General features: G+C 41.9%; 1 protein-coding gene across 1 annotated transcript; it reads right to left on the bottom strand.

The window, feature by feature from the left end:
* Nucleotides 1-471: 471 nt before the first annotated feature.
* Nucleotides 472-50,427, bottom strand: Ace2 (angiotensin converting enzyme 2). The gene is made up of 18 exons (XM_075956791.1): nucleotides 50,204-50,427; nucleotides 38,069-38,227; nucleotides 35,160-35,253; nucleotides 33,825-33,968; nucleotides 30,897-31,009; nucleotides 29,450-29,555; nucleotides 27,134-27,231; nucleotides 23,037-23,206; nucleotides 20,264-20,490; nucleotides 17,589-17,733; nucleotides 15,811-15,909; nucleotides 14,262-14,384; nucleotides 13,664-13,836; nucleotides 12,076-12,134; nucleotides 8,698-8,795; nucleotides 6,300-6,416; nucleotides 3,033-3,227; nucleotides 472-1,408 (listed from the first exon to the last, which is right to left on the bottom strand). The coding sequence occupies exons 1-18, from the start codon at nucleotides 50,387-50,389 to the stop codon at nucleotides 1,300-1,302; spliced, it is 2,415 nt and encodes an 804-aa protein (XP_075812906.1). The 5' UTR covers nucleotides 50,390-50,427; the 3' UTR covers nucleotides 472-1,299.
* Between the last annotated feature and the right edge of the window lie 10,521 nt (nucleotides 50,428-60,948).

The following is a 60,948-nucleotide window of genomic DNA, read 5'->3' as shown; positions in this document are numbered from 1 at the left end:
CTAATTCTTTGGTGCCCCAGAAGCAAGATCGTAAGGCAGATGATGATATGGAAGCTTGACTGGAGAGGGCACGGCTCTCACGCAAAGACAGTCTGTCTTTGCTACCTGTATATCATATTAATGGAAAGACACTAAATAGCTTCCAATGGTTCCACCTGATTTGGTGAATCGGTGGCCCATTACCATGATCACATCAAATTTACCAAGTACAGAGTCGCTCTAACATAACTTTGGTCTCTATATAGTATGCCAGACATGATAACTTATTTACTATAGTTTTAATCAATCTCCAGGTAGATAGATATTAAATAAAAGTGTTAAGTTTTTTAGTTCCTAACCTGATAGTGTTTACAATCTGAGCACAAATCTTTTGAACTGATTTTATAATTTCTTGGTCCAAGATGGCAACTTTGTCCATAGCATGAAAGCCCAAACTAACAGACACATAAGCACACATAAGAGCAGAGGAGTGTAAAAATCTAGTAAGTATTTATTGAGGTCTGCTTTGTGGCCATCATTGCTCAGACACTATGAGAACATACAAAAGATTTTAGAGACTGGGTACCCACTTTGCAGGGCGAATATTCAGCTGGAGTTTCCCTTGACTCCACAGTTCCCGAATAATGGAAGCAAGTTTCTATCAGGCATGCTCTGGGCTCGTGGAATTAATTCCCTGTGCTAGTTGTGCATTGTTAAGGAGATGCTGATCAAGCAGTTTGAAAGAGGAAAGGTCGTGTTCTCTACCTGCTGTCTGGCTTCTATCTCCTTGGAAGCTGTGCCACCAAAGAAAGGACAATCCATTTCAAGCATCACTGTGAACAAATGGCTACAGTACTTGAAGTAAGTTAATGCAAGGCCACAGAGCACGACACCCACCATCTGTCACACGTGGATCAAGGTGGACAGCGTGCACCATCCTCAACCTCAGCAGTTCCACCAGTTCACATCACAGATTCCATACCAAATCCAATACTTGCTCCCAAGACACATCGTCTCATCTTCCAACTCCAGTTACCCAACAGTGTCTTCTTTTCCATTAGCCCTGGATAGACTGTGAGGCCCAAGACACCTTTCCCTCTTTTACTCTAGTATAAACATCTCTATTGATAAACAGAAGAGATGCCGAGTCTTAAGGCAGAAATAAATACTGAAAGCAGTGCCAGTGAAGATGCCCACTCAAGACAGATGCTCTTCGGACAGCTTTTACTGAACAGACCATAGTTTTGATAGCTAATGCCATGTATATAATCTCATATTTTGTGTACTATGATGCTAGCAATTACATATCATAAGATGACTCTAAAATGAAGTCTGAACATCATCATTGTTTTGGAATCCTGCATTACTTTCTCCTTTACCGATGTCCACAGAGTCATAAGGATTTTCTTCTCTTTTTGTTTCATTTTTCCTGTTAAGTAAAAAACAAAGTCACCTTAATAAAGTGATGTTAGAAAGACACTCACACTGACCAAATGGATGAATATCAAAAAGTTTGCTGGCACTCTGTGCTAAGGATGCCAAGATAGAGAAAAAGGGAACTTTCATAAACTGCTGGTATGTGTATACATGAATTCTGCCTCTGTGAGGACAGTCCAGAAGTATTGATTAAAATTAGAAGTCCATGTTGATTTTTAAGTCAGCCTTTCACGTGCAAGGATTTGTCTTGCAGAGGCATTAGCATGCACAAGAAATTGTCCATATTTTTTTATAGACACAAACATTTGGCAATAATGGAGTCCATTACTGCAAAATGGAAAACTACATTATCAGGGGAAAAGGAAGTGCTTGGTACAGCCAATCTGGAAACAATAGAAAAATATCTCTAAAACATCCTAGGAGGGAAATAAAAATATGTGGTGCCTACTTCACATATACGAAAAACTGATAACTTTGTTAGAAAGGATTCTCAGAAGCAAATAGCAAAGGAACTTGATGATCCCTCTGCATTTTGAAATTTTTAACCATGTGAATGAACTACCTAGGAAGTGTTTTATGTGCATGTGTATACATGTCTGTGAGTTCATATATGTAAGTGTGGATTCCTGTATGCTACAGTGGATGTGTGGAGAACAGACAATAACCAGAGCTGATTCTCAACCTCCATCGTGATTGAGATGATGGGGTCTCTTTGTTGTTTCTCTGCGGTGCATACCAGGCTAACTGGTCCTCGAACTTCTAGGGCTTCTCCTACCTCTGCCTCCCCTCTCCTGTAAAAGTGTTAGGAATACAGATTACTGCATTACTGCACCTGACTTTCATATGGGTGATGTGCATTCAAGGTCGGTTGTCTAGACTTGTGAGGCAAGTGATTTTACCCATTTCTACAGCCCCGATTTTTCATATGAAGCTATTTGGTAGAATTGAAAAATCTCTATATTAAAGAAAATTAAGTAAAATACACTCACTCATCCATGTAAAAATCCAACTGAGGGTGTTTAAACAACTCAAAACATGCATAAAATTTTGTCAGGTGACTCAAAATACTAGCTTATTTAACAAGTCCAACAAAGATCAATTTCCTCTCAAGCTGGACAAAAATCTAATCATAAAACAAAAGTAGAAATCAGGTCTCTGGTGATTAAAACCCTCAATCAACTAACAGCTCTAGAAAAATATTAGAAGGTGCCTGGCCGTGAACTAAAATGATGAGAAGTTTAATTTACCTAAAAAGGAACGAAAGTAAAGAGTAGTAGTTTGAAGCATATCTTCGGGGTCATTCTTAGGCGGCATCACAGTCCAAACCCCGCCTTAGTCCATCCTCTGGGGATGAAGCAAGGCTCAAGAGTAAGGACAATCCCTTACTACATTTGGAGTCCGGAGGTGACACGGTGGTTAGGTGGTTACAACAGCATGCCAATAACTCCCAGGCTAGACATCTGGCCTATGACCTTACTAAGAAGGCAACGTGCTCACTACATTTTCCAAGTTTCTAAGGGACAGACACATCAGCATAGTCAGGGAGATAAGGGTCCAGAATGGTAACTGGCCTATGTATAGAGTGTGCTATGGTATGGCAAGAAAAAGACACTTACTTCTTTCGACTTCTGATCCCAGTGAAGATCAAGATGACGATGCCGAGCACCACAAGCCCCATCACGACGCCGAAAATAATCAGCCATATGGTGACAGGAGGCTGGTAAGGTGGCGCAAGTGTTGGGTAAATCCCCAGAAACTCCAGGCTGTTATCATCCAGGCTGAAAACATCATTGATGCGGTCCCTAGAATAACTATTTGTGAAAGCAGAATATAAGAAAGAGAAGGCTTAGACCAAATGAACTTGGGCCTAGTCGTTTCCTCTTTATCTCACGGTACCCCAAAGCGGTTAGTAAAGCTTATCATGAGCGTGTCCATCTAGAATGTGTGTAGTGGTACCTGCCTGTAAAGCCAGCGTTCTAGAGACAAGGGGGAAGGGGTGACACAAATAGCTCCATGTAGCAAGATCCAGGATAGTCAAGGGAACATAGCAAGGCATTGTCTTAAAGAAAAAAAGCCATGCAAATTACACACCCCCCAAAAAACACTAAAATCGACATAGATCAGGCCAACGGAAAAACACAGACTTTTGATAGTCACTTATCTTCCATACCAAGTAACCTGAATTAGGTCTATAAACAACCTCATTTGAAACTTAAGTCAGAAATTCAGAAATGAGGGTGCTGGAGAGCTTCTATAAGAGCTTGTATTGTTCTTCCAGAGGACTTGGGTTGGCTCTTAGCATTAACATTGGGCAACTCACAAGTGCCCATAACTCTAGTCCCAAGGGCTCTGATGCCTTCTTGCCTTCATGAGCACTGCACACGTGTGGCACACATATAAACACGCAGGCATACACACTGAACTGTTAAGAGAATAATAAAGTTGTCATACAAATTAATAGGTTTCACCAGGTGGTGGTGGTGCACACTTTTAATCCCAGCACTCGGGAGGTAGAGGCAGGTGGATCTCCGTGAGTTCTAGGGTAGCCTGGTCTACAGAGTGAGTTCCGGGACAGCCAGGGCTACACAGAGAAACCTTGCAATGAAAAGCCAAAAATAACAATAGGTTTCACTATGCAGAGGAATTTTAGAAATGAATAAACGGCTGCTGTTTGCCCATTTGTAAGTACTGCGTTCTAAAGGCCAAGTTAGCGGATTTGGCAAGAATTGCTCAGCTTTCAGAGTGCATCTAAAATGAATTTCCAGCAAAGGAAAGAAAAGCATAACTGAATGCCCCTCTTTTATAAATGAAACATGTCCAGTACCCAAATCCCCGTAGGAGTTTTCCAAACAAAAAACACTGACATTGGGAAGTAGCACCAAGGACTAACACGGGAAAGAGACCTCTGCATCTCTCCAGCACTGAGACAAGTGGCTGAAGTTGGTGGAGTAAAAAAGATGAAGACTATTTAGCATAAAATTAAAAAAAAAAGACAGTGCAATGGTGGAACATTCTGGTTTGTAGACTAAAATGTCCGGCATCACAGCCTCCTATCTATGGGTGTGGCCTAGGTGAGAAGGTCAATTCCTTCAGAGAGGACAAGCAGCCAGCATAGAATTAGCCAAAACCCCTGGCAACCTCAAGAGTTTCTCCAGACATTCTAGAAGAGTCATTGCTAGAAAAGAAAGTTTGAGGATCCCTGCAGCTCAGAGCTGGAAATCCAGGAAGAGCAGGCGCTTCACGAAGCTCTCAGCCAGCATTTTGTCTAAAGTAGATACTTGCCTTTTTGGAGGAGGAGACTGAATCTCTGGGCATGTTTCAGTCACACACCCCAACCAGGCCAGATTTTCTAGGCACACCCTATCCAGCAGGTCTAAAAGGTCAATAGAATTCCTGGTGTAGCTCAAGTGCACCACCTAGTGAGATGCCAGGTACAGGACATTTATTAAGCATTTTTGTAATGGGCACGGTAGACACGGTTTCTCTGTGTAACAGAGGGAAAAAAAATCTTCCTTCTTGGGCCTCAGTTTACACACTTCTAATATGGGTCGATTGATAGTCTTCAAAAAAAATTTTTTTTTTTTTGCTTTTTCAAGACAGGGTTTCTCTGTACATTTGGAGCTGTCCTGGAACTAGCTCTTGTAGGCCAGGCTGGCCTCGAACTCACAGAGATCTGCCTGCCTCTGCCTTCAGAGTGCTGGGATTGAAGGTGTCCACCACCACCTGCAGCATTTGTATTTTTATTGTCATTTTTTTAATGACAAAGAAAACCATCCGTCTTCCACACCATCTATCCCATCTAAAACGTCTGAGGCAAACTGGACAAGTCATTTCGTCTGGATAATCACTGCTCCGCAGTAAATTCCTCTCTCAGCCTAGGAGACAATGGCAAAGGAACCTGATGTTTGTCTGCCTTATTTCCTGCTTTGGGCAGTTCAATAAATCTTTCATAATGTCCCTGTAACAAACGGTGGCAGTGTGTGCCCATTTCCCTTTTGCTCCTTCCAAACATGCCGACCAAGCTTCCTTTAGCCAGAAATGATTTCCCTTTGCCTGAGATCATTGCCAAGCTAGAGAGACTAAGGAATGAATATCACTCGGAATCGTTTCTCAGACAACGACCAGTGAGAAGCAGTAAATAGCCCAGCTCCCTCAGCCTTCCAGCAAGGCAATTCCAGAGCACTTTCTACTGTTTCCCAGAGCTGCCTGGCAGGTCTGAGCTCTCATCTTCCTCTCTTCTCTGTATCCTGTCCACAGTTTCCATTGGTGCTTCTTGGCACTGCCTCCCAAATAAATCGTGTTTGCCTAAATCTTTGTCCAAGGACCTGCACCAGGAGCGGTCTCCAATGAAAACAAGTCTCTTGCTACTGGATTACAACAGAACTAAAACCCAAGTTTGTGCTGCCAAAGAGATGGTTCCGCCAGCAAAACTCCTGCTGCACAAGTTTGAGGACCTGAGTTTTGACCCCTAGCACCCACATAAAACAGCTGGGCGTGGTAGCACCCAGTCCCAATCCATTCCAGTACCGGGGCTGGGAGAGAAAGGCATATCCCTGAAGCTCCCTTGACAGCCCAGCTGAGTTGATCAACATCAGGTTTAGTGAGACAACCTGTCTCAAACCACCAAGAGGTAACAGATCAGAAAAGACACCTAATGTTAAGCTCCAGCTTCTGTATATGTGCCCATGCCACGTGTGCACCCTGACACCACATGGACACCACACACACAAACAACAGCCACCACCCGAGTTCGGGAGGAGGTAAAACATGTACATGGCTTAGAATGATGTCCAGCACCCAAAAAGAGTGCACTAAATGGAAGCTATTGCTGCAATTGCTAACCCCTCCACCTTTAAATGGTTCGTGTGAAAGTAAGACCTCACCTGATGGCGCCTTCCACTTCACTTCTAGGAATGATGTCAGACACATTTTGGGGAGAAGTGACAAAGAAGTTGAAGGAGACTCTTGGTGTCAAATCACTCACCCGTATATCTTCCACCCTATGACAAAAAAAAAAGAAAGAAAGAAAAGAAACATGTTTTTTCTCGCCTAATGAGAGAACACAATAAAGAAAGGAAGTTGTCCCATCTCGTTCCCCCACCCCACCCCACCCCGCCATGGCAGAAAGGAGATGAGAGCGAGGCTCCTGGATGCGAAAGTACAGGGCAGGGCAGGGCAAGGGCAAACGGGGATGATATGGCCAAAAGAACTGTATACTCCCCAAAGCACATGAAATTAACTGCATAAAAGTTGTGAAACACCCACTCCACTCCCGGTGCACTGGGCATGGTGGTGTACATCTTTAATCCCAGCACTCTGGAGACAGAGGCAGGTGCGTCTCTGTGAGTTCAAGGCCAGCCTGGTCTACAGAGTGAGTTCCAGTACAGCCAGGGATACACAGAGAGATCCTGTCCCCAAAACCAAAACAGACAAACAAAAAGTTGTAATACCAACTTTTGGTACTGCTTTTTCCTACTACCCTCAAACCCCAAATCTGTTCCATTCTTTTTCATGTCAATGAGAGCATCAAGAGAATCAAGAGTGAATCACTGGTGACCTTTGAGTGTGCGAAGCAGCACGGTGGACAGTGACATCTCAGTGTCACAGACAGCTACAGAGTGTTAATGCTCTCTAGCCTGGCCCCGCTCAGCAAAGTGGGGGGTGGCATCACTGGACGAAGGCAAAAAGTCGGAATCACTACACCATGTGACAAGGCCAGGCTCTCAAAGCTACCAGAGTGGTGCTAGTAAAACACCTAAGGCAGATCATGTGGCCATCTATGGTCCTTGAGTGACTACTTGACCTTCTCAAAATAAAAGGCAAAAGCCATGGGATGGCCTTGAGGCCCAAATGAACTTTCTTTGCTCCCTTTTACCCAGCTACCCAGTGCAAACACTGCCCTGATCACATCACCAATAGGCCCTCTAGCAGATGCCCCTCCTCCCACAATGACCTTCTTGCTGTTCCATTGGCAAGCAATGGATAGTGCTTCGTCGGACTTTGTGCCTTTGTCCCCTAGCTGAATTCTTTCTCCCATTGTCTGCACTGTTGGCTTTTCTGCTTCTTAACGTTAGTGATGTCCTCTCTAACCAACTTGGTAAAAGCTGAACTTTCCTAGTCCTGACCCTGGGCTTTCTGTCACAGCACACAGTTACAAGTCCCTCTCCCCTGCGGTCTCTCTCCTGAAGAAGCTTACAGAAGGCAGAAATCAGAAATGTCTTCCCCCCTCTTTTACTTCTAAGGATGGGGTGAGAGCGTATGGAGAGAAAGAGAGAGAAAGAGACAGACAGAGACAGAGGCACACAGAGAGAGATTTAAGAGCACCCCTTGTCATGCTACCTACAAATTAAAGCACAAGCATTCTAAAAGGAAGTGACCCAAATTCCAAATGCGAAATAAATTTTTGAACTGTGCTTATGCAAGCAACCCTAGTTAAGTTCAATAAATAAACAAATAAATAAATAAAACAATAAAAAAAGAGGTACAAGAGTAGGAGAAGGAAGGATTCAGTGGGAGTCAGATGAGAGAACACAAAACACAGTACATATATTTATAAAATTGTCAAAGAATTGAGCAAATACAGGTGTTGGCCAGTGGCAGTGCACACCTTTGATCCCAGCACTAGGGAGTCTGAGGCAGGAGGATCTCTTTGAGTTTGAGTGCAGCCCTGGTCTACTGGTGTATATGTGTTTATGTATATATGTATATATATACACAGAATATATATATATTCTGTATATGTGTTTCTTTTATTGGTTAATAAAAAAGCCACTTTCAGACAATGGCTTAACAGAATATAGCCAGGCTGGAAGATATATACATATATATAGAGAGAAATATAGTCAGGCTGGAAGATATATACATATAGAGAGAGAGTAGGCAGAGTCAGAGAGACACCATAGAGCCTCCAAAGAGGAAAGACATGAGCTGTCAGTTGGAATCTTGCCAGTAGGCCATGAGACTCATGGTAAAATATAAAATAATGGAGATGGGTTAACTCTAGATGTAAGAGCTAGCTAGCAATACACTTCAGTGATTGGCCAAGCAGTGATTTAAATAATATAGTTTCTGTGTGATTATTTCGGGAGTCTGGGCAGCCAGGAAACAAACAAGTAGCTTCCTCCCAACAGTCTACAAAGCAGATGTCAGGACAGCTAGAACTGTTACACAGAGAAAACCCATCTCGGGAAACACACACACACACATACACAAATTAAGCATATCTCCTCAGACTCTAGAATAGGGGAATTTTTATTTATAGGACCTAGCAGATCAACTCACCCAAAAAGAACAGTCTGGTTTTTCTTTGCAAAATACACTCTCATGGCATATGCAACAGATGCTCGGAACAGGTACATTTCGTTGTCGTTCCATTCATACTGCAAATTCAGAAGAAAGACACCACTCAGTGGGGGAGAGCCAAGAGAAAGGGGAAACTGGGGACTCCTCGTCACTATTTTAAGGACCCTGGCCATCAAGTCTGTGCCCTCCAATGTGAGCACACATCAGCATTGGGTAGTGGGATGCTTCAAAGTGACTACTGACTCTACAAGAAGAGTTTCTGATTAGGCCATCTAAGATGAGACCCCCCCCCAAGAGTCTGTTTATCTACTAAACCCCCAGCCCCACCCTGGGAGCTAAGGCTGCTGGTCAGGAAACCCTCCCTGCTTCAGGAATCATGGCACCCACAGGCCATCTACTTTGGTTTGATATGAATTGAAATAAGAACCCCAAGTATAGGTTTATAGATGGGAGACATCCCAACGCTGTGGGGTTTGCGTGGGCTATCCGTATGTTGTAGGCAGCTAAATCTAACATTTACTGTTTTGGTAAGTTCTCAGCTATTTGAACCATGCATGTAATGCCAGCATTAGGTAGGCAATTAAATCTAACATTTACTGTTTTGGTAAGTTCTCAGCTATTTGAACCATGCACTGTAATGCTAGCATTAGGGAGGTAGAGGCAAGAGAATCAGGACTTCAAGGCAAACTTTGGCTAAAGAGCAACTTCAAGGCTAGCCTGGGCTACACGGGATCTCAAAAAAAAAAAAATAGCTTGGGGTTGTGTGCACAGCCTAGTAGAGGTGTCGGCACTCAATATTTCCTCCAGTAGGTGGCAGTAGAGATCAATGGATGACACGGGGATTTCATTTTCTTTTAGAGAAAAGCAAGACAAAAGCTCTCAAAAGGATTGTTTTCACCTAAGGATGGTTTTGCTCAGATATGTGAAGGATGGGGTTTATTTTTAATAGTAATAATGGTACGGTAATGTTCCTAGTAATTTTCTGGCCGGTACTTCCATAGTTTAAAACAGTTAAAAGGCAAATTCTGAAAACGATGCCTTAGCTCCAGTGGATGTGCACCACGAAATGGCTTGAACAGGGCAGACATTCTGGCCCTACTGCCCATAAGTTCCGAGTGGGCATCTCACTCAGAGATTGGCTTCTGAACGTCACACCAGCAAGGTCTCGTGGAAAGGGAACATGGCCTCAAATGCCCAGACGAAAGATCTGCTGCCTCTCCTGACCTGCCAGGAGCACTTTCAATGTCTTAGGCCAGGGAGGAGCTAATCAAAGTGAAGAGAGATACTCTTGTGGGCCTGCAATGCCCATTCAGACATAAGAGTGCGAAATCAGAGTGGAGAAGAGATGGGCTTGTGTTTGTACACTTGCTTTCTCAGCGCCTACCCTTTTCAATTCCAGGACAGAAAGGGGAGGACAGGAGGAGAGGAACTGGGAGGAGTAGAGGGAGGGGAAAGTGTAACCAGAATATGTCATATGAGAAAAGAACCGGTTTTCAATAAAAAGTAAAAATAATTGCTTTCTTTTGTTTTCATTTTTAATGCATGTATTATTTATAATGTGGTGTCTTATTTAGCAAAGTTATTTTTCAAGTCTTGGGAAATATTTAACTTCTCCGGATGTGGGGAGGTAGAACCTGAATCGCTGGATCTCTACAGTGACCCAACACCTTTCTGGAGCACATTGGACTGTTTTATCTGATTGTCCCAGGTTGACTTCTAAACCTGCAAAGCTTTCAGGTTTCCGGGACACGCCCCGGCTGTTGATCCCCATCTATCTGAGACAACACGCCCTCTCCTCTTTGCTAATCAAAGCTATTACTGAGAAGAGGGTCATTTGGAAAGAGGAAAGGGAAGAGTACAGGTGGGTGGGGAAGCCAGTAACTGAAGGGGTGAGTTCTCAGCAAAGGAAATTATGTAAATGCGGGAAACTCTCACAGCGAAACTCATTTTGTACAATAGCTAGATACTAATAAAATTGTCTTTGTAAAAAAGTTTGTACTTCCCAGAGCTGGATCAAGTGAGATGGGTGTTCAGGGGAGAGCAATAGCTAAAGGTTTCTATAAAATATTTTGTCACCCTAAACTGCATCTCCAAGTCAATGGTTCTCAACGTGGTTATACTTAGAACTTCTAGGAGATTTAAAAAGTCTTTACATTTTTAAAATGTATTTATTTTATGGGTATCAGTGTTTTGCCGGTACCATGTGTGTACTGGCGCCTGGGGAGATCAAAATAGAACACAAAACCCTGCAACTGAGACTATAGCATGGTTGTGAGCCACCGTGTGGGTACAGGCAACCAAATCCGGGTCCTCTGCGAAAGCCATGAGTATTCTTAGCCACCAAGCCATCACCCCAGCTCCGGATTGAAAATCTCTTAGTGAGGTTGGGTGTGGTAGTGCGGGACTTTAATCTCAGCACTCTTTTTTTTTTTTTTTTTTTTTTTTTTTTTTTTTTTTTTTTTTCCTCACAAAGCCAACGCATTCCTGTTGAAATAGAAGTCTGGGTGACTGGATAAACAACAAAACAAACTCAACCAAATCAAAGGAAAATAGGGTTTCATGTAACACAGTATCAAAAAGTAGACGGAACAGACTGGGAATTCAAAGTCAGTCTTGTCTGTAGTGAGTTCCAGGCCAGCTGTTACTGCATTGTTAGATCCAGACTCAAACAAAAGGAAACTCTTAATGCCCAAATCTTGGTGTCACACTCCAGAGCAATTAAGCCAGTGTCTTGGGAGGTGGAGCCCACACACATATTTTGAAGGCTCCCCACACAATTCCAATGTTGAGCCAAGTTTGAGAATAGGAGTTTCCTAGTCGTTACTATGTATATAAACCAATGGAGGCCTTACAAATGTGGGTCCTGATTAAGTAGGTCCGGGGTGGGGCCCGAGATGCTACACTCTGACCAAGCTTCCAGATTGGAAGTTTTTGCTCATGAACTGACCATACTGTTAATAAAATAGAATGTTGATGATTAAGAAAACAAAACCTAAGAAAAGAAATAAGCCCTTAGCATAGAACCATGACCTTGCTCTTGAATACAAGTCATGGTGCCAAGAATCATTGGGAAGGTGAGTGCTTGCTAATTAAGGATCAGAACAGATGGTTCTGCACCGATCTTCAGAACACATTCAAGGCAACAAGTGAAAAGCAGACAATGTCTGTCCAGTAAGGGATGGGTTACAAAGGAAAGGAAGGGAGGGAGGGAGAGAAGGAGTCAGCTGAAGGTGAGACCTGGGGATTATAGTTTTAAGAGAACCATGTGGCCCCTCTTCATGTACACCACACTGAAACGGGATTTTAAGGGAAGAGACTGTTCTGAAGAAAACCGGAATCACCATTCAGAATACTCACTGCATCTTTCCCAAGAGCTGACTTTAGGCTTATCCTCACTTTAATGCTCTGGTCGGCATCTGATTAAAGAGAGATTTCAGGCAATTGGTTTACATGACAGACTGACCACACATTTATTTTCCCTTCCCAAGATCACACTAAGGTGACAGCGGTAGGCATCTTTTAAGGTAAAGACACAGCTTTTACAGAATAAGAAATGATGAGAAACTGGTAACTGTGTTCTGAGAGGACCATAAGTCACTGCTTGATGTGGGTGTGTACACGGAAGGGATTGCAGGGCAGAGAGAGGGGGAGAGGGAAAGAGAGAGAGAGAGGGAGGGAGGGAGAGAGAGAGAGAGAGAGAGAGAGAGAGAGAGAGAGAGAGAGAGAGAGAGAGAGAGCTCTTGGGATTCCGGTACAACAGAGGGTGAAGAGAGGGGGAAATGATATTGAGGTTGTGGTTAAAGCCATTTTGGGGATGGCGTGGTTCTGTACACCAACATCACTTACTCAGCCAATTGGAACTTGTTCTCCAACAGAACAAGATATAAACCTGGAAAGAAGAGGTGCAACCCAGGAAACAGAATTCAACCTGGAGGAACCAGGCGATAACTCTGAAGGACGATTATGGTCCGTATTAAGATAGGAGGATGTGAGACTCCACGGGGAAGTTTCAAGGGAGGAAAATGGAGCTGAGAATAATAGATAGATGGGACTAGTTGGTAATCAATCAATGTTCTGCTTGATAGTGAAGTATGCACGCCAAAAGCTGAGGTGATTTGAAACTCTGATACAAACAAGTCACTTAAGAAAGGAAACAGCCTGTTATTTGGCAGTGCAAGTGGCCAGACATAAATATTGATAACAGCTTCACTAAGAATCACGTTAAGTCTATCCAGAGGCAGTGAGAGAGTAGGTAGGAGAGGGTTCTATGGCTGACTAACAGTAAAACACCAAAGCAAGCAAAGTTTCAAAGAAAGTAACTGTCAGAAACTCAGGGTCTAACCATGATGCAGATGACAGTGTTTGTCTCAGAAGAGTTAGGTTGGCCCGTTTGTTCTTATCAACTTGACATAGCTATAGTTATTTGAAAACAGTGTCTTCATCCTATTGGTTGTGAGGCATTTTCGTGACTAATAATTGATGTTTGAAGTCCCAGCACATCGTGGACAATGCCACTTCTTGGCAGGTGGTCCAGGGAAAAGCCAAGCCGAGTCAAGCCATGGAGAGAGAGCAAGCTAGTAAGCAGTGTTCCTCCACAACCCCTCTCCAGTTTCAGCCTCCACATTGCTGTCTTGAGTTTCTGATGATGGACAATCAGCTGTAAGCTGAGAGAAACCCTCCCCTCTCTAAGTTGCCTTTGGTCATCATCCTCATAGCAACAGAAAGCAAACTAGGGCAAAGAGCACCATCCAAGGGCAGTAGGAGAGTCTTATACTCTTATTGTGAACGTGAGACTGATAAGAACACCTGACAGAGTTTGTGACCGTGTCTCAAGAAGAGGGAAGACAGATTCAGCTGTGTCACAGCCCCCGTGAGGCTATAGAAAGGATGCTCAGCGAAGCAAACAAGGAACAATGTACAATGCATGCGCAGTCTGTGAACTCACATGGACTCCAGGCAGTGTTCCATCCCACAAAAGAATTCTTGTTCTGCTCTTTCAGCCAGACAAACAATGGCTCAAAGTAATTGAGCAGTGGTCTTACATCCATATTCCTTGTTCCCACCACATTTTCCAATGCTAGGGTCCAGGGTTCGGATTTCCCGAGACGCAGCATATTGCTACAGGAAAAAAGACAGCATGCGGATCATTTTGAAGCAGCTGGGCACACCTTCGCATCACACTCTACATTCTTTTCTTGGAATGAGCTGCATTTTCTTTGGGTGGATTAGAAAAATAAGGCACATTATCAGATGATCTAAGACTCAGTTTCTCTTTCCTTCCAATTGCTCGAAAGCGAGCCGTGTGGTTATCACAGAGGGACCAAGAGGTGACCTATCCTGGCATCTCATGATCTAGGTTCTCATCTCGTTCCACATTAAACATTTATTTCATGGTTGGTTGGTTGGAGAAATTCTGAAGTCCCAATGTTTCTTTTTTGGGGGGAAGATGTGGGAGAAGGCAAATAAACTAAATTAAATCATAGACATGGCAATGAATAATACAGGGTGCTAAGAGATGCTCAGCATTTTGAGTCAATTCTTACAGCAACTTCTGTCCAGCTTCAGTGGAATTTGAGATGTCACATTTGTGCAGTGGGCCATTATGTTTAGCTGCTTGACAAAGGGCTTCTTGAAACTGGAACTGATAAATGGTCCTTGTGTAGTATCTGTACAAGTGACAAAGGAACAAACAAAAAGAAGGCTCATGTTTTATTGCTGTCGCAGAGTCACAGATCTGGGTGGATACTAACATTCCTGGCCCAAGTAACCCCAGAGGTATTGCTTAAAAGTCTTCCTGTAGCAGGAGTCCAACGTGACCTCTTCACATGTACCAAATGTTATTTTCATTGCATATGTTTGACGATAGAGCAGCGTGGCTACTCTGCCATGGGTTAGTGATATTTGAATTGCTGTCACAGACTTATAGCCCTTTCCTATACAGCGCTGGCAAGCTGGTTCTTATACCAAGTAAGTAAAATTCCCATTTTTACAAATATAGAAGGTGAGGCCCACACATGCCTGCATCCCAGCATTAGGGAAGGAGGATCATGAGTTCAAGGCCAGCCTGGGATGTGTAGTTAAGTCTCTGTCTCAAACAAAAGACAAAATAGACAACAGCAATTATAAAATACTTTTTTGATGTATAGTAAACTCTACTAGTGATGAGAAGATGAATTAAAAGTATTTTTCTGCTTTACCAAATGGTCCTGTTGTGCTTGGTTGTTTTTTTTTAACTGTGTTTTATTGAGCTAAATATTTTTCTCCACTCCCCACCCTTTCTCCCCACTCCCCTTCTGTGAGCAATCTGCTCCCAATTTACTCGGGAGATCTTGTCTTTTTCTACTTCCCATGTAGATTAGATCCAAGTATATGTCTCTTAGGGTTCTCTTTGCTGTCTAGGATCTCTGAGATTGTGAATTGTAGGCTGGTTTTTCTTTGCTTTATGTCTAGTTTTTGTTGTTGTTTCTCAACTTGACACAAGCTAGAGTCATCTAAGAAGAAGGAACCTCAATTGAAAAAAATGCTTCCGTCAGACTGGCCTCGGGAGCCAATTTGTGGAGCATTTTCTAGATTAATGATTGATGTGGGGCGGCCTAGCCCACGGGAGGAGGTAGCACCCATGAGTAGATAGTCCTGTGAGTTACAAGAAAGCAAACAAAGGCAGCCATGAAGAGCAAGCCAGTAAGCAGTGTTCGCCACGGTCTCGGCTTCAGTTCCTGCCTCCAGTTTCCTGCCTTGCTTAAGTTCCTGCCTTGACTTCCTTCGGTGATGGATTGCCAGTGGAACAAAGCCAAATCAACCCTTTCCTCTCCAAGTTGCTTTTAGTTATGGTGTTTATCCCAGCAATACAAAGCAAAATAGGACATTCCTTAACAATGCAGGGAAAGTCTCGGCTAAGTCCACTTAACCCAATAAAACATTAAGCTGCATTACATTGAATTGAAACTCATCATCTACATTAAGCTTGCAGTAGGAGGTAGATAGAAAAGGCTTGTAATTGTCACTTCATTGAGCCTTTTATGCTTTTGTTATTAGCCTTGGCTATCCTTTAAACAGCAGATGCTCAACAGAGAGGAGAAGACTGTCATTTACCGGATGAACGAGTAGTCATTAGACACGTGGAACAGAGCTGCAGGGTCACAGTATGTTTCATCGTGAGGCAGAGGCTCCACCACACCGACGATCTCTCGCCTTCGGAAGAAAAGGGAAGCATGTGTCAGTTGGGGGTAGACCACCATGAGAAGGGAGCTTGAGCTCAGAGCACTTTCACCTGGCTTTATATTTTTCACCAGTATTTATATTGAAACTGGTTGTCAATTGAAAGTTTTTTTAAAAAAAATGTAAAAACCAGAAAGTAAAGCCTCTTGTGTGTTTGCCTCCTGTTGCCTTAATTCAGCCAAAACTCACCATTGGAAAATAGCTATCTCCTTAAAACCCAGAGTTTAAAGAGTCCATAGAGAACACTGTATGGCAATAAATATGCAGTGGAAACCCTATCCATTCCTCTCAGGCACTGCACTTTCTGTGTTCCTGTCAGCAGTTTGTAAAACTGAAATAATTTTTTTTTCAAAGCTAATTCAAATGTGTCCCCTTCTGTGGAGCTTGCCACCCACTGGGCAATGCACTTAAACTCTTACGCTCCCTTAGACTCAGGGTCTTCTTTTAGTAATGCTTTATTCTCTTGCCTTTTACTAGTATTTATTAGTTACATAAAATCCAGGTCCCCATGACATCTCACACATGCATGTAATATTCTTGATCATCCTCAATCCCTTATTATCACATCCTGCTCCCTTTCTCGTTGCCCCCCCTTCTCTACCTCTGAGCCCGCCTTCTGCTCTCATACATCGTCTCTAGCGTTGTCTCTAATCTCTGGCACTTCTCTCCCTATGCTGTGATTTTTCACATGTAAACTCCTTACCACCAAGACAAAAGCTGGAGTCTCAGGCTGGCTCTCAATTATCTCTATTGTTCTCGTGCTAAATACTACGCCAGAACACTAAGGAGAAACTGCACTTCTGATTGGCAAATGGCCAAATGAGCAATCAGTACTTTGGAGGTCTGATTCCAAGTTGGTTTAAAGTAAGTTAACAGGGATCCGAAAGTTAGCACAGTTGGGAAAAAGGGTAGAGAAGCCATATAGGCTTCATTTTTAGACATTATTTAAAAGGAATATAGTTTTGCCCTTTATTATTGCAATTTTTGCAGGCAACTTTGGTTCTTTGGGGACAGCTTCGCTTATTCACAAACATTAGAAACTACCCTGATTAATTACATCTTTTTTTCTTCGTTTTTTTTTTTTTTTTTGGTTTTTCAAGATAGGGTTTCTCTGTGTAGCCCTGGATCTCCTGGAACTCACTCTGTAACTAGGCTGGCCTCAAACTCAGAGATCCGCCTGCCTCTGCCTCCCAAGTGCTGGGATTAAAGGCGTGCGCCACCACTACCAGGCTTATTACACATTTCTTATCTTACTACTCAAAAAAAGACCCTTGAGACAATGTCCTAGGAAATGATTTGAGGAAACAGGAGCAAAGGAGTGAGAAAGGAAAACAGGACTCCTGCCCAAAGGGCGCGTTATCACGAATATCAGTTCTATAAGCAATGTGAACTGATTCCCACATGAAGAAGGACGCTACTCACCATGAGAGCTGTTCCACAAGAAAACAAGAGAGCTAAGGTATTTATCCACCAACCAGGCCATCTGGCATTAGTGTCCTAGCCCCCCTGCAATTTGTGGGTTCAGGTGACCTCAGAAAGCCTCCCCTTGGGCAATTGAAATAGAGATAGCACTGCGAGCGAAGCAAAATGCTCTCAAGGGAACAGTAAGCCCTTGAGGAAACGGTTCGCGGACTGCAAAGTCGTTGACTTACTTCATCTCCCACCACCTCTGCATCCACTGCTCTTTGGGAATTTCTCCCTTAAAGACCATCCACCGCCACTTCTCTAGCATGTAAGTGAATGGCAGCGTCCCAACAATGGTCAGGGCTTGCTTGAGTAGGAAGTTTATTTCTGTTTCTGAAAGGAACATGGAAAAGGGCAAATATTAAAATGGAAGACAAAAGCAGAAATTTTGTAAGAGACTTTGTCTAATCTCAAGCTATTATTCCTCTTCAGGATAACTCTACTACAGGATGGCTACATGAGAAATATTGGCAGTGGACATATGTATAATGTGTATATATATGTTTTTCTTCTCCGGTGACTGATTTAGAATAAAACCCCAGAAAAGAGCAACTAAGTAAAAATTCACAAGTTAACTGATCCATACTTTTTTTAAACCACTTTCAATTGCCTCCTTCAAATATCCCCTTATCAGAGTTAAGTAGGGCAATTTCATCTATTTTCCTAGTCATACTGTTTATTCTTGAGAGCTCCATGTAGGCAGTGACTGTTAATGTCTCATTCAAGATTGTGTACCCAGTCCAGTGTCTGCTCTGTAATACCCTCTGTGAGTCCTTAGTAAACAAGCAAACGTTAAACAGATGTGGTGAAACCTTGGAAACTAGGGCGGGGAAAATTTTTAAAAAATATCGGGTTTTTTTGCACAACAGGTTGGCTATCTAAAGGACAATAACATCTTGTGCTTTTTCAGGAAGAGCTCTATCAGCAGTAGAGTGATTGCCTAGCATGGGCGAGGCCCTCGGGTCTATTTCCAGCGCTGATGAAGCAAAAAGCAAGAGAAGCGGGGAAAGATTGTCAAAAGGTTCACCATCGGCCAATGATGTTTGTAGAGATAGAGACGTTTGCTGTCGTGTAAATATCACATGAGCTATACACGTATCTTAACATCATGTTACTCCATTAACATGTACAACAGTTATGTTCTTGTATAGTAGTTAAAAATAAATTTAAGCCCAAAATATTTAATGGACATCTCTAGAAGGCATCCTCCACTGGATAATCATAAGTACAATGTCCTTTAAGTGGACTGATTTCTTCCTTAGCAAGAATATTAACTGCCTATTACCCTACAGGGAAGTCGAGTTGGCCTCCAGCACACCACAGAAGACCACTGCAGTGTAAGTGCAGGGGCTGTTATCTACTCTGTACATCACTGTATGTTTAGGGGGGAAATGCCTCGCACATAGTAGGTGCTCAATAAATTTCTTAAGAAAAATAAAGAGGCAGGCACAGTGACTCATGCCTAGAATCCATGAACTTGAGAGGCTGAGGTAGAAGGGACTGTTGTGAGTTCTAGGACATCCCTGGCTACAGAGGAAGACCCTGTCTACAAGCAACAAATCATTCACAACCCCAAAAAGAAGAGAAGGACAAGATAAAGGGAAGGAGAAAAAGAATGAAGTAATCTATTGGTTTGACACCATTCACAAGGCCAGAACCAAGGAAAGGAGGATTTTTCAAGCCAGTGCTTTTATTGTGTGACATCGGAAGAAACACACTGATTTCACATCTTTGCCTATTTTCAAGGCAGACGTAACAAACCATAAAACAAATCATTGTCTGTTCATTAGCATGAATTAGCTGTATTTTTAAGTCAGGAAGCAGGTATGGTTACCATAAATTGCTTTTCTCATGTTGCTTTCTTCATCAAAAAGCACCGCTACTGCTCTATAAACTACTGTACCTGGATTAATAGTGACTATTTCAGAAATGATGATGGCCTTCCCCTGGCTCCTATCAGGCCTTTGTCAGGTCACTAAGAGCCAGAGATCAAAGTCAAGTAAATTGTGCACTCAAGGATGGGACTCCTGACCTTTACTCCCCTGAACCAAGGCTCAGCTCAAACCCTCGTGAAATGCAGTGAGATACAAACACACGGTCACGAACATCGGAGGGAAATTTGTTGGAAAATATGGGTTCAGAGGGAAAGGAAAGGAAAAAGAAAGGGAATGATGGAGGAGAGAAGCAAAGCACCCTTGCGCGTATTCATACATGTAATTTGAAAAATAAAATAAATTACAGAACCTAAAAACTAGTAAAAAGAGAGGTGAAAAATTCATGAAAGAAATGAAAGTATTAGACTCTGTTTTTTCCTTTTGCAAAAGCCACAGCAACCTCACTGAAAAATCTCGCTCTCCTGAAAAGTCGTAGTGTTTCATCAAGTTCAAGCCTCCCAAATAGATAGACTGCCTGAGGTAAAGATGTTGAGAGATAGCATGGGCCTTCTGTTCACACCCCTTCTCTGTAAAACAGTCTCAGAATAACCTGTTCCCACTCAAACAGTCTGGGGCGTTGCCTATCTGTTTGTAACCTAAAATGACAGCCAACTCTTTAAAAGCCAGACACGTGGACAAACCATCCAAGTTCTTCACGCTATTTCAGCATCTTCAAAAAGTCTACCAAGTTTCTATTAGATCATTCTTAGAATCCCAAGATCATCCATTCAGTTAACTCACTTAATTCCTTGCTTAAATATATGAAACCACAAGGTAGCATGCTCTAAAAAAAATTGCCAGTAGGCAGCCCCATAAACATTTTTTTTCACCTAGGCAGCATAAAGAAAAACAAATATTTTCCTATAGGTGATAATAAATACCTCTCCTCCTATCAGATTACCCCCCAAACAAGCCAAAGGAAAATGTACCCCTATCTTCTTGAAAATCGGACGGCAGAAGACCAATGGATTTCAGATGCTCAGGCGTAGCTGCAGAAAGTGACATGATTTCCCCAACAGCTTCATGGAAGCCTTCATTGGCTCCATTTCTCAGCAGGTAAGGCTGTGTGGCATATGCCATGTCGTATTGGATGTGTCCCATCTCGTGGTGGGCTGTCAGGAAGTTGTCCATTGTGACCTTTGTACACATCTTGATTCTGAATTAAAAAAAATGGGCAAGAATCTTACTTAATTTCCAGATTTTTTTTGGAGTTGGGCAACATGAAGATTTTCAATGTTGAATTTTTATTATTTTTCCCTTATGAACCTGTTACTTGATATGAAGTGATGGGCAGGTCTAGATTCTCTTCTTGTGCTCATACACGCATGGAAAGGGTGATAAGCAGAGCTCTCTGTTACATAATTCTGAGGTGAGTAACGTGGAAGTGATCGATAAAAGTGGCCAAGTGCATAACAATAAGTGAATACAGGCCAAGTGTTCTAGAACCACCATGTATAGCCAGGACAGAAAAGGGGTGAGACATTTAGACTTGGGCATCATTAAAATGTAAACCACGAAGGTAGACATGATGGCCCAAGAAGCAGGAGCAGGGTAGCAAGAAAGACGACCAAAGACAAAGCTGTAGGAGGTCTAAGTACTTAAGATTTTGCAAAGCATACAGCCAGGGTGCATAGAAAACATGTGAAGTCTGGAAGACCATCACCACATCGAAGTCAACAAGAAATGATGTTTCAAGACAGCAGGTGGATGTTGTCTAACTGTGCTGTGACCCAGCGAGAACACAACTGCGTTTGGCAAATGTGTGGCGGCCCTCTCCATTTCACATCCCTATGCTCACTCAGATATGAATGGGTGGTATATTTCAAGAGATTTCATCATTCCCTTTTGTTTGCCCCTTGCACACTGATAAACACTCTTTAGAAACGCCCCACTGTTTAGAATAAGGTCAACCTCCTATATCCACTCCAATATGACCACAACTTGCTTTCCTAACATTTCTCTCTATTCTTTTTTTCTCACAATTATAATAGCTATTATATACTTGCTATCTATATTTATGAATATGTTCTCATTTCTTAGCCTTACTGGAAGATTTGGACTGATCACCAACAGCCTGATGCCTGCTTTTATAAACCGTAATTGGCACACATCCCCACTCGCTTGTTTATGGATTATTTATCTCTGTTTTCATGCTACAGTTGTCTAATTGCAAAAGGGGGGGTTCTTTTGGGGGTGTAGAGTCGAGGAAGATTTTCTCTATGTAACAGCCCTGCCTGTCCTTGAACTCACTCTGTAGACCAGGCTGGCCTTGAACTCACAGAGATCTGCTTGTCTCTGCCTCCCAAGTGCTGGAATTAAAGGCTTAAAGGTGTGTGCCACCACTGCCCAGCTGCACAGAGGTTTTCAAAGCCCTCACTCCTTACTATCTTTACAGGAAAAGACTACTGACCTTTAACTCTAATGGGTGTTTGTAGAACTAGATCCCATTCCCCAAAGAGAGGTTTTTTTCTTTTCTTTTCTTTTTCTTTTCTTTTCTTTTGTTTTTTCAAGATAGGGTTTATTTATGTAACAGTCCTGGCCTCCTGGAACTCACTTTGCAGACCAGGCTGACCTTGAACTCAAAGAGATCTGCCTGCCTCTGCCGCCCAAGTGCTGGGGTTAAAGGCATGCACTACCACCCCTGGGCAAGAGGTTTTCTTAATACTTTGGGGTAATCTACAGCCTGTGACTGACTAACATAGGGTAGATATAAAGACCACACCTTTGGCTCAAGGTGTGATGAATTCTGATTCAAATCATGCTTCAGAGCAGTTCATGAGATCAAGCTGGAGTCAAGTCTCTATCACAGACTGCATTCTTACTGGCTTTGCCTAACTCGACCTGTTCCCTCACTTGCCTTTTCCTGAGAGGTCTCCCCTTATATAAACTGCCAGTGCAAGCCAGGGAATGAACCCAAGACACAAACCTGGTCATTAGTGTTCTGCTTTGTAGATAAGGAAACTGAAAGCCAAGCTGACTTTGCCCAAGGTTGCCCGATCACTAAGTGACACACCTTGGATTCCAAACCCCATGCTCATTCTGCCACATCACAGACTCTCAAACTATCCTGAACATATTTTTTTTTGTTCCAGCCTGAGCTTGCTGACTTCAGCACCGACACCAGGTCCCGCCCTCTGCACCTAATCCCTCTGTTCTTCCCATGTGCTGTCCTCCCAGATATCTATCCAACCTCTTCTTGCAATCCAAGCTCAATTCCTAAACCACCCATAAAGCCCTTGTCTGATCTTATCTCCTAGTACAGGAGTGGCTCATTCCCGTATTCCAATTCCTAAGAAAGCAGTCCCCATGTCTCTCTCACAGCATGTACCATTTTCTCCCTCTTATTCCAATTTGTTATTCATTTGTCCTACTTCACAAGAGTGAGGGGCAGAGGGGAAGATCAACGTGTGAGTCATTTGTTCATCTGTAATAGGTTCTCGGCACCAAATCTTTCCTAATAGGGGTGACACCAACTTTGTCATCAGGAGACTAATGAACATGCAAATTTTCAAGTAAGGTATCTTCTCTAAAAGTGCCATTCGGGACCTGTGGACCTTCTTTTCCCGAGTGAGACAGATGTACTCTTGTGGCCCCCCAGCTTTACTTTGCAGACCCTTAAATCATATGCTCAGAGAAGCATAGGGAACCCTGCCTTCATTGCTTCCCGTTCAGAATCTGCGCTGCAAGCATCAGCCCCAGTACCTGAAGTCATCTTTCCCCAGGTCCCAAGCTGTGGGATGGCAGACCACCTGCCGACCATCGCCTGGATCAACCAGCATTGAGTTTTCCCAGAATCCTTGAGTCATATTAGGAAGGCCAACAGAAACAAAAAACTTCTCTGCCTCTTTAAATATCCTTTCTGCATCCCAGCCCTGAGGGAGAAAAAGAAAGAATATTTAGTCCCTATACTATAAGAGAAATTCTTCCTGTTGGCCATAGACGTTAGCATAACTTTCCCATCAGACAGCTGGGCTTTTGAATGTTTACCACCTGCCTGCACAGCTGCCTCTAAGGAATTTACCTAGGAAATAATCAAAACTTGTGTCAAGGAGTTACTTACATTGAATATGGTTTTATATAAGCAAAGAGGAAACGGTCATCAGAATGAGTAAGGAATGAGACTTTTGTGGAAGAGAAACTGTGCAGGCACACAAACTATCTACAAAGAAACCATACGGACATTATAAAATAGAGTAAAACTAGAAGTGAAAAAAATTAAAAGAAACCATTTAGTTGGTATCAATGTTCACTAATAAAAAGATACATGAAAATATTAACAACAAGCTGAGTTATATGTGAGATGTTTTTTGTTTTCTTTTGTTTTGTCCTTATTCTTGGATTTTGGGTTTTTATGGACTTCCCCCACCCTCCAGTGCTGTGAAGCAATCCAGGACTTTATGTATGTTAGACAAACCGTCTACCTTCAAGCTAAATCCATGATTAGTTTTCTTTATATTCCAACACAAACCAAAAAAAAAAAAAACCTAATGATCCATTTGCTGAAGACTACTTACCTAAAGGCAGCGGTCATTGAACTCCTTAAAGGGTCAAGACATATGTTCGACTCAATGAAAGAAATGAACAACATAGTAGACATGAAGGTCTAGGCCTTTAGAAGCAAAAAGCCAGATGTAGCCTAGAAGCCAATGAGGATTTGAGCTTCACTTCAGCATCTGAACTCTCAGAATGTTTTGAAACTATACAAAGATTGCCATAGGCATGTGCCACCTGGGAAATTCTTTCATACCAATGTCTCAGGGGACAACCAAGCCCGCTGAGGCAATGAAGCCCACATCAGGCAAACAAAGGTTGACTATTTAATACTTGGTGCCATGAACTATTTTTAGTATCAGAAGATTTATTCTGATCTTGAATATCAGTCATGTTTAGTGTATCTATTCTGTCAACCCTAGCGATAAGAAACAGAATATGAATGTGTATTGTTATTATTAGCATCATCAGTTATATTATTGACTCCTAAAGGCTTAATGTCAAAAAATTGGTACTAATTAGTATGACCATCTTTTAATTTGAATTCATAGTTTACTGATACAAACGAATAGAAATGTACACATGTTTCCGGGGTATAATGTGTGTTTTCATACACATATATGCTGTCTAATGTTCCAATTAAGATACACATATCTGTTTTCTCATTTACCATTTATTTATGGAGAAAATATTTGATTTCTTTCTTTGGGCTTATCAAAACTACACAGTATGTCATCATTATCTATAGCCACTGCACTGTGCAATAGAACATCTAAATTATTACTGTGAACTGATGATAACTTCATCTCCCTCCTTCTTCTCCTTACGTGCTTCAGCATCTGGTGACCTCCATTCTCCTCTCAACTTCCATGAGATCAGCTTTAGTACTCCCACATAGGAGTGAGATCATATGTGCTTTTCTTTGTATGTCTGGCTTATTTCGCTTAACGCAACACCCTCCAGTTCCATCTGAATGCCTAAGAGCCATTCATCTCTCATGAATGACAGGAATTCATTCATGATGCTGAAAAGCATTCCACTGTGTGCAGGTGGCACACTCTCTTTATCTATTCATCCCGATAGAGACACTGAGTTTGTTCTCATGTCTCGAGCATTATGAACAGCCTTCTGACAAACATGGGAGTATTGAGGACACTTCAACATACTCATTTCATTTCCTTTGGATATATACCCAGGAATAAAGTTGCTGGATTATATGGCAGTTGCATTTTTAATTCCCTAGGAAGTGGTGGGCTGTTTCCTCTAATGGATGTACTAAGTTGCATTTCCAAGTCAGTGTGGAAGGGTTCTCTTTACTTCACATTCTCACCAGCACCCAGTGGGTTATTTTTTTTGTTTGTTTTTGCTGTTGTTGCTGTTTGTTTTATTTTTTTCTTTTTTAAATAGTCATTTTTTTACTGGAGCAAAGTCATCATACATTTTTGCTTTGAATTGCATTTTCATGATCATTGATGGCATTGAACATTTTTATAGAATGATTAACTATATGCCTTCTTTTAAGAAATACCTATTGAAGAACAATGCTCACGTTTTAGTTAGATTATATGGAGTTTTGCTATTGTATTTCTTATACATGTTAGACATTAACTCTCACCACATGTCCATGTTTTCAATGCTTTCTTATGTTCTGCATATTGTTTTCTCTTCTTTTTGTTTCCTTAACTGTGCAGAAGCTTTTACTTTCATGTTTGCCTACTTTAGCTTTTGAGTTCTGTGTTTTGGGGGTCTTGCTCAAAAATTCCTTACCTATTCCAATGTCTAGAATCATTTCCCCTGCTTCATAGTCTCTGGTCTTACAACTAGATCTTTGGCCCTTTTGATTTGGTTTTTGGAACTGGTAAGAGGCAAAATTCCTGTTTGGTTCTTCTACATGTGCACATCTAATTTCACAGCATCTAATAATTATTGAACAGGCTGTCCTTGCTCAAATGTAAGTTCTCAGCATCTTTGTTGAAAATTGGTTGGGTATGAATGCATGAGTTTGCTTCTAGGTTTTCTGTTCTGCTCTAGTGGTCTCTGTGTCTATTTTTAATGATCCCACTTTGTAGTGTGTTTTAAAGTCAGAGACTGTAATGTCTCTTGCTTTGTTCTTAGTGTTTACGATTCTTAGGGGCGGGAGCTTGCTATGGCATATAAATTTCCAGATTGTTTTTGAATATGATATTCTGAATCTGAATGAACAAAACAGCACTGACCGGTAAGCACAGTCAACATATTTAGAATAGTAAATGAACAGAAAAACGGAAGTGGACGAGAATCATTAGAAGTTTTGAATTGAAAAAGGAGCTGCCCCTGATGATCTTTGTGCCATTAGGTGAATCGCACCTCCAAGCCTGTCCTGTCTCTTATAGCATGGAACTCTAATGGAGCTCCTCTGACACTTTTAGAGGTAACACTGGTAAAGCAGCAACTACATAGACAGTGTGGAAGGCAATATACAATACACATGGAGGCCCTTGGGAAAGAACAAGAGTTGATATCATGATGGCCATCTGCTATGACTCAATGACAACATGGAGCTAGAACAGCTGAACAAGTTGAGGGCTTGCAGCTTTGGGGTTTTATTCTACCATGACCTTTCCCCAGGAGTATGCTAACTATGTGAAGGTCCTCACTGCATTACCCCTTACAGCTGTAAGGGGATTTGAGAGCAAATATTCAGCAAGCATACATAGTTAATTATTGCGTGACCATCTGAGACCATTTTAGAGGTGAATAAAAATGTGGGAAGGGAGAGGCAGGGAGGGGAGCAGAGAAAAATGTAGAGCTCAATAAAAATCAATAAAAAATGTCACCATTCTTTCTAATCACAAATGTAGAACTTAAATTTTTAAAAAACCATGTAAAATCTAATATGATTTCACTGATGAAAGAGAACACAATTGATTTAAAGGATTCTTGTAATATTTCAACAATGACTTTTAATATCCAAAATAAGATGTTCCTGTTCATCACTATTCATAGAGATTATAGACTGATTACTCAGCAAAAATTGACTTTGAAATGTGCGATTCCAACCAAGTGATTAATCCATTTCTTAGTGCTTAAAGAAAAAAAATCAGGTCATCTCAATTTTGATTGTCTCTCAACAAGATAAATAGAGGTCCTGTTATTGAAGGTACTTGAGATCTGTGACATTATAAACTACTTTTTGATGAAAATACATAAGAAATAACTTTAAGTTAACTTGGATCTCTATCAACATGATTTCACATATAAGATCAGAACAGAAAGGTGGATAAATGAAAAATACAGTTGAAGCCTCATGGTTTAAGACTTCTTCCTACCTGATTCACCATTGCATCAGTAACATCTATGTTCGGTTTCTCGCCAAAGGGAACTGTCAAAGGGTACAGATTTGTCCAAAATCTCCCCCACATATCACCTATTTACAAAAAGAATACATTAATATTTGACAAAAGCAACAGAAATACAGATCCAATCTTCATAGTGCATATGGTTGCCTGAGCATGGCAGTCATTCAGTATTTCTAAACCATCTAGATTTGCATTCCCTTTTCACTAATCCCATTTCTCCTTTGGGTCCTTTTCTTATAGTAACATTCTTTATCACCTGTAAAATACTAAGAGTACAAAAGATTCTGTGCTTAGGCAAAGCTTGTTAAAGAATCTTCACAGATTCTCCTATAATGAATTATTATTGGAAGGCACAATTAAAACTGGACATGGTGATGCATGCCAGAAAGCTCAGGACTTGGGAAGCTAAGAGAAAAGGATCTCAAGTTCAGGACCAGCCTGGGTTGCACAGCAAATTCCAGTCCAGTCAGGACTATATGGTGAGACCCTTTCTCAAAAAACCAGAACAAAATAAAACATATGGGACATCATAGCTACTACACATTAGGTTTATAAAAAGCCACCATGCCCTCAACAAATACTATTAACTGATACTGATACCTAAGTTTTACTTTAATACCATAATAGCACACCTAACTAGGTAGCTGAGCAACTTCAACACTGTGAAGTTGGATTCAGGGCCAGAAATCCTAAAAGGAAAGATGGATCCAGAAAAGGATGCACTGGAATAGTGAGAGACCAAACCCTAGCCCTAAAAATGTGGGCAACACAATGACATGAAGAGTACTCCAGTGAACTCATTTACCAATAAATAATAATAATTGTGCTCATGCGTGCCTGTGTGTGATGTGTGTGAGCACGGTGGGCATGTACCACAGCCCACATGTGAACAATTAGCAGAGGACAATTTTCAGTAGTTGATTCTCTCCTTCCACCGTGGATTCCACAGATCAAACTCAGACCATCGGGTTGGCATGGTAAGCATTTTCACCTGCCATGCCATATTGCCAGCCCTGGTGGATTTGTTTTTTTAGAAGATTGGATTTAATAAAGATAGAAGTGAATTTACATACTTAAATTTGTAAATACTTACCACAAAACGAAGTTCAGTACAAAGTAAAAGACCAAAGTGGCCCAAGAAGCAGAATGATATGACTTCTAAAGCAAGTAAGACCTTCAGCTGCTGATAAAATGATGGGGCCTGCACCCCTTTGGGGTCCCCTATCAGATATTTACATTATAACTCATAACAATAGCAAAATTACCATAACACATTGAACTTGAAGGAAGGAAAACAAAACATATATGATAATAACTGTAATCGTCACTAATCTGTGGTGAAGATAGAATTGTGGCCAGGTGTCTTGTCTTATATGACAGCTGATCACGTATGTCTAGAAGGTCATCTTGTCGAATATGAACTGACATATTCTGGGTAATGCTATGCATGGAAATAAGAAGAACGAACAGAAGACACTAGAGAAGGGCTGGTCTGGGTCTATATAAAACAGAACTTTCATATACTTGGTACCAAGCAGCATCTGCTTGGAAAGAAGAATGAACCTACCATGGTAGGAAGAAAGAGCTCACTACACCACACAGATTTAAGCAGACACAAAATTACTGAATATCACCTGCCAGAGACATCATAGAGAAGATTTCTATGTTGTGTAAAGATTCCCAAAGTTCTTTTGTTCACATCCCTACCGGTAGATATGAGGTTTATCTCTGGGGAATGCTAAGCATGCATGGCAGGAAATTTTCAGGTCTTTCTATTTTACTTGGCCTTGGCAGCTGGGGTAGGAGAGGATGGCCATTCTCCTTCATTCATTGCTCAAATGTGATTCCAAACAGAGTATTTTCAGTAAGATTTATTGGCACAGTCTAGCTTGAACTCCCGAAGCTTTCCAGTAGGCAGTATCTTTATCCTAGGGACATTTCTCTCCTGCCGCCTTTTGCCCACTGAGCTCATTCACTCAGACTAATACTGAAATCCCAAGCTTCGCCAACCAACTGGAATAAACACATTTTAACCTAGGATTCTTTCCCTAGTCATCTTAAATAGAGAATAAATTTTAGAGACTAGATTCATTTTAAATAGAATAAAGAATAGTTTTTAATTGACTTTTTGCTGAAAATGTGTTTTTAAAAAGCTTCCGTAATGACAGTAACGTTATTTACAGGTATCCTCAAATGCGTTAGCTTGAACAACCCTCCAACAGACAGCTTTAGTCGTGGGAAGAATTAAGCGGAGAAAGAGCACAAAGAACCCCTGCAGTCCCTTACCAAGCAAATGAGCAGGGAGGCATCCAGTAGGGCTGATGTAGGAGGGGTAGGTATCCATCAGTTTCGTCCTCACATAGGCATGAAGATGTTCATATAATGGCTTAATCTGAAAAGAAAGTTTATGACCCCAAATAATCAACTTCAGTTTCCAATGCTCAACTCTAGAAATAAGAGCTTCTTCATACAGGACAATTAAGTTCTTCTCCTCTCAGATATTCTGAGAGTTTGTGAGCATTCCTTCTTAACAACTGCTGACTCTGGCTAGCCCCGCTGAATAAATCAACATGAGCCCCTGGGAGGATTGCAAGGCCCCAGAGGAAAGCTGATGTCAAAAAGTCATTTTCAGATGCTACTAATTTCTTTTGTTCTAGGACTTTTTCTAGAAAGAAAGAGAGGGAGAGGGAGAGGGAGAGGGAGAGGGAGAGAGAGAGAGAGAGAAAGGGTGGGAGGGAGGGAATAAGGAAGGGAGGGAAGGAGGAAGGAAAAAAGGAAGTAGGGAGGGAGGGAAGGAAGGAAGGAAGGAAGGAAAGGAAAGGAAAGGAAAGGAAAGGAAAGGAAAGGAAAGGAAAGGAAAGGAAAGGAAAGGAAAGGAAAGGAAAGGAAAGGAAAGGAAAGGAAAGGAAAGGAAAGGAAAGGAAAGGGGAAAGAAAAAAAGGAAAAACTTCCTTGTTAAAGACTAATGAAATAAAAACCCTGAGAGTTCTGAGGAAGGAAGGGAAGTCTGGTTTTTCTGCTAAAAAAGGAAGAGTAGGCTGACTGCAGGAAGCTCGCGGTCAGAAAGGATCAGAAAGAACTTTCCTCCATCCAGTCTTTCTATTGGTAATTCCTAGTCAGTGGGTAAAAGACAGGAGAGCAGGACAGTTCTGGTTGTCTGTAGGAGCTGCTCAGAGTTTCTCGAAAATATTTTCCAAGGGCCGAGGACATAGCTCAATTAGTGGAGTGCTTGCCTAGAATGCACCAAAGTTCTAAGTTCATTCCCCAGCCCTGCACAAATTGGGCGTGCTGTTGCACAGCGGTAATCCTAACTCAGCAGAAGAAGGCAGAAGAGATCAGGAGTTCAAGGTCATCCTTAGTTTCACTGCAAGTTAGAGGCCAGCCTGTCTCAAAAAAAAAAAATCTTTCCAAACTCTAATATGCTATAATTCTGTGAGAGCTGGGAGTGACCAATTTGCATGTTAAAAATAATAGTTCTTGCTGGGCATGGTGGCACACACCTTTGATCCCAGCATTTGGGCAGCAGAAGCAGGTAGATCTCTGTGAGTTCAAGGCCATCCTGATCTACACAGTGAGTTTCGGGGCAGTCAGGACTATGTAAAGGGACCCTGACCAAAACAAAAAAAAATTTAAAAAGCAGCAAACAAAACAAAATAAGACTAAAAACAATGGCCTTTAGCTATTGGCTGTTGTGGCTCCTTCCTGTTTAAATGCCCGGCTGTTCATCTGTTACCTCTTGGAAGGTTCGCTCCACATCCTGGATCAACTGGTCGCCGTTGTAGTTGTAGCCATCTGATCCCTCGGCTTCATAATCCCCTCTCCAGTAATCCCCATAGTCTTTATAATCTGAGGTTAGTTTTGAAAAGAGAAAGAAGGAAGCATTAAGAAAACAAAAAGAGGGAAATACAGTCTACATAGATTAGTCTTGATGGGACACTACAGAAGAAGATATTAAGGATGATCACATTTTGTTACCCCTTCTAGATGTCAACTCCAAAAAAATGCAAATGAAAGTAAAGACTTGCTAATTCTGTTCCTCAGGAGTTTAAGTAGATTATCTGGTTTAACAAGCACAGAAACCATGTGATATTGTGGCCATTCTAAAGCCCATTATGCTAATTGACAAACTGTGCTTTTTTTTAAAAAAATATCTTCTATTAATTCCTTGAAAGTCTCACACAATGTATTTTATCATATCTGTCCCCCAGTCCTTTCCCTAACTCGTCCCAGATCCAAGGTTCAGCAGCCACTTCAGAAGAGCGGGCAGAAATCCGTTTTAAGTCAGGGAGGACCGGAGTGAAACCATGATTTCTGTACACGATACGACAGTTGCACTCAAATCAAATTTAGTGTGTATGTTTCAGGTCATACAACACGATGCTATGTTACATATATAGCAAAATTCTTATTATAAGGACACGAATTAACATCTCACATAGTTCTTTTTTTTTTTTTTTTGTCTTAGCAAGAGCAATGACAATGTGCTTAGTCAGGAAAAATCTTGAATACTGTAGGCTGTTTCTCACCATAGTCCTCATATTGTACGTATCATTTTTAATCTCGTTCATCCTGTTAAGTTTAAAGCTCCCCTTGCCCCATCCCCACCCCCAAATGGCAGTGCTGGTGACATGTCCTAAACAGAAGGACTTTGGCCAGGTAAACAAGGTTAAAAGCAGTTTCTGTTTACCGGAAAATCAGATCTCCTAAAGTGGGTTCCTGTTTGCCAGGGACCACCCTTAATCCTCCAGGAACCCTCTCTCATCTTCCCCCAAATGTCAAACACTTTAGACAAATGCCCCAGTTCCCAGTCAGTCTTTATGGTCTGTACCAACTCGGAGCCTGTACTGCTGATGGTCAGGAAAGATGTGCTTGCCTTCCCACCATTTTGCTCTTCTCGCTGCTCACACCCCTAAAGATGGCCTTGGCAGTTTGGTTCCCAATGAACCTTTCTCTCTATCCATTGAGTGGCCCTGTTTGGTAGTTTCTCCATGCTGTTGCCTATACCATGTGCTACTTCAAATACTTCGGCCTGCATTTTCCCATTTCCTCCCATCGCTCCAGTAATGACAGTTTTATTCTTCTTTGTTTTTTCCAAGGCACGTTTTCTCTCTGTAGCATTGGCTGTCCTGGAACTAGCTCTGGAGACCAGGCTGACCTCAAACTTACAGAGATCCACCTGCCTCTGCCCTCCCACGCCCCACCCCGAGTGTTAGGATTAAAAAGGCATATGCCACACCCACTGAAGCAGTCTACCTGAACTAATAGAAGCTCACCAACTCCAGCCGGACTGGGAAGGAACCAGCGCAAGCCCAAACTAGTCCCTCTGAATGTAGGTGACAGTTGTATGGCTGGAGCAGACTGGAGGGCCACTGGCTGTTGCACCAGGATTTATCCCTACTGTGTGCAATGGCTTTTTGGAACAGATTCTCTTTGGATGGATACCATACTCAGCCTGGATATAGTAGGGAAGGCCTTGGACCTTTCCCAAAGCAATGTGTCTTACCCTTTCTGAGGAGTGGATAGGGGTGGGGTGCGGAGTAGGAGGAGGGAATGGGAGGAGGGGAAGGAGTGGGAACTTGGATTGGTATGTATAATGAAAAAAGATAATTTGTTTCCTTTTTTAAAATAAAAATAAATAAATAAATAAATATAAAAGAATGTACAAAATGAAAAAAAAAAGACATGAGCCACCACGGCTCAGTGACATTTCATTCTTTTTCTGTATAGTTAGTTGACCCTTTTATTTACTGTATATCTTTTATTATATGCATATATACATATGGTATGGCTTCTTTATTCATTTTTCTGTTAACGGGCACCTGATTTGCTTTCCCCATTGGGGCTACTGTTAAGAAAGTGATAAATGTGGGGATCTGAGTACCTGCCCAGAAGGGGGATTACCAGATCATCCGTTCTCTCTGAAACTTCTCTGGGGGCCACCAGATCATTTTTCCGTAATGGTTGCACCAATCTATATTCCCACCAACGGCCTGTGCTTAGAGCAGTAAAATCACGTGTCCAAAGTCACACAGCTGGCAAGGGGCAGAAGCTTACTTGTTTCCAAGCCCTTGGTCCCTACTCATTCTGCCGTTATCTTTAAAATGTGCAATTGACCCCTAAATTTTTAATCCTGCTTCTGTTGAGGGTCTTATATTCTCAGATGCCACCCACTTCATCTCAGACACTATAACAGTGGTCCTGTGTTTGTTTGCAAATTATTTGTATACACAGCACCCTGAGGGCTATAGACACACAAATGAACTCTGAGACTGAATTGTGACCAAATGAGGATTTTGGTAAATGAATATTGTCTTTGTCTCTCATCCTGTCTGAATAGTAGGATCTCCACTCAGTGGCAGTATTCACTTAGTTACCCACTGGGGCCTTAGGCCTCCATGAATAATTAATAATTCACGGAATATTCATTTGAGATCCCATAGTTGAATCTCACCCATAAGCTCTTTGAACCATCCACTTACAGTGCCACCTTTTTAATGTCCCACTGGCTCCCTGAGACAGGTAACGTGAACCTTTAAGTAAACGATTGCTGATTTAGCGGCATCCAAATATTACAGGGCAAGCTTGGTGATAAAATGAGAAATAGTCCTGTAACACCCTCCCTGTGGAAAGCAGAAAGACTTGGACAAAGCAGCGCACTTACTGTTTGCTCTTGCCATCTCATTCTTTAGGACCACATACTCTTCATATAATGGCCTCATCTGCTTGCCCACCTCGGCCCGCCAGCCTTCCCAAGCCCAGAGCCTCTCATTGTAGTCTGTGCTGGTCGCCATTATGTCATCCAAACCTGTTGGCCCATAGGAAAATGAGCACACATGTGAGGTATGTGTATTTATCATGCAAATAATTTGTATCTACATATATAGAGGCTTTAAAGAATTAAAAGACTGGCAGACATCCAGGTCACTAAGCAAAATGTCATGGGTAGTATCTCTGTACTTATTATCAGATCCACATGCATCTGCAAAGGAATAAAAATCACTGAAGTAATTTAATTACTGACTTAATTAAATTACTTGAATGTAATAAAATTTACAATGCGTTTTCCTTTTAAGTTAAAAGAATCTCTATGAAGGGCTGTAAATACAGCTCAGGAAGCAAAAGTGCTTGCTCACAAACATGAGAACCTGAGTCTAAATCCCCAGAAGCCATGGGGAAAAAAAAGCTGCGTGTTGAAGGAGAATGAGGAGGGCCCATGGAAGGGTTTAAAGGGAAGAGAGAGAAAGAAGAAATGGTGTAATTGCATTAGAATCTCAAAAACAAACACACACAGCTAGGCATGGCTGGGCATGCAGCTGCAATCCCAGTGCCGGGAGGGACAGAGACAGAAGGATCTCTGGGACTCGCTGGCAGCCAACTTGGCTCCAGGCTCAGTGAGAGAACTTGTCTCATGGGAATAAGGCAGAGAGTAAGAGAGCAGGACACCCAGCCTCTTCCTCTGACCTCAAAAAGTAATGGGTGTCCACATCTACACACATACATGCACATGTAACACGCATACACACAATGAAAATAAGTACAAATTTTTAAAAAGGAGACTCTGTGAACGGAAACACCTTGGAATGGTTTCGTCTTTAGATGACCCGTCTGCAAAACATTGTGCCATTGTCCAAGGTCTGTTTCAGGTTGGGAAATGACTCAACCAGAAAGTGCTTGTCGTACAAGGAGGAGGGCCTGAGTTCAATTTCCAGAACTCATATTAAAAGTCAGGTACGGTGGTATGCACTTGTAATTCCAGCCCTGAGGAATCAGAGACCTGAAAACCCTTTGGACTTGCTGACAAACCATAATATCCGCTTGGTGCATGCCCATCCAGTGAAAGACCCTGTCTCAAAGAGAACTGCTAATGGTTCCTGAGGGATGACGATTGAGGTTGTCCTCTGACCTCTGTCGACCCAAGGGCACTTGCATATGCATGTATACTGCGCATACATGAACATACAAATTTTAAAGCTACTACTAAAAGCAGATAACCTACCTGGCTCAAGTAATAAGCATTCCTGTGGATTCTTGGGGTTGCAGACTTTTCCGGTGCTGTAAATGGTGCTCATAGTGTTCAGAATTGTGTTCAACTGCAAATTAAACATAATGAATAGTGGCAGGCATGGAAAATGTATTATAATGGAGGTAGCATAAAGATATCCTTTTGGTCATGAGTATTTTTCTCTTTTCTCCCTTTTATTTAAAATAGATTGGTTTCTCATACAATGTATTCTGATTATAGGTCCCCCTTCTACTCCTCCCTGTTCCCCCAACACACACTTTTCCTTCTCTCTGGCTCTGCTACCTTTCTGTCTCTCATTAGAAAAGAACAGGAGTCTAAGAGATAATAAGCAAACAAGACAAAATAAAATATAACACGATAAAGCAGAAACTATTACATCGAAGCTGGGCACAGCAACCCAACAAGAGGAAAAGAGTTCCAGAAGCAAGCAAGAGAATCAAGAGACCCACTCGTTCTCACAGTCAGAAGTCCCATAAAAACCCTAAGCTAAAAGCTGTGATATGTACACAGAGGACCTGGTGCAGACCCACGTTGGCCCTGTGTTTGCTGCTTCCGTCTCTGTGAACTCATGAGCTCACGTGCTTATGGGAGTTTGAAATGCCTCAAAATAGAGCAATTCATATCTTCTTTGCCAAGTATGTTCCTATGTATAGAGAACAAACAGCTTATGCAATTGTCTATGCCATCATCTAACACAGAATCTTGAGTACTTGTGATAATGCATATAGTTTAACTAGAACAAACATGTCCTCCAAAACTCCCAGGTGCATTTTTCACATCCACACAGAGATTGTGTTTCTGTTTCTTTTAGCATTGACTAAGACTTCACTATGCTCGACATTCTGATAATTCTGAACTAAACAACTATCTGACCTTCAAAGTCCCCCAAGTCATGGAATAAGATGGCCACATAGTGGATCACAGTATAAGGAGCAGGTACTGTAACTGTCAACAAAAAGTGATGTGACAATATTAACTAAGGAGTGGGGAGGGTAGAATAAGGGGGAATAGTAACCTGGGGGTCTAGAAACGGCTTCCTAGAGGAAGGGCCCTTAGAGGTGCAAGATCCAGAAGCGGAGATTGGTCAGGTAAAGGAAAGGAGAAGGCGGACCTTAAGGTGGGAAAGGCAAGCTGTTTTTAACAGTGGTGAAATAGTGCTCACTGAAGGGAGTGGAGGCCAAGAGAACAGAGAGATAAGTGGGGTCCAGATCACAAGGAGCAATCTATGCCACAATAAAGAGTTTCAACTTTACCCTGTAGGTACAGGGGTGTGGAGATACTGGGTAAATCCGAGCTGCTCAAGGGCATCACAGGGGCAGGTCAGCAAAAGGTTTATTTCCACTCCAAGATAAATACAGGAATGGAGAGAATAAATATCTGTAAGGCTTTTTGTAAAAATCAATAGAGCCATTATATCTAAGCATGAGACCAATTGAACTTACGCACATGTTGATCCGTGGTGGGTCAGGAACACAGGAAGAAAGGAGACAGAAATGAACGAGAAGAAGGGAAGCAAGGAGAAAGAAAAGAACAGAGGACTGATTTCTCCACACAAATAATTAAAATGCTGGATTTCTCCTAACGCCCTCATGCATTTATTATTTTACTCTGCTGCGGACGCATTGTCTGGAGAACATGAGATAAATCCCATGCTCTAAATCTCCACAAGATCCCATAAATCTAAGGCAATGCATCTACCTTAGCACAAAACCACTGTGGTCTCTTTCTCTACCTGATGTTTCAGACTCCCCTCCTCCCTCTCCATGCATCCTGAACTCTCCTCTGTTCACAATCCTGGCTTTTTGTAATTATTTGTAATTACATTGCAATTATTTGGGGCTTTTTCAAAACACAAATGTCTAGGAGCCACAGAGACTGCAGTTGGCTGTCTACATGCAAATGGGCAAGATTCCACATGGAGTTCTTGTTTTTAAAAAAAATAGACGGAGGGACAAGGGCAAGACAAGATAAGGTAGATTAATAACTTAGTGGAATAGTTAAATCCGAGGAATGCAGAATAATAAATATCAACTTGTAGAAACAAATACCATATGGCTTTATCTCTGTTCTTATCATGCACATTTATTTTTATAAATGGAGATTAAGACATACATAGTTCCAGAGGACAAGCCCCTGAGAGAGGACACTTTGATGTAAAAGAGCTGAATATTTTAGATAAAAATATTTCAATAGGCTATATCAGGGGTCTGCTGTGTGTTTTCATAAAGCTTCGTTGGAAGACAGCCAAATCCATTCATCTATGTATTATCTATGGCTGACTTCCTGCTCTGATGGCAGAGCTGACTTGTTGTGACACAGACAATATGGCCTGCAAAACCTAAGATATTTATTTTATGTCTCTTTACAGCTTACTTTCAAGTTTGCTGGCCCCTGACTGGAGCATGGGATGAGAGATGGTATTTTAACAAGGTAAACATAAGAATTTTTGGAATCAGCTCAGCATAGGATGGTATTTAATGTGCCATTTTACTGCTATTTTGACAAAAAAAAATATTTGGGTGATTTATCAAGAATGAGGTTGATATGAACTAAGTAAGGCATTTAGCAATAAGAACAAACAGCAACACCAAAAAAAGAAAGTTGCTCTGGTAGACTCCTAGACCGCCTCAGTCAAGGCAGGCCAGAGTGTGCAAAATGTCATATTCCAGTTCGCCTCTGTGCAGATCAGAGCCCAAGTATCTTCTTTCACCCGTCAAAAAGATTTTAACTTGGATCATAAATGTTATAGTTCCCCTACCTAGGCACAGAGCTGCCGTTACTATCTTTGCAGATGAAGAACTCCTGCATGTGGGCTATGAATGTGTATTACTGCGCGTACATTTCAACTCTTGAAACCAGGACTAAACTGTTCACAACCACACCTGTTTGTTCTTGTCTGCGGAGAGCGCCGACGACCCGCTCTGCTGAAGCGTCTGCAGTTGACGTTTGAGGAGGAGGTTCTGAATTTCTTGTAGGGAATAACTTTTGGCAAGCTTAGACTGTTCTTCATAAAAGGCAGACCATTTGGCAGCAGCCTCGTTCTGAAAAATAAATAAAATAAAGTTGGACAGAAGATATAGTCCAAAGAACATCTGGTGAAATGGCCACTACTTCCTGCGTGGCTTAGTCCCTTACTTTGCTGGGGGTCAAGGTTTAGGTTAAAAGTAATCAGGCCACTCTTGGGCCACGTTCTTTCTGGCCCAGTGCCTAGTTTTCCCAAGGGTCCTGTCCCAAGAACTGGAAGTAAATTCTCACAGATAATTCACACTGTGAGGCCCTGGAACTGCTGTGACGTGGGTGAGTTGGCCAAAGATTCAGGGAGGAATGGTCTAAAAGGAGAAGCTTGCAGATCTCAAAGTAGACAGACACAATGGGAATATAGTCCCTTGTGACCACCGGAGCCATGAGAAACGAGAAGCAGATCAAAGAGAGCGCCTGGGTGCCATGGTTTCCTGCAGGAATTAGGGCCTTCTATTGTGATCTCAAAGGAAGGCTTCCCGGAGCAGGGCCATTTGGTAGGGTGGCCACTTCGCAACAGACATCCCCAGAAGGCACCAAGCAGGTAGTGATTCTGGGATCCACCTGCCTCCCCACAGCCCCATCTTGACAATAGGCGGAATGGACTTCTCCCAACTTTTCTAGAGCAGTCTTCTCTCAATGCACTTCACTTGCATTTGGCAAAGGATAAAGGGGACAACTGCTTTCTACATGGTATTACTTTGGGCCGCACAAAAGAGGTGGCCTGTGGGCCACCTGGAGCCAGACACCTCTGGCTAGCTGTGTAAATTTGGACAAATAAATTCTCTCACATGATCAAACAGGTCTAGAGAGGCAACTGTGACTTAAGGCTTCTTGTAAGTATTATAGCAATTACACACCGCGAAGGGCTCGCCAGAGTGCCTGAGTCCTCCAAAGCATTTAATAAATACTATTTTATTGCGTATAGAGAAAAATTCCTGTTCTTAAGTTGCTTAGAATTGTATCAGACGAGTGGGATATGCATTAAGAATGCCTTCTCAATGAAACACAAGTATGTAATAACATAGGACCCACAAAGGAATCAATCCGTTTCTATAATAAGAGGAATAAAAATCATAACAGGGATCCAAAGTGTTTCAAGTATTTATAGAGGAGAGAAGACTTAAGTAACCGTGAAGTAGGTAGGAGTCGGGTGGCTGGAGGATGCTCTGAAAAACAATTTGCCCCTTTTTGAGCTTTAAAAAAATACCCATGTGATGGAAAAATCCTTGTGTCGCTGTTTTGATCCATTAGCCAAGGGACTAAGCAAGGTGGTGGAGCTGACAGTCAATCCAGCATTCTGACCTAGAATCTAGGGCAGACAGACTCTGTGATGGCTTCCAGGATGCGTGTCTGCTATTGTTCACACCTGTGCATGATATCCTCTTCAGCAGGAACAGACTTATAAACAATCCCATGGAACAAAAGGAGCAAGATGTGCATATTTACATTATGTAAGACTGTCATTTTTATCTCGTTAACAGACCCTTTGCCTTGTGGACTATAATGCAGCAAGATATCATGTTATGAACTGTTCCGTGGAAAAGGGCTTCATGGCAAGAAACTGAGGCTGACCACTGTCTGACATCCTGCAATAAACCAAGAACCTCAGTTCAGCAGCATGTGGAGATCTCAATGTTAACCCTAGCCACACTGAGCGTGGCAGTGAGAATGGATGCACACAGCCCTAGATAGTACCTTTAATGCATGCTGATGAGACCTAGAAATAGAAGAAGCATGCTTGGACGCCTGGCACACAAAACCTGTAGAACAAAGGTATATAAACCATACGTCTCTCTGTGCGTGTGTGTGCATGTGTGCATGCACGTGTATATCATACATTATGAGAATTAAAAATTACTTTATCTTGACTTGCATTTTCAAATTGATTCATATTTCCATAATTCAAATTAATAATAATGTTCCTGAATAATGCTCTTTTCCAAGCTATCCTTTTACATTTCATTTTGTTTTACTGTTTATTCTATATCCTCCCCTAAGGCTCCTGACCCTAAGTAAAATAAACAGCCTAGTTGTTATGCAGAGACACAAATCCAGTTCATACACACCTATTCAACTGCTTAAACGGTGGCTGCTGGCTACATATAAATTATAGACCTGACTTGCGTATGAAGCAAAGCTTAGGCAACAACTTATATAGTTCCTCATGTTCAAGGAGCAAGCTGGGATGACACAAACAGCCCTCCACACTCCCTCTGTGCACAAGCAGTCAATAAACAAGTGAAACAGCCAAGTTTTCTACAGACATCCATAGGGGCTTTGGGAACAAGACACGTGTGTTTGGAACAACCGGGGGACTTTCACTCTCTGACTTCCATATAGAACTGTAGTGAGGTAGTGAGTGCGTATTTCTAGCCTGAGAGACTCCCTTGCAATTCCAAAGACTACAAGTATAAACTGCTAAATGCTACTTTTAAATGTTTAACAACATATTCGAACTATCTACGTATATTAAATCGGATACTTTCACTGTGGTTTTAAATGTCTGCATGTGAGCTTTTGTCTTAGGACATAGATCTAGTGGCCCCTACCCAAAATAATGTCATTTTTATTCAAGCAATAATTTTGTCAAATAACATATTTTCTTTTTCTGCTAACCTAGATCTCTCTCTCTCTCTCTCTCTCTCTCTCTCTCTCTCTCTCTCTCTCTCTCTCTGTGTGTGTGTGTGTGTGTGTGTGTGTGTGTGTGTGTGTGTACGAAAACTAAAATGAGACCATGGCGGGAGGGGGGAATCTATGTTAAGGGAGATAGGAAGAAAAGAGGAAAGACAGAGAGAGAGAGAGAGAGAGAGTAAGGCCCTCTGCGGGGAAGACAGAGAAGAGCAAGAGAATAAGAGAGTGGAGACCAAATATGACCAAAGTGTGCCTGAAAATGCTACACTGAATCCCTTACTTCATATGTTACCATTTAAAAAATTAACTTAAAAGATAGCGAATTTAAAAAACCCACCATATTCTGGAGTGAAGAAAAAAATTCTAGCTATCCATGTTATTAATATAATTATATAGAATTAGTATTATATAAACTTCTTATTTCCTAGGCAAGTCTTTATGACCTATATTTATTTTTTTTCAAAGTTATAAATCACAGCTCCATCCTTTAATCAGGGCTGATAAATTATAGCCCTTGGGCCAAGCTCAGATATCACCTGTTTTTCTTCAATAAACTTTTATTGGTAAGTCACACATATCAACCACAGTTCCCCCTCCCTCTCCTCCTCCCGCTCCCTATCCAGGCCTCAGAAGGGGTAAGGCCTGCCTCGGAGAGTCAACAAAGCCTGGCACATCAAGCTGAGGCAGGACCAAACCCTTTCTCCCTGCATCAAGGCTGAGCAAGGCATCCCACCATAGGGAATGTGTTCCCAAAAAAAATCCAGTTCATGGTCCATTTCGCTATCACAATTAGAAAAGTACCTTCTATCTCATCTAAGGATTCGGATAAACACAGTTGTGAGAAAATAAGTGCCCATTTAGGTTTCCAGATGGGACAGTACTAAATAAGAATGACCAAGCCACTGCGGGGCTGTGTGCTTCTGAAGAAACCGTGAGAAGGTATACCGCTCCAATCTTTCCTAAAACTATGGTTGATCCCTGCTTTCAATGAAGAACTAGCATAACTCTTAAGGCCTGTGAAGTATTTATATGCTCAAATAGGCAGTTATCTCTGAAAATTCGTGATGCACAGATGAGCACAGTTTCTTCTTGTGAGAAATTGTTTGAGATGTAAAGCACTCCGTCTTATTTTCTCTTTATCTAGAGCGCAACAGTGAAGCTAGACCATCGGCAATCTCTCAGTCCTAGACTTATGGAAATGAAAAGTTGGAGAGAACTTTAGCCATCTGGGGGCCTTATGGTGCAACAAACCTCCAAGGAAAAGGTCTATCCTCAAGCCCTCCCTATATGCTGGTCTGGTTTCCGGATATGGCCCTCAAAGTCACACCAAGCTCAGAGAACAAAACTGCTTTGGTCAGTTTTTCAACATACCCAGAGACTTGCAAAATGGAAAAAAAATGTATCCTATTCAATGGGGTAGACAACACAAGTTATATAAATCCTATTACTACATTCTAGAACTACAAAGTCTTTCTATATTTTGTATGAGAAGGTTGACAATTTAAGTTTTCAAATATTTTGAAACTATGTTTTTTACTTTTTTGTTTATTTTTGGTTATTTTGTTGTTGTTTTGCTTCTTTTTTTGAGGGGGGGGGACAGTGTTTCTCTGTGTAACAGTCCTAGCAGTTCTGGAACTTGTTTTGTAGATCAGACTAGCTCAAACTCAGAGATCTGCCTGTCTCTGCCTCCCAAGTGCTGGGATTAAAGGCTTGCGCTACCACCACCACCTGGCTTATTTTTTCGACTTTTATCTTCTGGGGAAAACAGACTCAGTCCTGAACTCCAGCTTGCTTGTATCACGGTGATGTCCCCTCCACTCTTGTCCTCACATATGGGTATAGTATGCTTCATGAAGCATGGCATGGAGCCATTAGGGACAGGGATTAAGTTAACATTCTCTCCTTGGCTACAGACTACCAGTTAATTTACCACTATCAGGCTGAGTACGCCTGAAGACAGGAACAGAAAAGAGAAATGGGTATGCCCAGAGACTCTACAAGACCCATTGTCTTATAGAGCATTGGCCTTCCACTCTCTCTAAACAACTTCTGAATAAAACAGCAACATTAGAAAAAAAGAAAAAAAGAAACAGCTGCCAGGCAATCTTCAAAGCTCTTCTGGGTGGTGGATCCGAGTAAGTGGGCAGTTGCTACAGTTACTGCTACATTCTAGAATCCTCTTGCTCTCTCTAGAATTAAAATGATACAGAGACATTCTATGCTGCTTTTGAGCTACTGGCCTTGTTATTAAAACCCAAATATGCCTGTTTTAAAATTATTATTAAGAGGCTCCAATTTCTCCCTAAAATATGGGGTCTTTGTGTGTAGGAAGGTCGGGATTGAGTTGAATTCACTAATAAAGAAGAATTTGAAGGGCTGAGGAGATGACAGAGAAAGCAAAGTGCCTGCCAGGCAAGCGCAGGCCCTGATTGAATCTCCAGAACCCATGTGAAATGGTGGCACTCCCCTGGAATTGCAGCACAGTGGGGCCAGAACCAGGAAGACCCTGGGGCTTTCTAATCGAATGTCTAACCGAATGGAGGCAGAGGCAGGCATAGCTCTGTGAGTTCGAAGCTAGCCTGGTATATAGAGTGGGTTCCAGGACAGCCAACGCGACACAGAGAAACCCTATCTCAAACAAACAAACAAATCCATCAACAAAAAGACCTTGTCTCAAAAATAAGATGGATAGAATAGACCCTGGGTAACAACGCACGTGGCTAACCTCTGGCAACACACACACACACACACACACACACACACACACACACACACACACACACACACACTCATACTCACTCCTGTGCCCTAGAGGAAGATTTACAAAGAATCTTATTTCAAAAATCAAACCATGGGGCTGGAAACCACCTGCAAATTTCGTTTGATTTTTCAAACAAAAGTTTTTTTCTATTAACTTCTGAACTAACCTATTAGTGCAGAGGCACGGATGCAAACAGAAAACAATCATCTTTCCTGGGAAGCATTTCCAGTTGTCCAGTGATCAAGTTTTCAGCTAGATATGTTAAGTGATAGTGGCCTGGGTGTATCTAAAATATGTGTGTCATGCTATGTCAATTAATTATCGTCCTGGGTAGTTTTGTTGTCGTTGTTGTCGTCACTTGATAGATGCTGGAGTTGTTTAGGAAGAAGGAACCTCTACTGAGTAAATGCCTCCATCAGATTGGCCTATAGGCAAGTCTGTGGAGCAATTTCTGGATTAATGATTGATGTAGAAGGGCCCAGTTCAATGTGGGTGGTGCCTTCCCATCCCTGGGTAGGTGGTCCTAGGGTATCCAAGAGACAAACTTAACAAGTCACCAGGAGCAAGTCAGTAAGCAGAAATCTTCCATGGCTTCTGTTTCGGGTTCTTGCCTCCAGGTTCCTACCCTGAGTTCCTCAGCCCTGACTTTCCTCAGTGATAGACTGTCTCCTGGACAAGTATGACGAATTAAATCCTTTCCTTCCCAAGTTGCTTTTGGTCAGTGTTTTATCACAGCAAGAGAGACCCTAACTAAGATACCTACAGACCCAGCTTGGTTATTCACCAATGACTTCTAGAATAATAGATGATTTCCTTAGCAGTTTTTATCCAAGAGCATTTATTTCTTGGCCAGAAGTGACATCATCTTAAAAGTTCCATAAAAAGACCAGATTACTGATGGAAGTAGTCACACGCACCACAGTGGTAGTGGAAAGTAGGAAGCCTGCGTTGAGCAAAACTTTTTTCTTATCCCTGCTTTCTGATTCCTGCCTCACTCTATGCAGGCATCATTGAGGCCATCATATAGATAAAGTTTACAACTTCTTTTATTTCAGGCATCTCTCACATCATTGTTTAAGGAACGCCATACTATGCCAGATCTGTAGACTGGCAACCCCCAAATCCTGACTCTTGAAAGTCACCTCAGGAGACAATATGAAAATAAGGCAAGTGGTCCTCAGTAAAGTCACCATGATAGGACAGGAACACACAAATGTCATACAGTCTAATTTCCTGTTCTGTATCAATTACCTGTCGCAATAATAAGACTATCTAAGAAACAACCAAAAAAAAGCCTCAATAGCGTGTTTATAGTTTATATGCCTAAAATAACTCAGAGTTGGCAGACACCTCTGCTGATCTTGGCTGAATTTGCATGCAACTCTGGAAGTTGGCTTCTGCTTGGGCAACTACTTAATAGTTGGCCAGCCTAAACAGGTTCTCTTGGCAAAGAGAAAGGTGTGAGGGACAAGCCCCAATTGTTCAAGTCCATCAAGTCAATGCTGTCATCAGCCCTGCTTAACACAAACGAATGAACACACTCACAGAGCCTGCAGTGGGATGGCGCTACGAAGTGACATGACCTTAGCCATTATTACGGCAAAGGATGAAGACCTGAGTCCATCAGTGCAATTGACCGTACTTCCTACACCCAAGGTAGAGCCCATGCATCCGTCTAAATGTGCTGAAAGCCGAGTTAGTGTTTTCCACGTCTCACATTTTTCAGATTAAAGTTTTACAGGTCTTATCAGCTTCACCACCTGTGGTGTAAGCAGTGTGTCCCTCTGTTTACTCTGAATTTATCTCGGGTGTGCTTCCAGCTGAATTGCCTTTCAGGTAGAAAAAGATTAGGCCAATACAATTGTCAACACTCTGTCCTTCGCTGTTCCAGGTCACACGTTTCCATTAGTGAGGTTTTCTACAGCTCCCAGCCCTCTCTGACCTCTAACTCATTCTGACTATTCTTGGGAAGGGGCAAGGATCCCTTTCTTTCTTCCTTCCTTCCTTTTTTTTCTTTACATTTGAACACCAGCATTACGTTTTTAAAGGCTTGAGAAAAGTTCTCTCTTTTACTTCCAGAACCTTCTGAACAATGCTAATCATTATAATCATGCAAATGTATTTAGTCAATGTCTTCAGGAGACAATCCAAAATGACTTCTAGATCCCTTTGCTGATCAGAACTATTTCTTCTGGTTCATCAGCTTCCTGCAGCAGTCCGCTCACACCCAACTTGGATTTTCCAGACCAGTTCCAATTCATGCAATTCCAAATATATGACAACTTTTGGTGGCAAAGAATTTTGTTATAGTAAGGATTATTCTTATCAAATACTTGCTTTTGCGTTAGTGATCTTCTAAAACCCCTGTATGGGCATTTCATAAATACTTATTTTATGGGCGAAATTTTTTCAAAATTTGCACGGCCTCCCTGAAGCAATAAATGCATCACACTACTGAGATCAGAAGGACCTAACAGCCTCAAAGATATCGGTGGTAATCTCAAGTATTTTACTGACTTTCTGTTAAGAGTCAGTTCCTGCTAAGTGAATGTTAAACTCTGGGAATTTCAGAACTATTTATTTTCTCTGTCCAAGAAGTTCATTTTCCATTACCCATCCCCCCCCCCAAGATAAACTAGATCATCAGATAGTCTCATTAAAGCAAACTCGGTGTCTAACTCTGCGAGTCAGTGCAAACCTAAGAACAAGTGGAGATCTAAAATAAAACAGGAAAGTCTGCAGTATGCAAATTTATGGGAACACATTCTCCCCTTTGCCCACGAAAGGCTCGCTGTGAAAATACACAGACAAAGGTTGATATTTCTTAATTCTTGACCCTGAATTCTCCACTGACAAGGCCAAAAAGCAGGCAAAGGAAGGAACATGATGGCTTTTTCCCAGAAATCTACTTCCCAGCAGCTGTTCTGTGAATCACAGAAAAGCCTCGGAAATGGGAGAAGCTCGCTTCCTTCAAATATGACCTTTCTGGGGCGATCTTCACTCACAAGCACCTGAGCTGAGCATGTGGCTCAGCGTGAGTACTTTCCTGGCATGCACAGGGCTCTGGGGTACAGCTCCATATCACACAGCAAAATATCTAATAAAATCTGCACTCCTGAGATACCAGCGACACAATGGGCTTTTCAAAATGCAAAGCCACTGAATAATACTTCTTGATGAAGGTCAAACCAGATGCCAGGTACAGTATCAAATTACATACAAACACGCACACACACCCTGCATATTCTTTAAATTCAGCATTCCCTTATAGCGTATGCTATATTTTAATACTCTGATAAATGGGTCTGAAGGAAGTTAACACAATTACTCAACTAAATGGGAACAAATACAGAGACCGACAGCCGGATATTATGCACACGCAGAGTGAGAGACCCTGGAACACTCAGTTCTAAAAGGGAATTCTCCATCACATCCCTCCCCTCAGGGCTCAGGGAACCCTGAAGAAGAGGAGGCAGAGAGAGTGCGAGAGCCAGAAAGGATGGAGGACACCAAGGAAGCAAGGCCCTCTAAAGCGACGGGACTGACGCACATGTGAAATCAGAGAGACCAGGACTACATGCTCAAGGCCTCCGCGAGTCTGACCAGATGGGCTCCTAGATAGCCGAAAGGAGAAATGGACAGATACCCCCGTCGCTAGCCCAGAAGCTAGCTCCAGTTGATAATCACTTGCAAATGAAAATAGAATTTGCTTCAGGGGCGTCTCACTGAAGAAATCAACTACTCTTAAGGGTAGACTATATGTCCAGCAGAAGGTGGCCAGCAGAGACTAATTCAATGACGTCTTTGGAAGGTCCTTGTCTCATAATGTTGGGTCAGTTTTTTTTTTTGTTTTTTAATTGTATCTTTATATATATATATATATATATATATATATATATATATATATACACACACACACACATACACTCTCTGTGTATGTTTCTCTGTCTCCCTCTCCCTCCCTATAGGTCCTTTGTGTATACTTTACAGCTTCCGGTTTAGTGTTTTTGTGGGATTCCTGAGTGTGGGATTCCTGAGTGTACAAACAAGTGGGTCTCTGTGTCTCTATCTGTTTCTTGAGCCTTTTCTTGGGCTCTTTTCCTTCTGTTTGTTTGTCTTGCCCTAATCTGATGTGTCAGTTTTTGTTCTATCTGATTAGATTTCGTTTTATTACTATCTTTTAGATGCCTGCTTGGTTTCTGATGAGAGACAGAGAGGGAGTGGATCCAGATAGAAGGGGAGTTGGGGAGGAACTGAGAGGAGGAGGGGGAACTGTAATCAGGATATAGTATGTGAGGGGACAATCTATTTTCTAAGACACGTTAGACCTTCAGCCTCTACGATTCAAAGGAGGAACTGAACCCAGGGTTTTTGGCCCAACTTCATACTTACTGTGTCATGGTTACACTCCACTCCATGTGAACGTATTGGCCCCTATAGCACAGTGCGTCTCAGCAACCTCATCTCAGAACTCCTGTGACACCTGTCCATTGCCTAGCATCTAAGAGAATCTCAACACACGAAACGAAGGGAGAACAGAAAGATGAATCATCCCCCCCCACACACACACAGTTGCCTCTCTTGTCAGGGAAACTCACACCAGTTCACCTGAGTGCCTTGATGCCCCTCTTTGCCACTTCCTGCAAACGGGATATGGAGTCCCTTGTCGTTTTTCTTTCATTTAAGTGTGTTTTATTCCTTTAAAGGGTACACAATTTTCTCCAGTTTAAAATATCTAATGTTTTATACTCTTCCATTTCTAGTTTTTGCTCTAATCAACCTGCATGATTAAAAAATAACACCTTTTTTTTTTTGCACTGAGCCTCTGAGCCAAACCACAGCACCACAATAATCTCAGAGATGGTCTCAGCAGATAGAATTACATCTCAATCTATAATATGAGTTCTGCATATGTGGGCCCTCAAAAGAACTATTCTGTTCCTCTTCAAAACCCCTCACTCCCTCTTCTACTAATAACAGCAATGTCTTCCTTTTCTCCTGAGCCCACAAGCATCAAGTGGTCTCTGTAGCATTCAGGTGTCTCTGTAGAGCTGATGAAGCATATGGGAGTATTATCTATTTGTTCACAGGTGAATAATTTAATACTTAGGTAAGAAAGATGGCTCTGTGGTTATGAATGTGTACTTCCTTTGCAGAAGACGCAAGCTTGGTTCCCAGTATCTACGCCTGGTGGCATAACTTCAGCTCCTGCGATATGCAATATCTCTGACCTTGATAGGCACCTGCACTCTCATGCATGATTTTAAAATAATAAGAAGAAATCTTAACACAAAAAGTAACTAAGACTCAGACTGTCTAATTAACTAACGCATGTTCACTCAGCTAAAAAGTGCTCGGGCCAGGATTTGGATGTCAGTAGTCTAGCTCCAGGCTAGCTAGCTTTCAAAGTATGATGTTAGTCTCACCATGAATCATGCAGCTGAGAAAAATCTACAGTACACTTTAGTCCCCTCAAACAAAAACCAAATGAAAAATTGAAAGACAGTTATACTAAAGAGGACATGGGTAAGACCAAAATGTGAGATCAGATAAAGGCAACTCATTTGGCAACATTAGAAAAATCTCCTTGGGGGGGAACTTAATTGGGGGAGGGGGAGGGAAACGGGAGGCTGTGGCGGGGAAGAGACAGAAATCTTTAATAAATAAATAAATTTATAAAAATAAATAAATAAAATTATTGTTGATAAAAAAAGAAAAATCTCCTTGATTTCCTTGAACTTTGGTAAAATAGAAAAAAAGTCTTAAGATTTCAAAGGAGTCAGCAATTCCCAACTTCACTCTGTTCTATGAATGACAGTAATTTGAATACACAGCACCCGGATCATTTGAAAGAAGGAAGCTTCAAAACTCCAGTTTTGAAGGAAAGCGTTGCTTGGGGAGGGGGGCGAGGATGAAAGTCTTTTCTTAAATAGTTATTCTATTTTCCACCACTTACATATACTTAAAAGGCACTTCAGGATCTGTGAGAAAAAATAATTCTAAGTCCTTATACTTGTCAAGCAAAATATGTTGCTTTCCCAGAGTAGGCTGAGATTTTTCAGGACTGGTTTAATTATAGCTTTTCTTCTGTGACCTTTGGAAATTCCTCAGCGCTCTGTGACAATGGAAGAAGGAATTCCCAAGTCCAGTTTCACCTAAGCCATGGTTACCTTAATTACTAAGCGACTGCCTTCAGTAAACCGCCACTTGCATTTTTCAGTTACTATGTCATTTGTAATCCTCATAGAGTCCTTTTGGCATTATAAGCTAAAGAAAGTTATTGACTCAATAACTTCCAACATTTCCGTGAATGCTCTGCATGGCCAGTATAATGAGAATAGTGATGGTAACTTTATCAAAAATTTCCACTCGTCTCTGGAACCGTCTCTGGAATCTGGGCAGAGAATTCATTCATAATAATTTTCCAGATGAACTCTAAGGTCAATTGAATTTAGTCATCTGGAATCCTAGGATCAGAGCTACAGAGGCAATTATTCAACCTCACACTTTAGAGACTTCTATGATTTCCCTCTCCACTTTTATAGGCAGTAACTCTAATCTTCTATAAGCAATCAATACCCCCTAGGTAGTCTCAAAAACTCACCATCTTTTGGGCATTCTCCTCAGTAATATTGGTGTTATAATTCCAAGAAGCAAGTGCACTTTGATAAGACAGGTCTTCAGCTTCCTGGTTAAACTTGTCTAAAAATGCCTTGGCATCTTCCTCGGTGATAGACTGGACGGTAGTTACAGCAACCAGGCTGAGAAGGAGCCAGGAGGAGCGTGACATCTTTCCCTGTGCACCAAGCTCCCATCCACTGAGCAACTTTCCCTAGAGTAAAATCTCTTCATGAGTTTTTCTCTCTCATCAGCCTTTGAACTTGGGTTGGGCACTGAGAAGGGAAGACAAAAAAAAAAAGCAGAAGAAGAAACAGAAGAGAACAGTAAACAAGCTGCTGAACCAATATGAAGTTAATCCTGGAGAGGACAGATATGTAAACAGATTTTTTAGAATGATTTTTTTTAAATAAACTAAATAAAGACATGTTATTCATTAATCCTAGAAAACCTTAGCTCTGCTAGTATTTTATGGCCAAATCAAAACTTGGACATGTGGTTAATATGTTCCTTAAAAGCTGTTAAAGTTACACTGTGGATTACTATGATTTTACAGTAACAAAAAAGAGGCTAGAATTAGAAAGTATGGCGACACATTGGAACTTATAACTGTTTCCGACCATTCTATCGATAAGTTATACATCTTTTCTTTTTGTTGTTTTTTTGATTAGTTGTTTTTTAATACAGGGCTTCTTTGTAAAGCCCTGGCTGTCCTGGACCTTGTTCTTTAGCCTAGGCTGGCCTCAAACTCACAGAGATCCTCCTGCCTCTGCCTCCCGAGTGCTGGGATTAAAGGCGTGTGCCACCACTGCCCAAGCCCATTCTTGATTTCAATTTCAAGAGAATTCTCACAAAAATTCACTTCCTTGTTTAACAGTTTCCTTCCCAGTAGGCAACTTTGCCTTTGTCTTTATGAGCTTTGGTTTTTTTTAAAAAAAAACAACACACACACACACAAAACTTATTTCTCTTCCCATTTAAGAACCTGTAAGACTCTTCTCTGCTCTGTAGGTTTAATCCTCCCCAATGCGGCTTTGGCAAAGCTTCAAGCTGTTGTTCTCTATTTCTTAGGAGACATGTTAAATTCTAGTTCTCTAGCTGACTTCATCATGCGCCTCTTTCCCTTTGGCTTACCTGCTTAAAGTTTAGCTGAGATCACCAGGAAGTAATAATGCCTCCACATTATGAAATCCAAAGAGCATCCACATCAGGTCCCGGCCTTCCCTAGGCATGGGATCATGGCAATGTGAACACCAAAGGGAATTTGCTGGTTATCCTGTTGAAGTTCAGCAGCTGGCTCCGTGTCCTCATTCCCAGGGTGTCAGCATGGCACAGATAAAAGAGAGGAGCCACTTTAAGTGGCAGGGCGCATAGGCCTGCTTGGTTGTGATTATGAAAGCTTCACGCAGAGAAAACATTTCTCCACCCAGAAAAACAAGTCTTCCAGGTTTACACAAAATGGTAATAAGCAAGCCTGAAAATAATTCCACTACTTCACTTTATCCCAAACTTGGACAGACAATTGTAGAATGGGGGGGGAAGCAGTAATTATTCAAAGTGCTTTATGTTACAACATTTTATTTAAGCATCACAACATAGCAAGGGTAAATATTTCCTTCGCCATTTTATGGACTGTGAAATTAAACTTAAGTAGCTAAACCTCACTAGGTTAATAAGAGATGGAACCGGGCCATGAAATCCAGCCTGTCTGGCTCTAGAGTACAGTCTCTAAACTAAGTTGTATGCCACAGTCTGAGCAGGAATCGAGCCATCCATAGCGAAGGGAGAAGGACCTAGTGAAGATGATGGATTTGGTTCCACTATATCATGTGGGGATCAAGATAAAGCAGGTGGCACCTTTAAACAACAACAAAAACCTTCAAAGCAAATGACATGAGAGAAAAATCGGTGCAGACATAGCAGTAACGCTCTTCCATACCCAAGGAATCGGAAAGCTCCTTGCTTCTCACAGACTTAACGAGCAAGACAGCCAGCATGTGAGTCTCTGAACAAGAACACTGAATGAGAAAAGGCTGCGAGAAACCTCCAGTCCTATAACCTCATGAGTGAAATACGTAGAGTTAGGAGAGAAAATGTAGTCCAAATTCAGTTTACTGAGACAGAAGAGAAGATTGATGGGATCAAATTAAAATGTGAAAAGCAAGATACAAAGTCCAAGCTAAAGGTAGATGGACAAGAAGACGAAGAGGCAGGAAAATGGTGGAGGCCGAGAAACTGTGCAGCGAGGGAAGTGGCGGAGTTGTGTGTAGCGGTGCTTCACAGAAACTAGCTTCTGGAGGCCAGCAGCAAGCACTCACTGGCCTGCTGGGTTTCCGTTCACTCTTCATTGAGAAGATGACAATGCTCTGTTACCTAGAAGTATCTATACGTCTCTGTGCCTGTTTCGGGAAGGAAAAGACTCCTCTAGAGATGGAGGGCAGGTGACCCAGGAAAGCAACGGGCCTCAAGGAAGATATCACCTTTAAGGAAAGAGAGCTAGAAGAGAGAGGAGATGACCAGACACACAAGAAAGCTATTCTGACTTTGAAAACCCTTCAAGTTGGGGGTGTGTTTGATTAAAGGTAGAGAGAAGAATTTGGCCTTGATGTTTGACAAAGTTGTAAAGTAAGGGTTTTATTATGTGACCAATAGATTGGAAAATGTCTATCAGGTCCATAAGGAATTTTCTAAGAAGTCAGATGCTGTCCCCCTTATTTCCCCTCTAATGAAAGAATACAATCCTTTTTTCCTATAAGAAAAATTTCATTTTTTTTGGGGGGGGGGGTCGAGACAGGGTTTCTCTGTGGCTTTGGAGCCTGTCCTGGAACTAGCTCTGTAGACCAGGCTGGTCTCGAACTCACAGAGATCCACCTGCCTGAGACATAATATAGCTCTCATTTTGGTAACAAATTGAGCAAAAGGTTAAGCGCTATGCCTCAAACCAAATATTTCGGAAACAACCACACAGTACAGTGTTAGGCACAAGGCTGATGCCATAGCCAACAGGAATCTTGATTCAGCTGGCATTTGCTGACTACCTGCTGGGAGTGCTGTAGCAGTCTAGATATTATATACGTGTACTAACACACAAGGCAGTAAAGATTCCCATAGGTGTCCTATTATATGACGTTAGGGTATAGGGGAAAACTGCGTCGTTCGTGATAAATACTACGACTTTCATTAATCAGGAGTCGGAGAAAGGAAGGAAAGAGGATGATGAAGTAGGAAGACACCCCTTTTGTCAAAAAAAAGGTGTCTCTGAAAAGGCGCCATGCGGGCAGAGATGTAAGAGACTGTGAGGGACGTGTGAAAGCCCCTGAGAGAAGTCTCTTCCGGATGGAGGGAGCAGTCGTGCACAAAGCCTGAAGGCAGATCTCGAGAACACCAGAGGCCTGTGACTCCATGTGAAACTCAGGAGAAAGCCGTAGTCTTACACCAGGAGGGCCCGAAAGAAAATTCCATCTGTGGTTTTTTTTTTATTCCCCCTGAGGCGTGCAGCAAGACAATGGAAGCCTTCAAGTGGAGAAGTCATACGACAGGGGTTTTGACGCTCTCTGGCTGCTACTTAGCGAACATTCTGAGGAGGTGGAGCTGCAAGATTTTAGGCCTTTAATGTACTAGTACCCTGTACATAATTTCCTTACTGTAAAGCTAGTGCGGTCTCATGGAGACGTTGCATTTCACGAATTTCTACATGAGTAGTAATAAAAGCTGCTCACAGTGAAGGAGCAGTGTGATAATAAAAAGTCACCTTCTGGACTGAAAGACTTAAGCAAACTGTCAATCTTTCAGGGACATTCCTTGCCTCCGTGGTTGGCTGCGAGCTTGACTCCAGTGTCCGTTTGGATCCTGATTTGTTGATGTTTACTGGCCTGAGTTAACAGAAGAGCCCATTTGTGGAAGAAGCAGGTTCATTTGTGAAAGAAAACAAATCAGAGAAAGAACGTCTGATTGAGCCTAGCCATGAAAACTGAGGCAGGTGCTCTGCCTGCCTAATGGTTGGGCCCTGGTACAAAGCTTCCCCTGAAGGAGGGCGGGAGAGAAAGGAAAATCGGAAACACAAGTGGCTCCCTCCTGACCTCTCCAGACACTGTCTTTGTGGTTACGCTTGCTTCACACTAGGCTCTGCACATAAATTCTTCACCATAACATTGTGAGACCCTGGTTGTAACTAAGGAAACAGCTTCCTAGTGGATCTCACGACTGATCTACACTCCCACAACTGCCAGCATTTTGATTCCGGGCTGTTAGGAGACATTTACCTTCTCTCTGTTACGTTATAGCTTCGGTTACCTACTGACTTCATGTACCTAGTAAGTCCTCATCATTCTGGCGTGTTCCGAGAATAAGCAGGCCCGCACAAGCAAAATGGAAATGTGATGTTTGGACTGCAGCAGTTTTAGCTTTACACCTATTTAAAATGGAAAGAATTCTAGGACAGACTCCATACTGATTCTGATTTCTCTTGGAATCTTCTGATCCGTAGTCAGACGCGTTATCCATTGCGCCACTGGCCCAGTGCTTCTGATTTCTCTTGGATATCACTTTGGGTTGGATTATTTTGTTGGGTTTTTTTTCTTTGATGAGTATTATTAACTGACTAGTTCATACCATGGACTCCAGGGCTCTACATAAAATGACTCCAGGTAGTTTTATTGCTAATAATTTTGCTGTGCCTGCACACTCGGAGTTCACAGTGCTCCTTGGAATATCAGCTCATAGGAGCCCCGCCCACTACAAATTTCCCTGCTTTTGACCAGCTGTCTGCTGAGACCTCAAAGGAAACTAGATAATCAGGAGGTTCCTTCCCGAAGCTCCCTTTGCATAGGTTCCTACCTTCGGGTGGGTCTTTAATCTGCTAGAACAAAGTACATAGACTTTGAAACCCAGGTTTCCCTTACTGCTCAACTTCTTATGTACTTCCAACTGAGTCAGCCGCAGTAAGGTTGCCACACAACCAGAGCGAAACCCTCTTCTGCTTCCCCACACTGGAAACTTTAAAGAAAAGAGGGTATTTCCTTTGACACTTCATATTAAAATTGATTGAATAATGCTTCTGACAGGAACAAAATAGGGATATTAGGGATACAAAAAAAGAGAGCAATTTAGAGTTTACATGACCAGGAATGATACATACTTAGCGTATTTTTTTGGCTGTGCATTGATCACATACAGTAAGTTCATAAGTTCTTTAGTAAAAGGATGTGCTTTCTGCTCACTCTTGCGTTTTTTCCATACTCAGCTGCATAGCAAACCACTCCTCCAATCTCCACTAACCAACTTGACAAATTTTTTCATCTGAGTCCTAATTTGTAAGAACACACTGTGTGTTCCCGGGAAGTTGTATTTATGAGTGTCTGAAGTTTGTGATCTATCTTACTTGCCATGGTAACACTAATTTATTTTCGCATTCAGACTACAATGTATTGGACAGCACCAATACATTGTAGTACAGGGGTCTACTAATATCAATTTATATCTAGGACCTTAGCAACCCCAAGTTTCTAAACTTTAGAGCTTCCCCCAAAATTGAGGCATTATACACAAAACAGGGCCCATGACAGTTAGAAAGGAAAAGTGACGTGATCTCATTTACATTTGAGAGAAATCACTTTGACTGCTCTTCCAAGAATGCACTCCACGTAAGGCAAGACTATACACAGAAATCAGCAAGGATACATTTATTCAAGCAAGAAATAATAAGGTAGCCAGTTGGTGGTGGCGCATGCCTTTGATTCTAGCACTCAGGAGGCAGAGGCAGGCAGATCTCTGTGAGTTCGAGGTCAGCCTGCTCTATGAAGCAAATTCCAAGACAGCCAGGGATACCAGAGAAACCCTGTCTCAAAAAACAAAAACAAAAAACAAAAATAAAAAACGAGATGATACGGGCTTGGTGGTGGTAATATTGGTAAGGCATGGTTAGATTCTGAATGCATTTTCTATATTTAAAAAAAAAGTCTCATAAATTGAAGGATCATACCAGTTTTTAGAGATCAAAGAAATGAAAGGGTCAAAGTTGAGGTCAATTTTAGTAAACAGGTTTGGAGGGAAGATTAAGAGGCCAATGGCATTTAAGAGATCAGTTGGAAACCCAACTGAAAATGCTGAGAAGACAAATCTGAAGTTTGGCAGAAAGGGCAGGGAAGGAAATGTAAATCTGATAATTACCAACTAGAGACAGCTGATTAAACATATCTTGTCAATTAAAATCAAGTGGTCCCAGTGTACTGAAAATTATTACTTAGTCCAGACTTAAGAGAAATAAGAGCCAGGCAATGGTGGTGTCCACCTTTAATCCCAGCACTCAGTAAGCAAAGGCAGAATCTCTGAGTTCAAGGCCAGCCTGGTCTACGTGGCAGCCTGGGCTCCACCTATCTCAAAATAACAACAAAATAGATAGACCAATAAGAAAAAAGTTATGGCAACAGCCTCCCTAGAAGAGTCATCTGTGAAATAAACGTGGTGATTGGAGGTGGCACAGCTCAGAAGGAAAGGGATCCTGGCAGTTTGGAGCCCGGGTATATTGAGTGTTACAGCTCGGGTGGAAGAGGGCTCTGGCAGTTGGGAGCCAGGGAATAGCACAGACCACAGTAAGAATAGCAGTTTACAGCACTGCTCTAGGGAAGGTTACCCCAGTGTGACAACGCTGTTCTGGCAGAAGAGGGCTTCCCCAAGCCAAGTTGTTACAACTCAGCTCTGGCGCTCCAGAGTGTAGCAATTCTGCTCTGCTAGGGGAAGGCTTCCCCAGTGAAAGCGTAACAGCCCTCCTCTGCTTGGTCTCTTTCTCCTGTGAAAGAAGGTCTTCATCCAAACCTCTTAGTTCAAGAGATTTATTGGGAGGGAAGAATCCAGGAGAATGGCTGTCTCTGCCAGAGTGGAAGAAGAACAGCCACAAACTGAACAGGCACGGGGTTTATATAAGGCTTCTTAGGGGCAGAGTTCTCCCAGGGAGAAGGGAGATTGGCTAGTTTAGTTGGTCAGGGGCAGAGATGGCTGATTTTCCAAGCCAAACTGTGTTTCTTTCACTGGCCTTTTGAAGTTTTTTTGGCTCTAGTTTTTGGGACTAGGGCATATTTCTTTCATTGACTCTGATTCTAGGGACATAGTGTGTTTCTTTGGCACTGGTTTCAGAGTCAGGATGCATTTCTTTGGGTCTTGGTTCAGGGATAAAGCATTTCTTTCACTGGCTCGGGTCTCAGAACCAGGGTGTGTTTCTTTCACTTGCTCTGGTTTCAGCAGGGTGGGTTTCTTGGTCTTTTACCCTCAGTGATTATGCAGGAGAATTGTAGCATCTTGACCAGAGTAGCAATTGTCTTCACTAGTTTTCAACCACATTAGAACTGTCTCAGGAGCACAGGGATACTGAATTGATGTAAGATGCATATCTGAGAATGGCATCTAATATAAAAGATTATCGGTGTTAAGCAACTTAGACCCAATACAAAGGAAAGTGTCAACATTGGTGGGCATTCAAAAGACAGTAGAAGACTCATTTTAGAGCCAGATTCCCTCTCTCAGCTCAAGTTTAAAGGTGACTCAAAACTTTTCCATGTTGGCCAGTGCTTCCTAATTGTCTCTAAATATTGTTGAAAAGCCTTCGCTTTTGTTGGCTTCTATCCCAGTCTAAGAGTCATGCTTTCTGCTCCAACAGAAAATGTTCAGTGGTAGTTGTCTTCTTGACAGACTGCGCCTGGAGACCTCATTGTACTCATCCTCATTCATCTAAGGGATTTGTCTGGTTTAGGTCACCGGTGGGTCTTAGTCAAGGTCAGTTACTACTTTTCTCCCCCATCTCCATTCATTCAGAGTCTCTCTTAGCAATGTGTAAGATGACCCCTCCTAAAGCTCCTAGTAATCCCATGTTTCTCCCATTCAGGTACTAAACCTGCTTAGCATCTGAGATCAAATAAAAGCCAGTGTGAGATTCAGGGTGAATAGCCATAGATCAGGTTAAAGCCCTTAAAAGCCAATGAAACAATATGCAGTGTGGTGCTTTAAACCTCACTGTCAACTTGACTAGGTTGGAAATCACCTAAGAGACACAAGGTTTGACTATGGAGCGAAGACCTACAATGACCGCAAGCAACATCATCATGTGGATTGGTACCTCAAACTTAATAAAAGAAAGATGTGACCTAGGTCCCATCATTCATCTCTTTCTATTTCTGGACTGTGAATGCAGTGTGACCAGCTGGAGTTCGAGGCCAGCAAATCACAACAGTGGATATAATAGAGATTTATAGCAACCTTAAAAAGTGGAAATTCTTCTCATACAAGATGAGGTTTGGAGCTACATTGAATTAATGTGCTAGATGACATGAAAGAAAAAAAGATATTATTCTAAGCCAGACATTGGTCTAGATGGCTGATATGTGTTGTTATTTGTAGGCCTGTATTTTATACAAGAGATTTGTAGCCATGTTCTTTGGCCATGCTTGGTTTCCAGGGCAGTGCTGTCCTGCCAGACAAGCTATAGCTTCCTAACAAAGGCCTCAGGATATATTGTTCCCTCTCTTTTGTTATTATGTAGATCGCCTGGGGAGAGATGTGGATTTTAAGCTGGTGACTGAGTTGCAGGTGTGGTGGTACTCCCATGTCCCCTGGAAAAGAGAATATTAATGAGTTTTCGCCTTGGTTGGGGGGGGGGGTGGATAAAAGGTGTTTGAATAATAAACGGGGGTGATTTTTATGAATGAATGAAGCCTGAGATGCCCTTTTGATATTGTTGTGTAAACTGTGTCTCATTATTTTTTTGTGTCTCTGTATTGGTCCAGTTAGGGAAGGGTAGATTTGTGTTGAGGCTTTGGCCCCCGACAGTTATTGAAGAGATCGGATGATCCTGTAAGAAAAAAATTACTACCACTTTTTGTAAATGAATATCTACCTCATCAAACTACTTCTTCCAAAATCGTACTATTAGCTTAGCAAGTTGCAAGTCTTTAGCTTAGGAAGTTGCAAGTCTAAGTGTTGAATGCAGGTCATTCTTTCTCCTGACCCAGATACCTCAGCCTACAGTGTGTTGGACAGCAAGAAGAGTGAGCGCCCTCTGACAATGAATGAGATGAGATATCTTCATGCCACAATTACCATGACACCAAACTCATTGCCGACTATGAAACTGGGATATCAATGAGTGATATAAAACATATGGAAATTTTCATAATTGATTTCATTAATAACTTTCATTTGCAACATCCTTAGTCATCAGGGAAATGCAAGTCAAAATGACTCTAAGATACCATCTTACACCTGTCAGGATGGCTAAGATCAAAAACACTGATGACAGCTTATGCTGGAGAGGATGTGGAGTAAGTAGAACACTCCTCCACTGCTGGTGGGAGTGCAAACTTGTACAGTCACTTTGGAAATCAGTATGGCAGTTTCTCAGGAACTTGAAAATCAATCTACCTCAAGACCCAATGATACCACTCTTGGGCATATACTCAAAGGTTGCTCAATCATACCACAAGGACACCAGCTCAACTATGTTCATAGCAGCATTATTCTTAGTGGCCAGAACCTAGAAACAACCTAGATACCTCTCAACTAAAGAATGGATAAAGAAAATGTGGTACATTCACACAATGGAGTGTTACTCAACTGCAAAAACAATGACATCATGAAATTTGCAGGCAAATAGATGGAACTAGAAAAAAAAATCCTGAGAGGTAATGCAGACCCAGAAAGACAAACATGAACATTCATCCAGTAACTGATGGAAGCAGATGCAGAGCCTGAGTCCAGTTGAAGAGATGGAGAAGGATTTATATAAACAAGGGGGGTGGGGTCAAGATCATAATGGGGAAGCCCACGGAGACAGCTGACCCAAGGTCATGGGAGCGCACTTACTTTGGATCAACAACTGGGGAGCCTGCATGGGACCAAACTAGATCCTCAGCATGTGGGTGACAGTTGTGTGGCTTGGTCTGTTTGTGGGGCTCCTGGCAGTGGGACCAGGATCTATCCCTGGTACATGAACTGGACTTTTGGAACCCATCCCTGTGGTGGGATACCTTGCTCAGCCTTGATACAGAGGAAGGGGCTTGGTCCTTCCTCAAATTGATGTGCCAGGCTTTGTTGACTCCCCATGGGAGGCTTTACCCCTTCTGAGGAGTGAATGGGGGGAGGTGGGGAGGTGATGGGAGCGGGAAAAGAGGAGGGAGGGAGAACTGTGGTTGGTATGTTAAAATGAATAAAAATTTTAAAATAAAAAGAAAAACTTATTAAATGTAATCATTCATTTAAGTCTTTTCTTTTTTAAGTTTTTTTAAAAAAATTCCATTGATTCTTCATTCTTTTTTAATATTGTGCCACCTATAGCCATAAACTAGCATTTATTTTCCCACAAGTGTGTTTGTCAGAATCCTTAGACAAAACAGAAGGTAATTTTCTAATAGTAATAGCAAAACAAAACACTCTCCAAAATAGCAGAATTCTAGAATATAAATACAAAATACTCTATTAGTCTACAAAATTAGTATTTTAGGCACATCATCAGGAGGTATATACAATCTTTAAATTCAGTGAGCAAAACAGAGAGCTGGTAATTGTAATAGCAGTAATTTATTTATTCAATAGTCCGGAATGCTACAAAGTCAAGATATTAGAATTTCATCAAGAGTCCATACCACTAAGTGCTGGAATGATGGCTCAGCAGTTAAGAGCACTTGTTGCTCTTCCAGAAGACCTAAATTTGATTCCCACAACTCATGTTGGAAAACTCACAACCAC

The sequence above is a fragment of the Microtus pennsylvanicus genome, chromosome X, assembly GCF_037038515.1.
Source record: "Microtus pennsylvanicus isolate mMicPen1 chromosome X, mMicPen1.hap1, whole genome shotgun sequence".
Classification (NCBI taxonomy): Eukaryota; Metazoa; Chordata; class Mammalia; order Rodentia; family Cricetidae; genus Microtus; species Microtus pennsylvanicus.
The sequence above is the reverse complement of the archived record's forward strand: the minus strand, read 5'-3'. Positions and strand labels throughout refer to the sequence as shown.

What these genes read in the sequence shown, in the direction of transcription:
- Ace2 (XM_075956791.1), bottom strand. Translation starts at nt 50,389, where the DNA reads ATGTCACGCTCCTCCTGGCTCCTTCTCAGCCTGGTTGCTGTAACTACC. An exon ending in TGAGATGGCAAGAGCAAACA is followed by an intron (nt 31,010 to 33,824) that starts GTAAGTGCGCTG and finishes AACTAACCTCAG; the next exon opens with ATTATAAAGACTATGGGGAT. An exon ending in AATGACTACTCGTTCATCCG is followed by an intron (nt 14,385 to 15,810) that starts GTAAATGACAGT and finishes TCACTTGTACAG; the next exon opens with ATACTACACAAGGACCATTT.